Consider the following 72089-nt stretch of genomic DNA (forward strand, 5'->3'; position numbering starts at 1 on the left):
ACTAGTATATGACACCATATGGAATCCAGGACATGATACATGATGTCAGCCCAAACCTCTGACCTTCAGAAAGTCAAACCTGTTAGGCAAAAAGACTTCCCAGGATCAAACCTCTCTGGATTCAAATACATACATGATTATTATACAATTTTCAAGTCTTGGACATGTCTTTCTATATCAGTTTCCCTATAGGAATATTACCAGCAGATTAACATTAATTTCTAATTGCATTTGTTTTCCTGTCCAGACTCTGAAACTGAAATTAGATTTTTATACAATCCAAGCCAAGCTGATATAATACACTCTTTGCATTAAGAGTTTTACTTGACTGTTATTATACCATGCTTTACATGACAATGCAAAGTTAATTTGACTCCATTGTGATGTGCTTTTAGGCTCTGAACTTACTACATAATGAGGTACAATTTCTCCTTAACCTCAATGTACTGACCTGCTGAGCAATATCCTGGATATCTCCAGGGCACCTGTCAAGAATGCTTTATTTCATATTCCACCCCCAAAACAAACATACACCAAAATATCATTCAAACTTAAGAAATGTTCATGATACTGGAGAGGCATCACTAGGTTGTCTGGGAAAGGAGAAAAAGATAATTATAACAATTACTATATACCCTCTTCAAGCATTATGATATGTTGTTCATTTTGTAAGATTCGTTGGATATTAAATCCTTTCTTACAAATCGGTTAAGAGGTCTTTTAATCCCCATTAATCTAATTTTTACAGTGATAGGAATTGTATGACTTATAATAAATGAGGGATCAGAACAAGAATGCGGTTCAATAGTTAAAATAATTTTTAATTGATAGAAGGCACTAATGAATAACCAGCTGACTGAAAGTTTCTGGCGTATCTGGAGATACCCAAAATAAGATCCTTGTTAATGCACTTAACTGTGTCCCCCCCACAAAAAGCCATATGTTGAATCCCTAAACCACAGTAATTTAGAATATGATGACATTTGGAGGGAGGGCCCTAAAAGAGGTGATTAAATTAAAATGAAGCTATTAGAGTGGGGCCTAATCCAATCCTCCGAAGAAACCACCCCTGCCAACTCCTTGATCTTGGACTTCTAGTGCCCCAAAATGTAAAAGATATATTTCTGTTGTTAAGTTACCCAGTCTGTGGTACTCTGTTTTGGCAATCCTAGCCATAGTAAATCAATTATTAATATGAGCTTCTTTATCAATACCTACATGAGTTGTTCCCATTAATTACCTCATTCCTCAAACTGTAATGCAGACAATATGCCAAATAGCGTACTTACTAATTGATAAATCTAATGTCTTATTTCCAAACTTTGATGTCTCTACATCATTTTGCATTGTCGATGATCCCTTATATTTCTATTCCCTTTGCTTCAAGACACAATTTACTTCCTGTTTTCCAGCTTTCTCCCTGACTTCTTACTAATGGATACCTCTCTTCACCCATTACAGGTGGGTATTTCTGGGATATTGTACTCATCCTCTTTGTCTCCATGTTCTCACTAGAGGAAATTTTTATACATGCATATTTACAACTGTCATCTAAATGCTGAAAAACTCCAAGTTTTGTCTCCATCCTACAGTCCTTTGAATCTGATAAAATACTTTATTATTATGTAATATTTAAACATATGATATTCATGTGATAGACAGATTATTATTAGTCATAATAATAAAACAAATATCCATGAATTCATGCTCCTTCCTAAGATAAAATATTACCATGCTTTTCTCCAATCCCACCTTCCTACTTTCCTATTGGGAAATAACCACTACCCTAGATTTTGCATTTGCATGCATCATTACCATGACACTTGAAAATATTTTTTTTAACCTATTTAGATAATTCTAAATAAAATATCAATTTGGTTTTTTGTTTGTAATTATGGTGTCATATTACATGTGGTCTTGTGTGTCTTATTTTTTCATTCCACGGAGTCGTTTCTAAGATGCAACAATGTTGCACATAACTGCAGTTTGCTCTTTTTACTGCATTCTAATTTTTTCCCGAACACCTGAACTACATATCTAGAAGAAACAAAACCCAAAAATGTTACCATCAAGCCTGCCGCTCTTAAATCTAGAACCTACACGATATCAAAAAATATAATATTATCCTTAACATTTTTTCTCTTTCAATATATTTTCAATCAGTCATAAATCTGGATGATTTAATCTATATGATGTTGTCCTCTCTTCACCCCTTCCAATGCCAGGTGTGAGTCCAAGGCATTAGCAGCTTGTGTCTGACCACTGCATTCACTTTCTAACTCTTCTCCATGCAAAACTTTCCCCTCTTCCCCAAAAATCCAGGTCACTCTCAATCTTAACTTTTGATCATTATTTGCCTTTGCCTGCAGGGCACACTTCAAACTACCTTATATGGTATTCAAGATTTTTAATATCAATCTTTTAGGTGTCATAGTGAGAAATGCTACTTCCTCTTCTACTTCTTTGTTTTGAGAACCACATATTCAATTTGTGGGAAAAAAATGGCAGCACACATTGGTTCCTGGTTCAAAGCGCATACCACATCATTAACAACACCACTCCACTAAATTATTAGTGTAATCTCTTATCTCTGAAGATATATATGACTGACCAACAATCCATTTTACATTCTATAAGGCTGGCTACATTGGGGATCTGGAGTAAATAGTGAGACTAGAGAATCCCATGAGCATTACTAACTACATTGCCTTATTCTTTTGTGATTAAATTAGCTTATTAGTAAGAAATCCCATGACAGAATATCATTATAGTGAAGGAGATATTCAAGGAAACCACTCTTTGTGTTTCTGTCAATAACTCCATGGACAGGAAGAAAGATTATGATCCAGAATAAGTGCTTATTTCAATGAAGACAAATTGCTGCTCATAGAGGGTTCCAATGTAATCAACCCATCATGTGAAGGAGGAGGGTGTCTCCTGGAGTAGGTTTTGTGTTAGAAGGTCAGAGTTGGTTTTGCACTGACCAAGCAGTGACTGTATTCTGGGATATCAAAGTGAAAAGTTTATAATGTGAAACTAAATACAACCTCTTTTCAGTCTACCATGGCTACTTTGTTCATATAAGCCTACTTACAAGTATAATGCTGCTTTCTGCCAAAACCCAACAGACATTGCTGCAGTTCACTTACTGGGGCATAAACAGGCTCCATACAACATTCAGCACAACCTCAGGCACTTCTGCTGCATTGGATCTGCTGGGTTTTCAAAGGTACATGATAGAGTCACTCACATTACTGCTGGAACAAGCTGGACACCTATCATATTCTCTGAATTTCACTGAAACTTGGAAGAATATGTACTAGTTTGAGTCTCTTACTTAGTGGTAAGAGTTATTAGGTGCAGTGTCCTGTGCTTATAATGAGGAGTATCCTATAATGACTCAGAAACTGAATTCTAGAGAGGTCAGACACAAAATAGTACCTGCTGTGTCATTCTCTGTGTATAAAGTTCAAAAACTGGCAAAACAAGTGGTGGTTGAAATTAGGATGTGGTTGGCGTTGAGGAGGATGAGAATTTGTAAATGGGAAGGTCCATAAAAGAGCTTTGGGATTCACATAATTTTCTATTTTTTTATTTGTGTAATTGGCACATGGGTGTGTTCACTTTCTGATAAATACATCAAGTAGTTTACTTACGATTTGTGCTTTCCTTTAAATATGTTATACTTTGATTTTTAAAAATTGCTTAAAAAACTAGATAGCTCTCATGGAAGGGCTAGAAAAGAACAAGCTCCCCAATGCTCCCCAAGATAAGCATGTATTAACAATATTCCAAGATACTCACACAGGCTGGCTTAAGGGAACTAATTTTCCAATTCCTGGAAAATCTCACAATCATCCTGCAAAAACAACTCTTTGGAGAAATGTCCGGCATAGCTTCTATTGCCTCCCATTGGTAGACTGGGGCCCTGCACAGAACTTCACTTGAAAATCAATCACATGTGAGTTACGTGACTTGCAAAACCTAGGTCACATGGCTTTAGCTGCAAAAGAGGCTTTGAAATGTATGTTGAAAAATCTTTTGTTCATGTTTATTTACTCTGTGTATTAGTCTGTTCTCACACTGCTAATAATGATATACCCAAGACTAAGTAATTTATAAAGGAATGAGGTTTAATTGTCTCAGTTCAGCATGGATGGGGAGGCCTCACAATCATGGCAGAAGGTGAAGGAGAAGCAAAGTCACATCGTACTTCCTGGGTTCAATGGGGGTTCAGGCATTGGGTAAATACACGTGTTCCAAATGAAAGAAATTGGCCAAAACAAAGGGGCTACAGGCTCCATGCGAGTCCAAAATCCAATAAGGCAGCCATTAAACCTTAAAGTTCCAAAATGATCTCCTTTGACTCCATGTCTCACATCCAGGTCCCACTGATGCAAGACGTGGGTTCCCATGGCCTTGGGAAGCTCCACCCCTGTGGCTTTGCAGGGTACAGCCCCTCCCACCTGCTTTCATGGCTGTCATTGTCAATGGCTTTTCCAGATGCATGGTGCAAGCTGTCAGTGGATCTACCATTCTGGAGTCTGGAGGACAGTGGCCCTCTTTTCACAGCTCAATTAGGCAGTGTCCCAGTGGGAACTCTATGTGGGGGCTCCCACCCCACATTTCCCTTCCACACTGCCCTAGCAGAGGTTCTCCATGAGGGCACCACCCCTGCAGCAAACTTCTGCCTGGACATCCAGGCGTTTCCATACATCCTCTGAAATCTAGGTGAAGGTTCCCAAACCTCAATTCTTGACTTCTGTGCACCAGCAGGCTCAACATCACATGGAAGCTGCCAAGGCTTGGGGCTTGCACCTTCCAAAAATACTGCCCCAGCTGTACCTCGGCCCCTTTTGGGCATGGCTAGAGTGGCTGGGATGCAGGACACCAAGTCCCTAGCCTGCATGCAACAAGGGGGCCCTGGGCCCAGCCCAGGAACCAATTATTTTTCCCCCTAGGCTTCCAGGTCTGTGATGGGAGAGGCTGCAGCATGGTTTCTGACATGCCATGGAGACATTTTCCCCATTGTCTTGGTGACTAACAATGGGCTTCTTGTTACTTATGCAAATTTCTGTAGCTGGCTTGAATTTCTGCCTAGAAAATGGATTTTTCTATTCAATTGCATTGTTATGCTGCAAATTTCCCCAAGTTTTATACTCTGCTTCCTCTTGAAAGCCTTGCTGCTAAGAAATTTCACCAGATAACCTAAATCATCTCTCTCAAGTTCAAAGTTCCACAGACCTCTAAAGCAGAAGCAAAATGTGGCCAGTCTCTGCATAGCAAGAGTGAACTTTGCTCCAGTACCCAACAAGTTCTTCATCTCCATCTGAGACACACTTAGACTAGATTTTACTGTCCATATCACCATCAGCATTCTGGTTGAAACCATTCAACAAGTCTCTATGAAGTTACAAACTTTCCCACATCTTCTGTCTTCTGAGCCCTCCAAGTCTGTAGGAAGTTTCAAATTTTCCCACATTTTCCTGTCTTCTTCTGAGCCCTCCAAATTGTTCCAACCTCTTCCTGTTACACAGTCCCAAAGTTGCTTCCACATTTTCAGGTATCTTTACAGCAGCATCCCACTCTACCAGTAACAATTTACTTTACTAGTCTGTTCTCATGTTGCTAATAAAGACATACCAAAGACTGGGCAATTTTTAAAGGAAAGAAGTTTAATTGATTCACAGTCCAGCATGGCTGGGCAGGCCTCACAATCATGGGAGAAGGTAAAGGAGGAGCAAGGCATGTCTTACATGGTGGCAGGCAAGAGAGCATGTGCAGGGGGACTCCCCTTTATAAAACCATCAGATCTTATGAGACTTATTCACTATCATGAGAACAGCACAGGAAAGACCCACCCCCATGATTCTATTATCTTCCACTGGGTCCCTCCTGCAACACATGGAAATTATGGGAGCTACAATTCCAGGTGACATTTTGGTGGGGACAAATCCAACCACATCATTCTGCTACATTAAGAAGTCCTTTTACCAAGAAACGATGCTTTATTCCTGTCTGTTATCTCCATGTTTATTATCACACGTAGCCTTCATTTCATAATCATTTACTAAGTACCTCCTATCTATAAGTCACTGAGGTAGCTATGAAAAGAAACTCATGAATGAAAAGAAATTCCAACACATGGAGTCTCATATTCTAGATGCAGAGTGTTAAATTACATTAAATTTGGTCCAAAGCTGTCTCCATAGGTAGCAAACTGCAATTGAACTTAGTATGTTGTATTAGTCTGTTTCATACTGCTATAAAGATACTACCTGAGACTGGGTAATTTATAAACAAAGGAGGTTTAATTGACTTAGAGTTCTAGCATGGCCTGGGAGGCCTCGGAAAACTTACAATCATGGTGTAAGGTGAAGAAGAAGCAAGTATCTTCTTCACAAGGGGCCAGGAAAGAGAGGAGGTGAAGAGAAAAGTGCCCCTTTTAAAACCATCAGATCTCATGAGAACTCACTCACTATCACAAGAACAGCATAGGAAAAACAGTCCCCATGATCCTATCCCCTCCCACATGGTCCCTCCCTTGATGCATGGGGATTACAATTTGAGATGAGATTTGGGTGGGGACACAGGGCCAAACCATTTCATTCCGCCCTGGCTCCTCCAAATTTCATGTCCTCACATTTTAAAACACAATCATGTTGTGATGGTTAATACTGAGTGTCAACTTGATTGGATTGAAGGATGCAAAGTATTGATGCTGGATGTATCTGTGAGGGTGTTGCCAGGCAGAAAAATGCGAAAAGGCAAGACTGGCCTAGCCTCCAAGACTACACCTTTTTCCCATGCTGGATGCTTCCTGCCCTCAAACATCAGACTCCATCAGACTCCAATTCTTCAGTTTTGAGATTTGGACTAGCTCTCCTTGCTCCTCAAACTTGCAGACAGTCTATTGTGGGACCTTGTGATCATGTAAGTTAATACTTAATAACTCATATATTATATATATATATATATATATATATATCATATAAGTTCTGGCTCTCTAGGGGACCCTGGCTAATACAGATTTTGGTACCAGGAGTGGCTTGAGAGGAATAGAATATTAAGGATGGAGTTCTTTCATTGGTTTTGGGGTTTCTGGAGTTGGGTGTTTAATATGATTAGACCCAAAAATGCAAAGGACTCTACTTCTAATAGTATGGAGAACACTGATATTCCTTGGCATGAACTGTTTAGAGAGTTATGCGAAATAAATGCAATTGACACTCCTGATTCACCGCTCATGAGAGGCAAGGAGTTTAGTGACCCTATACATAATACCATTGACCATATGTGGAGAACCAAGGAACATAATGAAGCTGGTTAATTGCTTCTAAGTTCAGTGAACAAAGTGATGAAAGAAAACAACTAACTCAGGGATCTTGTCTCCTGGCTTCAGAAGCAGATACTGAGTCTCAAATCTGCTAAGATTGCCCTGAGTGAGAGTCTTATCTCCTAGAGTGAAAGAGCTGAAATTGTGGAAAAACAGACACAACGTCTTATCATGTGAGTGGCTGACCTCCAATGAAAGTGCATGCACAGCCTCGTCAGGTGTCTACTGTTAAAGTGAGGGCATTGATTGGAAAAGAATGGGACCCTGTAACTTGGAATGGGGAAGTGTGAGAGGACTCTGATGAAGCCAGGGACATGGATGGAGCTTTTTTCCAGATGGAACAGCTTCCCCATCACCAGTAGTGGCACCCCTGACATCCTTGTTTGCTTCTAGACCTATAACTAGACTAAAGTCCCGCTGGGCCCCTAGAGGTCAGGTAGAGAATGTGACCCATGAGGAGGTGCACTACACTCAAAAAGAACTGCTTTAATTCTGTAACATATATAAACAGAAATCTGGAGTACAGGCATGGGAATGAATATTAAAGGTTGAGATAATGGTGGAAGGAACACAGAGTTGGATTAGGCTGAATATATTGATTTGGGCCCACTAAGTAGGGACTCTGTATTTAATGTTGCAGCTTGGGAGTTAAAAAAAGTTCTAATAGTTTATTTGCTTGGTTAGCTAAAATACGGATTAAAAGATGGCCCACTGTGAGTGAGCTGGAAATGCCTGATCTCCCTTGGGTTAATGTAGAGGAAGGGATGAGAAGGCTTAGGGAGATTGGGATGGTGAAGTGGATTAGTCACTTTAGACCTACTCATCCCAGCTGGGAGGGTCCAGAAGATATACCCTTGACCAATGCCTTGTAAAATAGATTTGTGAGGGCATCTTTGAAAAGCCCTGTAATTGCTCTACTCTGTATGTCAGATCTAACAGTGGGAACCACAGTCACTCAACTACAAAATTTAAGTATGATGAGAATAATTGGATCCTGAGGCAGCAGGGGCCAAGTGGTGGAACTCAGCCATCAAAGGCAAGGTGGGCATAGCTATTGTAATGGACAGCAGATACAAAGCAGCAGTCATAATAGTCTGACTCATGTAGAGCTCTAGCATTGGCTAATTAATCATGGTGTTCCTAGAAGTAAAATTGATAGGAAACCTACTGCATTCCTACTTAATTTATACAAGCAGAAAAACTTCTAGGTCAAATGGAAAAAAGGCTAATTTGTACTATGAAAACAGAGAATCACAGCCCCTCAATCAATTTCTAGACTTGAGCCAATTTACAGACCCAGAACCCCTTAAATGAAAGGAGGCAGGGTCCTCTTGAGGAAGGACCCCACTACATAACCAATAATTTATGCAGTAAAACTTTTTCCCATCCTTTGCCAATGAGACCTCTGGCCTTTTACCAGGGAATCTGTGCATTGGAAAAAGGGAAATGATAATACATTTTGGGGACCACTGGACACTGGCTCTGAGCTGATGTTGATTCCAGGGTACCCAAAACGTTATTGTGGTCCTACAGTTAAAGTAAGGGCTTATGGAACTCAGGTAATTAATGGAGTTTTAGCTCAGGTCCAAGTTACAGTGGGTCAGTGGGTCTTTGGACTCATCCTGTGGTCATTTCCCCAGTGCCAGAGTGCATAATTGGCATAAACATACTTAGCAGCTGGCAGAAAACCCACATTAGCACCCTGACCGGTAGGGTGAGGGCTATTAGGGTGGGAAAGGCCAAACGGAAGCCATAAGAGCTGCCTCTACCTAGAAAAATAGTAAATCAAAAACAATATTGTGTCCCTGGGGGGATTGCAGAGATTAGTGCCACCATCAAGGACTTGAAAGATGCAGGGGTGGTCTTCCCACCACATCCCCATTCAACTCTCCTATTTGACCTGTGCAGAAGACAGATGGATCTTGGATAATGACAGTGGATTATCATAAGCTCAACCAAGTGGTGACTCCAATTGCAGCTGCTGTACCAGATGTGGTTTCCTTGCTTGAGCAAATTAATACATCTCCTGGTACCTGGTATGCAGCCATTGACTTGGCAAATGCCTTTTTCTCCATTCCTGTCCATAAGGCCCAGCAGAAGCCATTTGCCTTCTGCTGCCAAGGCCAGCAATATACCTTTACTGTCCTACCTCAGGGATATATCAACTCTCCAGCTTTGTGTCATAATCTTATTCCCAGAGACATTGATTGCTTTTCGCTTCCACGAGATATCACACTGGTCCATTACATTGATGACATTATGCTGATTGGATCCAGTGAGCAAGAAGTAGCAAACACACTGAACTTATTGGTGAGACATTTGCATACCAGAGGATGGGAAATAAATCTGACTAAAATTCAGGGACCTTCGACCTCAGTAAAATTTCTAGGGGTCTGTGGTATGGGGCCTGTTGAGATATTCCTTCTAAGATGAAGGATAAGTTGCTGCATTTGGCCCCTGCTACAACCAAGAAAGAGGCACAACATCTAGTGGGCCTATTTGGATTTTGGAGACAACACATTCCTCATTTGGGTGTGTTAATCCAGCCTATTTATCAAGTTACTTGAAAAGCTGCCAGTTTCGAGTGGGGTCCAGAACAGGAGAAGGCTCCACAACAGGTCCAGGCTGCCATGCAAGCTTCTCTGTCACTTGGGCCATATGACCCAGCAGATCCAATGATGCTTGAGGTGTCAGTGGCAGATAGGGTTGCTGTTTGGTGCCTTTGGTAGGCCCCCATAGGTGAATCACAGTAGAGGCCTCTAGGATTTTGGAGCAAGGACCTGCCATCTTCTGCAGATAACTACTCTCCTTTTGAGAGACAGCTCTTGGCCTGTTACTGGACTTTGGTGAAAACTGAAAGTTTGACTATGGGTCATCAGGTAACCATGTGACCTGAACTGCATATTATGAACTGGGTCCTTTCTGACCCATCTAGTTATAAAGTGGGTCTTGCACAGCAGCATCCCATCATCAAATGGAAGTGGTATATATATATGCGACCAGGCTTGAGCAGGTCCTGAAGGCACAAATAAGTTACATGAGGAAGTGGCTCAAATGCCCATGGTCTCCACTCCTGCCACCCTGCCTTCTCTCTCTCAGCCTGCACCGATGGCCTTATGGGGAATTCCCTATGATTAGATGACAGAGGAAGAGAAAAATAGGGCCTGATTCACAGATGGTTCTGCAAGATATGCAGGTACCACCCGAAACTGGAGAGCTGCGGCACTACAGCCCCTTTCTAGGACATCCCTGAAGGACAGCGGTGAAGGGAAATCTTCCCAGTGGGCAGAACTTTGAGCAGTGCACCTGGTTGTGTACTTTGCATGTAAGGAGAAATGGTCAGATGTGTGATTATATACTGTTTCATGGGCCGTAGCCAGTGGTTTGGCTGGATGGCCAAAGACTTGGAAGAAGCACGATTAGAAAATTGGTGACAAAGAAATTTGGGGAAAAGGTATATAAATGGACCTCTCTGAGTGGTCCAAAACCACTCAGATATTTGTATCCCATGTAATTTCTCACCAATGGGGACCTCAGCAGAGGAAAATTTTACTAATTAAGTGTATAGGATGACCTGTTCTGTGGACACCACTCAGCCTATTTCCCCAGCCACCCTGTCATCACCCAATGGGGCCATGAACAAAGTGGCCATGGTGGCAGGGATGGAAGTTGTGCATGGACTCAGCAACATGGACTTCAGTTCACCAAGGCTGACCTCGTGTGGCCACTGCTGAGTACCCATGCTTGCTGGTTGTGCTCTCTGAACCTCTCCTGGTGTGCCCCATTCACAATTATTGTGCCCCATTCACAATTATTGTGCCCCATTCACAAATTATTCTTTGCTCAAATAAACTCTGTCAAATTTAATTTGTCTAAAATGTTTCTTTTAAGAGGAGACATATATCCAAATAACTAATTAAAATAATATGAAAGATGTCAAAATAAAAGTATAAATAAAGGTCTGTGGAACACAAACAGAAAGCACTTAAGTAGCCTGAGGTCAAGGAAGGTGTTACAAAGATACTTAATAAATATTTGCAGTAAGTACATGAAGTTTGTCAAAATATTTAACTTCTTTAGTTTGCAGAGAAATCTACCACTCATTTTAGGTAAAATGTAAAAGAAATCAAATGAAGAAGAATATTATACTTGGCAGCTATAAATCAATACAATTACCTGCTAGATATACATTTGGTTTCTTGCTTATTGGGTTACGGTTTGAGCTGAATCACTTCTACATTTCTTAAACCATGTAAATATTAAAAATATGAGTAGATATACAAGGTTTTATTCATATGGGTATTCTGTTTATGTATACCTTCAATCTGTGTGCATACGTATATGTACATCTACATCTATCTGCCAATTTATCTATAACATATTTCAGAGTGCATTGATGTGAATATACTGAGATCAAGTGGTCTTTCTGTAAAACAGATTCTGTTTCTGGTAGTGATGGGCCAGGTGATTGAGGCCAACCCTCCTACTGAGGACAACTCAAAGAGCTGGGTGAAATTATTTAAAAAATCAGCTTAAGAGCCTTGAAGAGATTGAGGAATCTCCAGGCCAAAATCGTAGAAAAGAGGAGATCACCCAAAATTTTTTGTACTTTAAAGGCATTTGCCAATCAGTAAGAAAAAACTGTGAAGTTGAAATACAATTCTATTGGCCTCAGTGAATGGAAAGCTCAAGCTTTATGAAAGTTATGAAATTGATTTATAAAGGAAATAAGTTTATAATATAACATTTACAACATAAACTTATGAAATACAATAATTTTAATTATACAAGAAATTAAGCTCAGGCCTTAAACTGCAGCCCCAAAGGGATAAACCTTTAAAGTAAAGAAATACCTGAAGTAAATCACCTATGAATTTACTGCTCACCTTGGTTTTGCATCACTTGGAGAATGAAGGAAATCCGAAGCCTTCAATGTGGATCAAAGTGAGACAGGTAGTATTTCCTATCCCCTAAAAGAAACAAAAAAATTGTCTTCCTTGAAGGAGTAGTGAATTTTTTAACCTTATTTTACTTCTACTATATATTTTAAAATAAAATAAATGAACATCTAACAAGCAAAAGTAACCAGGCTTTTATGGAAACAAGAAACCATGAGGTTAAGATGTGGAAAATATAACAATGTAAACAAATTGTTTCAAAAAATTACATCTTGAATGTATCAAACAGGGAATACAAAACAATTGTCATTCCCATAGTTGACAAAATAAAAGTAAATCTTGAAAAAAATTTTAAGGAACACAGAGTGCAGATTTCAAAAGGAGCCAAATAGAAATTTTAGTATTGAAAAGTAAAATAGCAACAGTTATAAACTCAATGGATCAATGTCACCCAAGATTAGAAATAGCTAAGGAGAGAAATAAGGAGCTAAATAATAGGTCAGTGAGAATTATCCTTTGGCCTCTGAAGATAGCAGAGGATGAAAAGTACAGAAGTACAGTTAAGAGAAACAGAACACTCAGTGAGAAATTCTAATTTCAATGACGACAAGTTGCTGATCTCTCCTTGATGGAGGGAAGAGTCATATACAATCAACCTGCCATATAAGTTAAATTAATCAAATCATCTAAATTAATTAAGTCAATTAAATCAATTAAACATACATAGTTGATTTAAATGAAGAAAGAGAGAAAATGGAGCAGTAAAATATTAGCAGCATTTCAAGAATTAAGTCTGTGGATGTTACAGATTTTTAAAAGATATCAATTGATACACTAAAGATGCCTAAGATTTCTAAGAAGGAATACAACTAGAAGTTGTATTAGAAAAAATACAACTAGAAGTATCACAGTCAAACTACAAAAAAAAAGTAGAGAGAAATATCTTGAAAGCATCTCGAGAGAAACAAATAAAGATTTTTACAAAGGCTGGTTGACTTTTCTATATCAACAATGGAAACTAGAAGACAAAGCATAGTATCAATATGATGAAAAAAATTATCTTTCATGCAGAATTCTATACCCATCAAGACATACTAAGGAAGATGGCTAAATGAAGATTATTTTTTAGTCCAAAAAAAAACCCAAACCTAAAAACATTGTTATGCAGAAGGAAAAATATCTTATTTATTCATTTTTCAGGCTTACTAATTATTTTACTAACATTTTAAGAAAAAACAAAAATGGGTACTCAAAATAAGAGTAAATCCAAATCAAGTTAGAATGTATACAATATTAATAAATAATATTTTCTAAAGTCTTAAAATAGATGGAATTAAAGTATATGGCACCAATATGATATAAGTTGGAAAGGCAGTAAAATAAGTTTTATTCCCATTTATGTAAGTTCCTCGGACTGTTGCAGATGAGGCTAAAATATGGGTTAACATCATATTTTTATAAGCTAATGATGTTTGATGCAATTTCTAGGATAACTACTAAAGGGATAGAAACGGAATGTATACCGTCCAAACAAATATAAGTTAAAACTGGGACAATAACACACACACAAACACACACACACACACACACAATTGGAAAGTTCTTTCCAATTGGTCCTTTTCCGTTTATTTGGTTATTTATATTTCTATTATTAGACCTCCAATGAGTATTTCAATATATACATTTATTTTTTTAAAAAAGGTCAATGCATTTTATTGAAAACAATGAAAAAGATTTTTACATTTACTATATTTTATTATATTTGATTATACTTTCATTGCAACTTACATCTCTAGTTATTTCTTTATTTTATTATAAAACTGATATCTATATCACCTTGCATATGTAAGGAAAGGGTGAGGTTAAAGTACCCCCATAAAGAATCATTTAGTATTTCTTTTTATCACTCTTATCTTTCCATTACTCTTATTCTTATGTCACCCTATGTGGAGTTAAGCATAGTTGAGTTACCAATTAGATACTTATTAGCCAAAGAAGTTAATATTAAGTTAGAAACTCTCTGCTGTCTTTCTTTATTTATTCAGTCAGGCATTTATCCATTTGCAAATTAATTCATTTATTCAAAGCTGTTTAAGTGCCATCACCATTGTAGGTATTAGGTGTTAAGATATAATAAAAATAAAACAAGAAATTTAAAAGTCTGACTTTGTGGCTGTTGCATTCTATTAAGAGACTCAGACAAAATGCATTGCAGATGAACAAATAAAGCATAGAGTGTGTTAGCTGGTGACAAGAAAAAAATAAAGCAATGAAGGTAGGTGTCAGTGTCAGGGTTAGAGTAATTTAGATAAGGGGAAAGGCAAGTCTTCACTGGGCATTAGACAAATATGTCAAGATCTGAAGAAGGTAAGAGAGTGCACCATGATATTATCTAAACAAAGATTGTTCCTGGAAGAGGAAAAGGTGTTTTTACCCAGTGATGTTTGCTGTGTAAGGGTCTGTTATCACATCAGATCCCAGAAAACTAGAAATGACTCATCCATTGAATTAAGTTAAGCATTTGACATAACATGATTTCATTATGTAGAATGATTTTAAATGCATTTGAGTCATATTTCATTATTAGAATTAAACTTATGTTTGTGTTCTATTATATCAGTGATATTGTAGTAATATAGTAAAAAGAAAAGTTTTGGAATACTATTCCAGTCAGCATAATTCTGAGGAAGTTGTTTGAAAATGGCAGGTTACATTTCCTCACAACAGTGTCACTACTGCTGCACAAATAAAAAAATCAATTTTTAAAATATGCTGTAATCTGCTACTTCACACTAATGCCATATGGTCATCATTTTATAATTAATTGATAAATTAGCATCCATGTATACAAGTATATTGGTATTCTAACATAACATTTATTTTTGCAGAAGTCATTATACTTTCCAAATGATTTTACATATTTGAGTTTTATAATACTCCTGCAAGTAAAGTGGCATCTGTTTTTAATAGATCTCCAGTGGAAATTTCAAAAGATTTAGATTGCCCAGTTTGAATGTAAAGAGAAAGTATCAAATCAGAGCTAGATACTCATGCTCTCACACATTATATGTAGTGTTCATCCTAATAGTCCTTGTTATGTACATATTTTAAAAGAAATTTCTCAAATACAACATATCTGAATATGAAAAAATGCATTATTTTTATTTGTGAAGATTATAAGGTTTTTAATTTCTGTCCTCATTAGAAATTATCCTAGTTACTAGAAATAGAAAAAAATATACATTTTTCTTTTTATGACAAATGGGATGATTTAATAGATTACATAAAATGTGAAAAATGTGACATAAAAATGTGCACAAGCTGTTAGAATGAGTATTTACTACTTAAATTTAGAGTTTTATGAGACAAACATTTTTAGATGCATCATATAGAACTTGTTAAACCCCATCAGATTTCAATGCAAAAGGAGGGCATTCACACATCTATGTTTAAGTGTTACATTTTTTTATTTTAAAGTTGCTTTGGGAAATGAATATTTGTGGGGGGTTTTTCCCATTGATGAAAGATAAACAATTTTGTGTTCATCTTGACTCGTTGATGTATACTTTCAGATCTTAAAGCTTTAGTGATTTTTCCAGAGCCTTAGGACAAGACATGTATCTCAGTTAATTTTTGTTTCCATAAGAGAATACCTGAGACTGAGTAATTTATAATGAACAGACATTTATTGTTTCAGAATTCTGGAGGGTAGGAAGTCCAAGTTTGAGGTTCAGCATCTGGAGAGGATCTTCTTGCAGTGTCAACCCATGGCAGAAACAGAAAGGCAAGAAAAGGCTGAACTTGCTATTTTACAATGTCACCAGTCTCACCCATGAGGATAGAGCCGTCACGGCCTAATCACTTCTTAGGGTGCTCACTTAATACTGTGACAATGGGAATTAAATTTCAGCATAAGTTTTGAAGTGATCTAACATTCAAATGACGACAACCTACTAACCTCAATACTTCATCAAAAGGTGAATGGGGGAAACTGTATTAGAGAATGTGAAGATTAATACTGAGTGTCAACTTGACTGGATTGAAGGATGCAAGGTATTGTTCCTGGATGTGGCTGTTAGGGTGTTGCCAAAGGAGATTAACATTTGAGTCAGTGGACTGGGGGAAGACGACCCACACTCAATCTGAGTGGGCACAATCTAATCAGCTGCCGGTGCAGCTAGGATAAAAGCAGGTGGAAGAACGTGGAAAGACTGGACTGGCCAAGTCTTCTGGCCTCCATCTTTCTCCTGTGCTGGCAGCTTCCTCACCTCGAAGATTAGACTCCAAGTTCTTCACCTTTTGAACTTTTGGACCTATATCAGTAGTTTGCCAGGGGCTTTTGGGCCTTTGGCCACAGACTGAAGGCTGCACTGTCGGCTTCCCTACTTTTGAGGTTTTGGAGCTCAGACTGGCTTCTTTGCGCCTTAACTTGCAGGCAGCCGAATGTGGGACTTCACCTTGTGATCCTGTGGGTCAGTACTCCTTAATAAACTCCCTTTCATATAAATGTCTAACCTATTAGTCCTGTCTCTCTAGAGAACCATGACTAATACAAAGGAATAAATGTAACATCTTCTGCATTCAAATTTTAGTACAATAATTGATAAACCAACCTAAATTTTTCCAAAGGTTTATCAGTGAAAATACACAGTGTTTTAGTTCCCTTTGGCTTCTGTAATAGATACTACAAACTTGGTGGTTTAAAACAACAAAAATTTATTCTCTCAAATTTTAGTTTTGATTTCAGCTTTTATTTTAGGTTCAGGCAAGGTTTTGTAGAAAAGAGAATATTTACACACTTTTGGTGGAAATGTAAATTAATTCAGCCACTGTGGAAAGCAGTTTGGAGATTTCTCAAAGAACTGAAAACAGAACTATCATTTGAACCAATAATCTCATTACTGTGTAGCTACCCAAAGGAAAATAATTTGCTCTATTCACAATAGCAAGGACACAGAACCAAACTCTCACAGTTATGGAAGCCACAAATTCAAAATCATTCTCACTGAGCCAAAATCAAGCTGTTGCCTGGTCTGTGCTTCCTCTGGAGCTTTAGGGGAAAATCCTTTCCTTGTCTCTTCAGGCTGTGGGCATCGTTTGACTTGTGGCTACATCACTCCAGTTTTTGCCTCCCATCATTTTGGTTATATTGCCTTCCCTTCTGTGTGTGTCTAAATTTGCTTCTGCTTCTATGTTATAAAAATGGCGGGGCTGGATTTAGAGCTGATAATACAGGATAATCTTCCATGGCAAGATTCTTAATTTAATCACACCTACAAAAAACCTTTTTCTTTATAAGGTAATATTTACAAATTCCAGGTGTTGGGGAACTCCAGGTCCTAAAATTTGTCCTAGAACCCCAACACCTAGAATTTGTAAATATTACCTTATAAATGTGTTTGAGTGGCCAGTATTCAGCCTATTACAACTAGGTGAAAAACAATACCAATAACTCAAAACTTTATATACACAAGAGAATAGAAATAAATGTGTGCAACCTGGTTCTCCTACTACTCCATTGAACTGAATTATAGAAATGCAAATTTTACCACCTTACCAGTAGATACTTAGTCCAAGAAAAATAAAAGTTATCAGTAAAAAGATATAGTATCCCCCCATAAACATCAAATGATAATATATTTTAATCACATCAGGTTTTATAATTTAAAAACACTTTGAAAATCAAAATGAGTTTCCAATTTTAATCTATTAAATTAGCACTTAATGAGAAACAGGTATTTTATGTTGCCTAGGATAGGGTGCAGCTAAACTCTCAGATGTTGTTCATGGCATTTTACATTGGCAGAAACCTTTTGAAAATATTTTTAGCTTATACATCAAGAGAAAAATGTTTTCGCCTTTGACATGTTAATTAACTTCTGGGAATTCTTACTGAAGATTTATTCTCACATACAGGAAATCTAAAAGAACAAATACATTTTTAATAACAAAACTTTGGAAATAATCAAATGTCTTGGAAGTAGGGTATCAGTTATGGCGTAATCATTCAATTGAGACAAATCCATTAAAATCACAGTTTTAAAAATAATAATATATCAAAGAGCAGAGAATAGCAAGCTGTGATTATAATCAGATGACATAATGACTGATTTGAAAAACCTATTTTTATATTTTGTGTTTTTATACTGAAAAAACAAATTTAAATTTACTTCCCTCTTTTGCCTAATCTCTTATCTTTAACTCATAATTTTCAAAATTTTCAATTACAATGTTTCTGAATCCATTCTTATACACACATACAGTTTTGGAAAATTCATTATTACACTGATGCTCTTCTTCATTTTCTTGCTGGTGCCCTTCCGTGAAACTAGTAAATTCATTGTTTAGCTCATGTCTTGTCATTAAAAGCAGAAAAAAATACTCTTCCTGAATTCCAACATTCAAGTTTGTACAGCTAAAGCTTTCTCAAACCAAAGACAGATATAGACTTTCATTAGAAGGCTTAAGTTGCATTTGGTAACTGCATAAGTATTGATTGGCTTCATATATTATGAATAATTTCAAATATATCTTTTTACACAATAAAACATATAGGATTTTCTTTGCTTTCTTTCTCCTGTGAATAAATTTTATTATTCCAATGTTATTTTTAAAATAAGTTTATTTTTAACCATTTTCAATAGCCCTGGAATAATTGGCTTATTAATAATTATTTTGTTGAATTTTTGTTTAAATGTAGAAACCTACTGAAGTCATATTCTAGTCCAACACAAACTTTTTAAAAATACCTCTAGTGATGGACATTCTACCAATATTTGGAGAGGTTTATTGCAGTGTTTGATTACACTCAAAGTTTTTCTTTTCATCTAAACTCCCATAACACATTTGTTACTATTAAAAAAAAACTTCTGATCCATGAAATTGTACTTAATATAATGTACATAAAATGTAATTAGCTTTTATATAAATGCAAACCATTACTGAATTATTTCTGTTTCCTTTAACTCCATAATACAAGTTTTATTTTTTAATACTTCTCTCTGTTGGGTTTATTTTTCTTCTTTTATTGTGTTGGATTTCTCTGTTTCTACTAATATTGTGCACCTACAAGTGTCTAGTAGGTATTCATTAATTTATAGAATGCTAAGCTTGAAAAAGGTTTTTAAAGGCTATTCGTCATAGCTGACTGCAAGAACACACACTTTATGTCAAATTTAGAAGAGACGTTTTCTGACCACATATTGGATGTTGGGATGCTGGCCATCACTCACCTTCACCAAGGAGGAGGATGGATTCTTTTTTTTCCTCTCCTGGGTGCAATGAAATTTTCTTAAATTCTTCTGGGTTAATAATTCATTTAGAATATTCTCACATCTGCCTTGGGGGAAAATATTGTGCTTTAAAAAAAAGTCACTTTTTAATTCTCTACAGATTATAGTTTTTATACGGCAAAAGAAATTGGTGTAAACAACACTACTTTTCCTATATGAAAAACATGTAGTGGCTGTCAAATATAGTTCACTTTGTGTATGTGTGTTTGAAAATGGAGTTAAAGTTTTATTTTATACCTATGTCACAAGTCATTTATTTGCTTCGCTTTAGCACATAGAAACATCAAGTTAAAGTGCATATTAAAATAGGAAACAAAGCATGTGACCATATGACGATACAATTGCGACCTGAAAAATCCTTTCCCATGTTGGTTGGTCATATAATATTTTTCAACTTTCTTTTTGAAGTTCATATGTATTGTCCTCTCATCTGTCACAAAAAATCTTCCCTTTAATTGACAGGAAGGAAAAATAATAACTTTTAAAAATGTAATGTGTATTATACAGTTTTTTCAAGTAGTATAATAGCCTTAAACACATAAACTTCATCATTAATCTCCAATCTGATTGTCATCATTAAGATACCCTAGAAAATAAGAAGCAAAAAATTTAAAATCATATGTGCCATTACTCAAGCAAACATCTAATATCATCATTTTCATCAGTACTTTTCTAGAAAGTGAGTTCAAATATAATTTATAAATATACAAATACACTAAGGAACATGTTCTAGATATTTACAACGTAAATGCATAACCACCCGATTTTAATATGACAATACATCTTTTTACTTTTTGCTCAACTTCAAGAGTCTTGTAATATTTGGGAACAGATTATAAAAATGTAGCATCATAAAATTAACTCTACAACATTTATATGAATTAATAGCTTAAAATGAGAAAGCATTTACTTTTATTACATATATATAGAGAAAATAAAATTAATGGAATCTCTGTGATTTAAATTCATTTTTAAAGATTTGAAATTAATTCTCCCTTTCCACATATTTTACTACTTGAATGTAGTACAGGAAAATTAATTTCTTTGCTACTGCACTCATGAAAATAAGTAGAGGAAAGAGATGTCAAATTGAAATAAAAACAGGATTCAATTGGGGGGAGAAGATATTTCTTTTCCTTTCCTTTTCCCCATGTATATATATTTTCAGCCACAAATTAATGAAGTGCCGCTGTAAGGCATGTGAATAGGGACAGAGGGGACTCAGAGAACAGGGGTGCCTAAGCACTCACTTGCCAGTTTCTTCAGAGTTCTGGATGTTCTTTAAGCCTTCATTCAGTCAAAGGACTGGAGGTCTTATTATTAACTGACATCAGGATAAGCTTGGTTTAGACTTTTGTCTAAAAACTAATGCCTACACATGTTTCAAAAGTCCTTGTCTCAATCCGAAGCCAATCTGTAAAGGCTATATATTATATGATTTCAACTCTGACATTCTGGAAAAGGCAAAACCACGGAGGCATTAAAATGATCAGTGGTTGCCAGGAGTTTGTAGGGGAGGGAGGGATGAATAGGCAGAACACACATGAGTTTTAGAGCATTGAAACTTCTCTGTATGATACTATAATGGTATTAGGTTGGTGCAGAAGTAATTGTGGTTTTTGCCTTAATTTTATGGCAAAAACCACAATTACTTTTGCACCAACCTAATAGATACATGTCATTATACATTTGCCCAAAGCCATAGAATTTACAACACCGAAAGTGAACGTAATGTAAACTATGGACTCTGGGTGATAATAATGTGCTAATTAGGTTCCTCCATTGGGGGAAAAATGTACTACTCTGGTGGGGAATGTTGACAATAGGGGAGGCTATGCTTGTGTGGGAGAAGGCATATGAGAATCTCTTTTATCTTCTGCTCAATTTTGCCGTAAGCCTAAAACTGCTCTAAAAAATTAAGTCCATTTTAAAAAATGTATCACCTCTATGTATGTTTTCACTTTCAGTTGGCTTTATCTTCACTATATTTTTGTGGAATTCCTAGATAAATCAGCTTAAACATTACAGCCTTACTATTACTGCCTGCAATTCTATCTACTGTTGTATTTCATAGAAAAAAATATATATAAAAAACAAGTCACATTTCTTATGTGAATAGATGCCACGTCTCATGTAAGTAGAGCTCATGGCTAATGTTCTTCCTTGATTCTCACAAAATTAATGTTTTAGCTCCATGTTCTTTATAGTTCATATTCACGTTATTTTCATCCTTCATCCCCAGTATCAGTGTTACAATGACAAAGTTAAAAGTATGAATTTGTTGTTTCCAACTTGCCTTCCTAGCCTACGCAGATGATATGAACTTGATATATTGCCATAATTATCCTTACTTTTAGTGAAATGATTTCCACTACTTTTACAGCGAGCTTCCAAGTTTCTCTAAACATAGAATTTGCTCTATTGACTAAAAGTGGTCCCCAGACACTGTTTTCTGTGTATTTTTATATCCTTCACAGCATTTGTTTTGCTGCTAAGACTGATAAGATTTTTTGCATGAGGGTATGTGCTACAATCAGAAGAAAACTTAAAAATATTTAAAAAGACAATCCAGTACTATTTTAATGATTTCCAAATCAACATGGAAAAAAAAGTACAAAATAATATATGGAAAATATTCTTTGCTCTGAGAATATAGGAGAATATGCAGGAAACTCTGTGGCCCTCTGAAGTGATCAGTGAATGTCTAATGAATTATTGTCATACAAACACCTACTTCTATTATCCTGTAGTTCACAAATTCTAATTGTGTCCTTTCCTTTCTACGGTGATAAACACTACTGTGAATGATTCACTACTTTAATATTCTTTAGCTAATTTTGAACTAAGATCACTATTCTTGGGAATTTGGGGAATTTGGGAAATTTGGGGTTCTGATGAGTAATTCTAACATTATAATACATCTTAAACTACTGTAAAATCCATTTATACTAAAGATCAAAGACACAAAAGATGCATTGTTTCTGAGTGTATTAAAAGCTTTAAATGTTTAAATATTACATTCAAAGTTCAAAAATTTTATATTTTCGGTGGGAAACATATACTTAAAGGCTATTGTAGTAAAATATAGATGTGTGGATAGATAGATGGATGACAGATAGATATATAGATAGAAAAGCATACAGAGTTATGATTAAATACTGCTTTACATTCAAATGACCCATGAGGGAATTTAACTTATTAATTTGTTTTCCCTTTATTCATATTTTAGACTAAAAATACATTACTAGTAAGGTAGATGGGGTTATTCCTAATTAAGACAGAAATATAGTAATTACAGTTTATATGCTATTATCCTGAATCTACACTGGATGAGTTTAAACAGCCAAACAGCCATTAATTTTACTGTTCAAAGAAATTCTCATAATCTTTTTAAAATGTCATATAAAATATTCATTTCTAAATGCCCTATGGTGATTTCTGAATTTATTTAAAGTGGGCTGTTGATAGCTCTTTTTATAAATAAGCAATTACACTGAATATATCATGGCCCATCACATTATACATTCTATAATTTCATGGATGAAAGGCCTACAGCTGATCTGCATAAACGCAGTGCATATCACAGCAGGTGAAGGGTTTGATTACACAGGATAATCAGTGTTATTATTTATAGTAACTATTTATATCTGCTATTTATTAAATCTCTACAAATCAGGTATCTATTTCTTCAAGAGATATATTCAAAGAATATTTATGATAAGATATAGGCTTTTTGAATATTTTACACAATGGCCTGAATATGGCCTTTTACATCTGAATTCCTAGTTTCAATTGCTGTTAAGCTACTCAAAATTAGGTTTTAAATAACATTGGCTTATAAGGCATTTTGGAAGTTATGTGCTTTATATATTGAGTAGTAAAAAGGATTTTCAAATTTATTTTATTCATCTAATTCTTCTAATTTTGATGAGGTCAATTTTGGTACCCTACCCCTACTTGCTGTGACAAATTGCATTTCTTTGTCCACTTATTTTAAATTATTCTCTTAATAGTATTTATGGAGCTAGGAGCTGTGCTGTGTACTGAGGATAGGAAGATGTCAAAGAGACAAAAAAGCTCTTATTACTATTATATATCATTCATCTAATTATAGTAGTTTTTCATGCTATGAAGGAAAAGATACAAAAAGAACATACAATAATGAGAGCTAATCTGGTATAGGTAGTGATAGATATTTGACCATATGTGTAAGGACTATTCAAAGTCCAGGGAGGGTGGGTGTATATGTGTATATGTGTGTGTCTGCAGGAGGAGGAGAATGTTCAAGGAGAGGGTCATTGCAAAGAGAAAGAACAAAAGGTACAAATATCCTGAGACCACAGTTTGTTTAATAAGGATCCTCAAAGGAGGAAACAGTGAAAAGAGCCAATATTTGAAGAGTTAATTGCTGAGTACTTTCCAGACACATTTATAGACACAAAAATCTAAATGTACACCTAAAAGAAAAACATTTATACTTAGTCACACTTTAATGAAAAGGAAGTACACCAAAGACAAAAAGATATTTAAAACAATGAGAGAAAAAAAACAAAGACAACTTTGAAAGAATGACATACTGATTGCAGTTTGTACAACATCAACAACAGAAGCCATGAGATATCATCATAAGTTCTTCACAATTTTGAGACAAAGTAATAGTAAATCTACAATTATTTACTTAATAACAAGAAAAAAATCCTTCAATAACAAAAGCAAAATAGAAACATTTAAAGATAAACACAAATAGACTTTATCGAGGACATATATTCCATGAAAAAACACCAAAAACTTACTGATATGATTTGAGTCAGTGTCTCTGCTGAAATTTCATGTTGAATTGTAATCCCCAATGTTGGAGGAGGAGCCTGGTAGGAGCTGATTGAACCATGAACCAAGAACCTTTCTGTTCTTGTAATAGTGAGTGAATTCTCACGAGATCTGGTTGTTTATAAAAGCGTGTAGCACTTCCCCCTTCTCTCTCTCTTCCTCCTTCTCCAGCATGTTAAGAGGTGTCTGCTTTCTCTTCACCTTCTGCCATAATTGTAAGTTTACTGAGGCTTCCTCAGTCATGCTTTCTGTTCAGCCTGGAGAACTGTGAGTCAATTAAACCTCTTTTCTTTATAAATTACCCAGTCTCAGGTAGTTCTTTATAGCAATGCAAGAATGGACTAATACACCTATTCCTCAGGTGGAAGTGTAAATTATCCAAATGAGAAAACTGGAATATAAGGAAAATATTCAGAAAACAACTGGCAAAAATTTAAGCACATCAAAACAAATAATATAAAATCATAATCAAACTGAAGTCTGTTATTATGGAGTTAAAGAAAGAACAGAGCTAAAATATCATACATAACTTTTTTTGTATGTCTGTGTTCAACCATCCAACATGTTTTTAATAAGCTGAAAGGAAAAGAGTGGCATACTCAGGTATTTACTATTTCTGTTCCTCTGTTATTGCCAATGTTCAAAGATATCTTCTTTACTGTTTATTTCTTTTCTGTTTAAAAAACTTCCTTTAGCCATTCTTTTAGAGTATGCTTATTGGTGATAAATTCTCGTAGTCTTCCTTCAGCTTGAAAAGAATTATCAAAAAATTGTGCATAATTTTATAGTCAAATTACCATAACAAGTTAAAAAAAGGAATACTTAAAAATGTTCAATTGGGAGGCTGAGGTGGGTGGATCACGAGGTCAGGAGTTCAAGACCAGCCTGGCCAAGGTGGTGAAACCCTATCTCACTAAAAATAAAAAAAAATTAGCCGAGCATGTTGGCGGGCACCTGTAATTCCAGTTACTCGAGGGTGAGGGAGAGTATTGCTTGAACCTGGGAAATGGAGGTTGCAGTGAGCCAAGATCACACCACTGCACTCCGGCCTGGGTGACAGAGCAAGACTACATCTCAAAAAAAAAAAAAAAAAAAAAGTTCAGACAGCCCATAAGAAGGCAAAAAATGTGAAACACAGAAAACAACAAACAAAATGAAGGAAACAAACAGGAAGCAGGTAATAAAATAGTAGGCCTAAATTCAAACATACTATACATGTGCATGCTAATTGCATTAAATGTAAATTGTCTATACTTATTAATTAAAAGTAACAGATTAGTAAAATGGATCTTTAAAAAATGACCCAACTTTATACTGTCTACAAAAAAAACTCACTTTAAATGTAGTGATATGAGACCTTAAAAACAAAAGGCTGAAAAAAACATATACTGTAAAAATAATAATAAAAAGTAAACTAAAATGACCATATTAATATCAGGCAAAGTGGATTTTAGGGCACAACATAAATATCATGAACAAAATAGAAAATTACTTAATTATAAAATTATGGTAATTTATGATAAAAAGTCACCAGTATAACATTCCTAAATATATATTTACAAGAAAAAGACTTTAAAACACATAGGAAAAAAACTGATGAAAACAGAATGGAGGAAAATAAAAATTTTAAATTAAAATTGAAGACATCAAAACTTATCTCTTCATAATTAATGCAACTACTAGACAGAAAATCAGCAAAGATATAGAACACCACCATCAAACAATGAAATCTAACTGGCATGTACAGAATACTTCTCCCCAAACAGCAGAATGCATATTATTCTCAAGTTCACATGCCACATTCACCAATATAGATTATATACTGGCTTATAAAACAACATATTTAAAAATAATAAAATTATATAAAGGAATAACAACATTTATATTTTTCTGGGAATTAAACAACACAACTCTAACTAATTTGTGTTATGGACTGAATTGTGTCCCCCCAAAAATCATAATTTGTCTGAATCCCTAGTACTTCAATATGTGACTGTATATGACAATAAAGCTTTTAGAGATGTCATAAGTTAATGACAGATGTCATTATAAAGATGTCATAAGCTTTCAGGATATGCCTTAATCCAATCTGACTGGTGTCCTTATAAGAGAGGAGACTGGTATGCTTAGAGAGACACCAGGGGTACTTATGCACAGAAGCATGGCCATGTAAAGAGGCAAATCAAGAAGGCTGCCATCTGCAAGTCAAGGAGAGAGGCCTCCGAGGAAACTAAGCCTGCAGGCATCTTGATCTTGAACTTCCAGCCTCCAGAACTGTGAGAAAATCAATTTCTTTTGTGTAAGCCACCCAGTCTGTGGTATTTGTTATGGCAGCTCTAGCAAACTAATATATGCATTAAAGAGCAATTTCTAATGTTTTTAAGGAGAACTAGAAAATACATTAAAGTGACTAGAAATGAAAATGCAACATCTCAAGATTTGTGGAATTTAATTAAATCAGGGTATAGAGGGTAATTTATACTACTCAGTGCTTATGTCAGAAAAGGAGAAAGATTTCCAAACAAAAACCTAAGTTTCTATTTCAAGAAATTAGGAAAATAAGATGAAAATTTACCCAATGTAAGCAAAAGAAAGAAAAAGAAGCAGAAATCAATGCAACGAGAGAGAGAATGAGAGAGAAGAGAGAGAGAATGAAACCCAAAGCTGGTTCTTTGAAGTATTCAATAAATTTTTCAAATGTCTGGCAACTCTGACAAGAAAAAAGAGAACAAGCAGATGACCAATATCAGGAACTAATGGAGGAGGTATCACTACAGACCCTATCAGACGTTAGGGTATAATAGGGGAATGCCGTAAACAATCTTTACACATAAATTCAAACATGATTATCAAAGTAACTTGGTTCTTGCATATGAAAACACTGAATTTTAAAACTATAATCCCTTATAGTTTTTGGTAGTCTGTTTTGAACACAAAGCCTAGAGGCCATTTTTCTCTATTTTGTGTCTTCCCTCCATTAAAAAACAAATAAACAAGAAAAAAAATAAACTTAAAGCCGTATTCTGAAATCTTAATGGAGTGGATATGAGGAGTGTGGATAAAGGATTACAGAGAGGGAAAAATAAGTCTAGTTCACTTAAATTTTTATTCTATAACTTTAAAACCCTTCTGCATTGAGGAGCAGAAGGACCTATCACTTTTCCTTAAGTTTATTCAATTGTAGATGTAGATACATGCATCCTCCACTTTTTCCTTTGAATCATAAGCAGACAGATACGTAGAATTTTCACAAAATTTTTATACCAGTTTGCCAGTGATCTCCTTTGTAATAGGAAAAAGGAGGTTCAAGGGAAGTGGCCCTGGTGACTTTTAGGGAGTCCGTTCTTTCACCAGTCACTCTCCATACCTTATGCTCCTCAAGCCATCACATTCTGGTCAAATGCATCTTTCTGTGCTTCTGGCTTCCAAGAAAATCTAAAGGGTGGGGACTTATCTTAAAATTTCTCTTCCTCTTGTACATCTTAGAACATGCAAAGAACCATGAAGTTGTTCTATACATACAAGCTATATATATTAGGCTGTAGACTTGAGAGATTAGAACAGTATCTTTTGCAGCTCTGGATGGAGTTTTTCCTTCTCATTTTTCTAATTTTTTATCTAATCATACTTAATTTATGTACAGAATGGCTTCTTCTGGGTCACACAAGGATGGGGATTTATATGTTCTGCAGTTAAAACAGTTTTGAGACCAAGACCCCATGAAACATATTCAACTCAATAGATGTCTCCTGTTATAGATTTTAGGGTAGGATATAGAGATACAGTACATTTGCATATGTGAAAATTAGAAATTTCAATGTAAATATTAGCTCTAAACACCTTTAATAATGCACAGAGAAGCAAATGGGAAATGGTACTCTTCGTACCTCTTCCCAGGTCCTCAAAAATCCAAATCTAAATAACCAGGAAGCTTTTAGAAGTGTGCCATTATGGACACATATTTTAAGTATTATTTCAGTGCTTACAAATCTGGAAATAATGATAATACAAAAAACCTTGCATTGAATCAATGTTTGTTTCTTTAACCATTAGCAATACCAACATTTAAAAAATATTCATGCAGCTAGATGGCAGATAAGACTTCTGCCTATAAGTCCTGACTGAACATAACTTGTATTATAATGCTATCACTTGATTAATATATGTACATAAACCATAGATCATGACAATTTTTGTTGACATGGAATATAGCAATCCTTGGGATAAAGTGATTCCACAAAGCCATGGTCACAGAACATGCATTGGTTCCTCTTCTTTGTATGTTCCCCTTTAGTGTGATACTATGGCTGTCAAAACCAACATGAAAATCAGTCCCAGAAATAAAAGCATGCTTTGTGCACTGAAATCTGGCTGAGATATTCTATGGTTCACATTTAATTATTCCAATCATTCACTATTCTTAGGGATTACACTTGGCTCTGTAATCCCATTCCAGGAACAGAAAGAATTCTAACTACAAGAACAACAAAAGAAAAAGCAAAGAGAATGGTTGATATAGCTTTAGGTGCCAATCGCCATAAAGTCAATCTGATGCTATAAAATACCTTCTAAAAACTACATTTTCCACATATAGTGCTTTTCTGATTCCTAAGCAAATATTTTCAAGGAAAAGGAACCTCACTCATTTTCAAAGAAATCATTCAGTAACCAAGTTTTGTGATCTATTTTCATCAGTGTGAACAAATCAGAGCATAAACAAAATAATGGACATTATATGAGACTCAGAATATTATTTTTCATGTAGTAATATCCTATATATATGTATTCTAGTGATTGTTTATACCTAGCTTTGGCAATTCTAATATTCTTTCTACCTCCTGGGATAATTATAGGTCAGCAAAATCAAGAATACCCACCCTGAACTTTTTTCACTTATCTGTCATATAGATCATCTACATTCAATGCATTCAAAAGGTCAATGCCCATTGAAAACTCAGAATATTTTTGGTCATATGTATGTATAAATTGTTTTACGACCCAGATTCATCTTTTCTAAGATAGCATATGCTCTAAAAATATTTTGCAAGTCTTTTCCTGTATGCAAAAATCAATTAAATATTTATTGTTCACTCTATTTCATATTCTATTCTATTTGCTGAAAAATAAAGGTAGGAATAAAAGTATGCCTTTAGCATCAGAGAGCTTATAGTCTAGGTGGGCAGAAACTCAAACGACAACTTTAAAAGTATCAATGTAGGTGACAGGGTCAACGTATGACCCTGGAACTAAAAAAAGCTGTTAAATGGGAAGGCTTATTCCTTCCTGTGCCTTCCAGTATAATTTTCCTGAAGAAAGAATGTGGGGAGGCTGAGACAACTGGAAGACTCAGTAATTAATTAGGCAAAAACTGGGGACATTTCCAAACAGAATATTGTGTTTGTTTCCTATCGGAATTGTAGTCAAGAACCAAAATCTTAGTGGCTTAAAACAATACAGTCTCTTTCTCTTAAAGTTCTGGAGATCAGAAAGTCAAAATTAATTTCTCAGGGTTAAAATCAAGGTCTCAGTAAGGCTAGATCCTTCTGGAGGCTCTAGGGGAAAAAAATCCAATTTCTTTCTTTTTTTCAGCTTTTAGTGGCCATATGAATTCCTTGGCCTGTGGCCACTTTCTCTGTCTTTAAAATGCATTCCTCCAATTTCTGTTTCTATCATGTCATTACACTGCATTTTTTGAAATTTGGCTCTTCCTAGATGGTTGTGATTACTCCAGGACCACAGGTTAATCCCGGATAGTCTCACCATCTCAAGATCCTTAAGTAAATCACATCTGCGAAGTTCCTTTTGCCATAGAAGGTAACATTTGCAAGTTCCAGGGGTTAGGGCAGGCACATATTTTAGGACCGTTATTCAGTCTACCACACACACTTTGGCAGATAAAGACATACAGAGAATTCTAGATTTCTAGAAAAGGTGAGTTTGGGATGCAATTTGATGAATCTGAAGAGGTAGGTGGTTACTGCCTACGTTCTTCTTAAAGTGAAAATCTGTAACCACAAGTTGAAAGATTCATTTCCCTCAGTAGGAAATGAAGCACACCAAAGGTGACATTAGTATCATACAGACATGATTTTTCAAATGTCTTCACCTTAATAATGGACTAAAACATATATAAAAGTACAGTTTGAATCTTTTCAAGGTTTGTTGATGATTGAGCTCTGCAATTATAAACTCATATATTTAATTCCAATGCCTCTTGTGTTTATCTTTTTGGCTTTGTGGTACACATTTAATTAACAATAATTCAATGGAACTTAAAACATAAATGATGTTCCTGCCAAATGAAGATTAAATTATATCATGGCTAGTTGAACAAAGGAACTTTTACATAGAGAAATGTGTTCATAAAGTTGAGTCATCACATGGCACATGGTGTATGTAATAGAGATATAATGTGCTCAGCAAAAGCACACTGCAGTTAATCAGCTTATTTAGCTCTGTACGCTCATTGTGAGCAGCTATTTCATTTAAGAAACACTTCCTCATTTTTTATATTAACATAACTTATTTGAATTCCTTTAATTTTGCCCATTCATTTTAGATAAAGTTGTATAAAAGCAGTTAGAATAAGAATATCATAAAATTATTCATGTTTGTACCATTCAACTGTGGGTTAGTAAAATAGTCACTATCTGAGCTTTATGAAACTTTTTCTAAGTTTTAAAAGTGGTGTGTTACTCAAGTTTAAGAAAATTGTAGTAGTAAATGCTTACATTAGAAAAAAGAAATCTCAAAAAAATAAGATCAAAATATACCCAAACTAAGTAGAAGGAAGAAAATATAGAGGATAGTAGGAACTAAAAGAATAAGCTCCAAAACCTGACTGCCTGGTGTTGATTTTTCCCAGTTCTGCCATCTATAATTTCTAAGACCTTGGGCGAAGTACTGAAACCCTCTGCTGTGGTTTGAATGTTTTTGTCTCCTCCAAAATTCATGTTGAAACATAATTCTCAATGCAACAAGAGGTGTGCCCTTTAAGAGGTGATTGAGTCAAGAGGGTTCCCCATTCATGACTAGGATTAGCATTTTTATAAAAGGACTTGACAGAGGGAGTTTGACTCTTTTTGTCCCTTCTGTTTTTATTATTATTATTATTTTATTTTATTTTAGGAGGTGAGGACAAAGTGATTCTCCCTTCTGGAGGATGCAGCAAAGTGCTGCCATCTTGGAAGCACAGAGTAGCCTTCACCACACTCTAATCCCATCAGAGCCTTGATCTTGGACTTGCCAGCCTTCAGAACAGTAAGAAAATACACCTGTTATACATTTCTCAGTCTCAGATATTTTGATATAGCAGGGCAAATGGACTTAGACACCCATTCTCCATGTCTCAATTTCTCAATTTCCTCAATTTTCTCATACTCAAATAGAGCAAATAATAGTGCCTACCTTACAGGGTTGTTATGAAAATTAAGTGGAAAGTTTTAAGAAACTTAAAGCACTTAGAAATTAAATGAAAAATGTTTTGAACAATGCTCGACACATAATAAGCTGGATCAGATTAGGGCAATCATATGTTCCGGTTTGCCCAGCATAGTCCCAGCTTATAACTTATTGTGGAGTTTTCATTTTTCAATGAAGTAGTAGTATTTATAGTTGCATCAAAATAAGTCTAAGTTGCCTCATCTAGGAGTCTGAAAGACATGTTTAGTGAATAGAACTTTACTTTTACATATGGAAGAACACCAATGATTCAGCTCTGTTTTGTATTGTTTATTTTCATTGAATAGTAGCTAACATCTTCCCCTCAAAGACAAAATATGGTGTACTCTGTGATAAAACAAAGTATCCAACAATGCCACACCAGCCAGCCACTTGGTACACTAGTTAGCTGTATCATGGACCATGACAAACATTGTGAAATATAGTAAACTGTTAGACTACAAGTGAGAGGATTCAATAGCAAATATTAAAATTATATGCTGGCATAATAGAATATGTGTAGGAAAGAAAAGGTGGGCTATCCTATATTAAAACATAAGGTATAGTATAAACTCTCTTGCTATCACAGTGTTATTATGAACACTAATATGGTTTGGCTCTGTGTCCCCACACAAATCCCACCTAGAATTGTAATCCCCACATATCAGGGGAGGGGCCTGGTGGTAGGTGATTAAATCATGGGGGGCAGACTTCTCTGTTGCTGTTCTCATGGTAGTGAGTGAGTTCTCAGAAGATTTGGTTGGTTGATAGTGTGTGGCACTTCCCCCTTGCTCTCTCTCTCTACTGCCACCAAGTGAGGAAGACATGCTTATTTCCTTTCTGCCTTCTTCCATGATTGTAAGTTTCCTGAGGTCTCCTAGTCATGCTTCCTGTTAAGCCTGTGAAACTGTGAGTCAATTACACATCGTCTCTTTATAAATTACCCAGTCTCAGGGAAAACTACCCTGAGGCAAACATTATATGAAAGATAATACATTATGTTCAAAGCTTAAAAGTTATATTTAACATTAAAAATTTCATTAATGTGTTGTCAGTTGGTGATAGTCACAGAAACTATGTATGAAAATTCAACATTTAGTCATAACAAAACCAATTATCAATTTAGGAATATAAAATTCCTTAATGTTACAAAGTTATCTATAAAAAATGAATGTAGCACATAAATTTGTAATATAAATGCATTGAAGCCATTCAGAAGCTAGACAAACTGTTGCATATTGCCTTTCTTTTCAACATTATACTCAATATGTAAGGCAGCTTTTGGCAAGAAGAACAAATAAAGCTAAAATAGAGTATGGTCATTATATAAAGATATAATTATCTGTATAGAAAAACCAAAATAAATGACTGACGTATTATTTCAAGTAATCAGTGAAATTTAGCAAAATTTTCAAAACTGTGACATAAGTCATAGTACAAAAATCAATTTCATTTATATACTCCTGCCTCAATCAAGTAGAAAACATCATTGTGAAAATAATATACAATAGGATAACAAATGTAGCTCTCATTTTTACCCTAAGTTATTTATAAATCCAAATGAATTCCAATTAATATCTCCACAGAATTATTTTTCTGTCACTTTCTCTGTTCCTTTTAGAGAGTGAAACATAAGGGGATGATTCTAAATTGATATGGAACAGCAACCAAACCCTCCCAAAGAAGAAAGACCTGGGGATGGAGGGGTGGGATTTACCTTACTAGTTATCAACAATTATTATAAAGCTGTATTTAATAACACAATAGGGTATTGATATCGATAGAAAAATTGAGTGAAGGGAAAGACCTACCTGCACATTGACACTTGATTTATAACAGAGTTTCACTCAAGAGCAATTGAAAAGAATAGACTTTCAAGAAATTCTGTCATACATTGGTTATCTATATGAAGAAAATAAAAAATGTGTCTCCTGATGCATAGTAGATACATGTTTATGGTGAATTGTCTAGGAATGGAGAATATGGCAGATGTTCACAAAGAAGGAGATACAGTTCTTTGACCTACACTCCCAGGAAATTGAGTAGTGCCTAAGTATGAATATTTGAAAATATTTGTTTGGAAATTAGAGAAAGAACAAGCTTCATGATGTTAGGGTAAAATCAGCTATTTAAGAGCCTTATAAACATTTTATACTATTTTAATTTTTTTTGAAGTTAAGTGTTAGTGCTTTACTTTGGTACCCTCTATGAGTTTGCTAATATCTTGGACAAAAGAAAAAAGTAGTCTTTCTATTTTTTAGAGATGAACTTCATTGTAATTGTTATGTACTAGTTTAGGTACTGAAAAGACTGAAAGTGACAAAGAATAGATATCTACAGTTTGTGTCTGTTTCTTTGTTTTTTGTTTTTGAGATCGGTTCTCACTCTGTCACTCAGGCAGGAGTGCAGTGGTGTGATCACGGCTCCCTCAACCTCCAGGGCTCAAGTGATTCTCCCACTTCAGCCTCTTTAGTAGCTGGGACCACAGATGTGCATCACCACACCTGCGAATTTTTTGTACCTTTTTTTTTTTTTTTTTTTTGTAGGGACAGGGTTTCACCATGTTGCCTAGGTTGGTCTCAAATTCCTGGGTAATCTGCCTACCTTGGCCTCTCAAAGTGCTGGGATTACAGGCGTGAGCCACAGCACCCGGCATGATAGCTCCAGTTTTTATTGAGCTTATTCAAAAACGTAATCATAGTAACTACAGGTAAAATTCAAATACAATTTAGTTTTGATATCTAGATGGCATTCTTTTGTGAATATCTGTAAAAACATGTTTGTGTCTGTATGTGCATTTATTTTGGGAGTCTTAAAAGCATCTATGCATCAATGTGATAGCACAAAAAAACTGCCAAATATTCACTGATAACACTGCATTGATTGAGCACGAGTCCGGCTTGTGTAAAACGGCTGGTGGTATTCTGTAATCACCAATACAGTCTTCCCTCTAGAAAGTCAAATTCAATGACATTCTGTACATACTGCAGTTTTAAAAGTATCATTCCACTCTTAAGATATTAAAAACTGCATTATAAACATTCATAGTTGTGATGTGACTTCAGTCTGGAAGGACAAATGTACAAATGTATTCTTAGATTTACTCAAATGTTTACATATCATTTTATAATGACTAGAATGGACTATAGTAGGTCCCTTGACTCTGTGGCTGCCTTAAATGGACAATTTCTAAATTATTTTAACATTCCAAAGGATTCTTTGGCTTTTGAACTATCCATCTAATTTACTTCTAAAATGAGAATTTGAGACAACTCAGTGTGTCCAGGCAAATCTTTTTATCTATTTATGTTTGTATGCATGCACACATCTTAACATCTGTATCTGTTGAATATCAGTTCTTTATGTTTTACTATTACTGTTTCTACTGTCTGTTTCTTTTCTTTCTTTCTTTCTTTTTTTTTTTTTTTAGTTAATATGGGATAAAGTGAGCCCTGGAAATACGTGTTAGGCCACAAAATACACAAAAGTATATAGCGGTTCAAGTTCATGAAGGCTTGATCTGTGCCTCACTTTATGGTGTTTTTCTGAGTGTAAAAAAAGAACAAATCATAGTTCTTTATTCCTTCCTGCCCAAAATAAGTAAATAAATAAAGCAATATGAGATGGCAAGATAATACCTTTGTAAGTTCACATAGAGAAGAATTCCTTAAGCCTGTTATCACTGATTACTTCTAGTACATTAAGAGTAAACCACTTGGCCGCGCTTGGTGGTTCACGCCTGCAATCCCAGCACTTTGGGAGGCCGAGGCGGGTGGATCATGAGTTCAGAAGATCGAGACCATCCTGGCTAACACGGTGAAACCCCGTCTCTACTGAAAATACAAAAAGTTAGCCGGGCGTGGTGACGGGCGCCTATAGTCCCAGCTACTCCACAGGCTGAGGCAGGAGAATGACGTGAAGCTGGGAGGCGGAGCTTGCAGTGAGCGGAGATCGCGCCATTGCACTCCAGCCTGGGCGACAGAGTGAGACTCCATCTCAAAAAAAAAAAAAAAAGAGTAAACCACTTAATGGTAATGAAAACAAAAGTTACAAACTGGAGAAAATACATACAACACCCAGAAGCGATCAATATAAGTATTCAGAATGAATGAATAACTGAGATGAATCATGTAAAAAGACAACATCTGATAAAAATAACAAAATGGATATATAGGCAGTTCACATGGTAGGAAAACCAAATAATCAATAAGCATGTGAGATGTCCAATCTTAATTTGTTGCCAGGAACACATAAATTCATAACATGATATATACCATTTTGTGCATACTAGACTGGCCAACACAAATGGTCTGGCAACACGAGGTGTTGGTGAGGATACAGAGTAAGGAGAGCACAGAGGCACTGCTGTTGGAAGTGGATATCAGTGAACGACTTAAAAAAATTTTGACTTCAGAGTCATGCACCTAATAACCATGTTTCAGTCAACCACAGGCAGCATATAGGATGCGGGTCCTGTAAGATTATAATGAAACTGAAAACTTCCCACCCCCTAGTGATGTAGCCATTCAAGTGTGGTGCAATGCATTAGTTAACATTTGTGGTGATGCTGGTGTAAACAAACCTACTGCACTGCCAATTTAATAAAAGTGTAGCACATACAATTATGTACAGTACATAGTACTTGAAAATGAAAAGTGACTATGTTACTGGTTTATTTATTTAATATACTATAATTTTTATCATTATTTTATAGCATACTCCTGTTATTTTTTAAAGAAACTTAACTGTAAAACAGCCTCAGGCAGGTCCTCCAGGAGATATTTCAGAACGCATTATTGTCATAGGAGACAGCAGCTCCCTACATGTTAAGGCTTTCCAGTGGGACAAAAAGTGAAGGTGGAAGACAGTGATATTGATGACCCTGACTCTGCGTAGGCCTAGGATAATGTGTGTGTTTTTGTCTTAGTTTTTAACCAGAAAGTTTAAAAAGTAGAAGCAAAAAACTGAAAGATATGAAAAATCTTATAAAAATATAAAGAAAGAAAATATTTTTTGTACAGCTGTATGTTTGTGTTTTAAACTATTACAAAAGTCAAAAGTGTTAAAAATTAAAAAGTTTATAAAGTAAAAAATGTTACAGTAAGCTAAATTTATTATTAAAGAAATGTTAAAATAAATGTAGTGTAGCTTAAGTGTACAGTGTTTATAAAGTCTGCTGTAGTGTACCACAATGCCCTATACCTTCACATTTACTTACTACTAACTCACTAATACCCAGAGCAACTTCCAGTCCTGTAAGCTTTCTTCTTGGTAACTGCCCTATATATGTGTACAATATTTCATCTTCTAAACCATACTTTTTAGTGTACTGTTTCTTGTTTTTTGTTTGTTTGTTTGTTTGAGATGGAGTCTCGCTCTGTTGCCAGGCTGGAGTGCAGTGGCACAATCTCAGCTCACTGCAACCTCCGCCTCCCGGGTTCAAGTGGTTCTCCTGCCTCAGCCTCCCAAGTAGCTAGGACTATAGGCGCGTGCCACTATGCCCAGCTAATTTTTGTATTTTTAGTGGAGATGGAGTTTTACCATGTTGGCCAGGATGGTCTCGATCTCTTGACCTTGTGATCTGCCCACCTTGGCCTCCCAAAGTGCTGGGATTACAGGCGTGAGCCACCACACCTGGCCTGCTGTACCTTTTCTATGTTTAGATACACTAATACCTGTCATTGGGTTACAGTTGCCTACAGTATTGAGTATAGTAACATGCTGTACAAGTTTGTAGCCTAGGAGCAGTAGGCTATACCATATAGTCTTCATGTGTGATTCGCCATACCGTTTATGGTTGTGCGATAAACTCTATGATGTTCCCACAACTAATGACCCATTTCTCAGAACGTATCCTTGTCAATGAATACTACATGACTGTATATAGAATATTTGAAGATATTAATACTCTATGATCCAAGAATTCCACTCCTGTGCATGTCCACCAGGAGATAAGTGGAAGAATATTCTCAGTAGCCTATGCAATAGCAAAACTTTGAAAACAATCAAAATACTCATCAATGTTAGAATAAAAATATATTACAGTAAAATCATGTTAGAAAATAGATATGTATTCATGCAATGATGTAAATGAATATTGAGAATATAAAAGATGAAAAAAATAAATTGTAGCAGAATATCTGTTCAAAATTTCTTTCTTTACAATTCAAAACAAAGTGACATTTTGCTTAGAAGTTTGAAATTTTATAGTAAAAGCAACAAAAAGGAAATGGAGAAAATAAAGTTTGGGTTACCAGATTGGGAAGAAAAGAAATTGGTAAGGGCACAAAAGAATCTACAGTGTGAGACTTTTTTTTTTTTTTAACATTTATCTCAATACTACTGCACGTAGGTGTTCAGGCTATCGTTATTCTTTGTACCTGACAACAGATAGTTTATAAATATTACATTGAATCTGCTCACTATTTAATAAATTCTTAAAATATTTATTCTTCAAAACCTATTTTAAGCATTAAAAGAAAATAATACCCCTTTCAATATTCTGCCATAGAAACAGGCAAGCTCTTGCCTGTTCAGGTTTCTTGAATGCGGGAATCCCATTTGACTTTTGCATACCCTTGATAGATCTCAGAGTATATCTAAGGCATTGTGTTTATTTTAACAATGTCAAACAATTAAAAGAATTCTCACAGATAAAGCTCTTCTTTCACTTAGCAATTTATTCAACTATCCAGTATGTACTATTTTTAAGTTCCTTCTGTATGCTAAGCATGAGGAAGGTTAATGCCCTCTCACTGTTTACAATTTTAGTAGCAGTCATAAGACTAGTCCAAGACAGCTCTTTTGCAAGGCAGTATGAACAGAGCGCTGCCTGAGGAGCAAAAATGCAGGTGCTTTAAGAGTTGAAAGGTGGAAGAATGATTGCTGGAGTAATCATGCAGTTGTTTCAATACTGTTGCCGCCCGGGGAACTTTATATGCAAATTTCTAGGGTTAGGATCAAGAACTTGGAAGAAGGTCTCGGGAAGGAAATTGAATGTCATAATAAGAAAATGAGTGGAAGTGAGACTTCTTTTAAACAGCAGCTGTCAGATTCTCTCTGGTGAAGCAAAACACAGCCTGAGACAGATGGGATGGTGTCCATCATCTCAACTATGAGTTTAATTTAGATTGACATTCTGACCCCATTTAACTATGCAGGCTTTGATAATGTGTCCTAAGTTCAGGCATGGCACGCAAGATGCTGTGTATTGTACTAACATAAGGTGGTGAAATTGTTTATGCATGTGTTCGTGGGGATTGGTGGTAGTGTGTACACATATGTGTATGTATGCATGTCTGTGTTTGTGTGATAAATGAAGTATGGAAGTAGCTAGGAGTATGAAACGAGAGTGGGACTCTCCTTACAGGGAGCGCTTATCAAATAAAAATGCGACAAGCACACACTGGGCTAAATAATACTTTTTCTTTCGAATCTTTCCCTTGGGGAAGATCAACTGCTAAGTAGTTGATTTCCTGATATACTGATCAAACCCTAAGCGTTTGCCTAATCTGTAGACCTTCATATAAAATTTCCTGCTGGAGAGCTCCATATGGTTTACCAATAGACATTTCACACTCCACATGTTCAAAAAAAAGTCCTCACCTGTTTATTTTTATTTTCATTTAGACAGAGTCTTGCTCTGTCGCCCAGGCTGGAGTGCTGTGGCACGATCTCAGCTCAGGGCAACTTCCGCCTCCTGGGTTCAAGCAATACTCCTGCCTCAGCCTTCTGAGTAGCTGGGATTACAGGTGCCCGCCACCTCACCCAGCTAATTGTTTTGTATTTTTAGTAGAAACGGGGTTTCACCATGTTGGCGAGGCTGGTTTCAAACTCCTGACCTTAAGTGATCTGCCGGCCTTGGCCTCCCAAAGTGCTAGGATTACAGGCATGAGCGACTGCACCCGGCCCTGTTTTTTTTTTTTTTTTTTTTTTTGAGACGGAGTCTCACTCTGTCGCCCAGGCTGGAGTGCAGTGGCGTGATCTCGGCTCACTGGAAGCTCCGCCTCCCAGGTTCACGCCATTCTCCTGCCTCAGCCTCCCAAGTAGCTGGGACTACAGGCGCCCACCAAGACGCCCGGCTAATTTTTTCTACTTTTTAGTAGAGACGGAGTTTCACCGTGTTAGCCAGGATGGTCTCGATCTTCTGACCTCGTGACCCACCCACCTCGGTCTCGCAAAGTGCTGGGATTACAGGCGTGAGCCACCGTGCCCGGCCAGTTTTTAAATTTGACTTCACTCACCTCAAAAAATTAATGCCAGTGTCATTAATGCCAGTTCATCAGTTTCTTCAGTTGCTCATCCTTGAAACATAGAGACATCTGCAACAACTTGTTTTCACTCAATACTTAGGACTAGTTACTGAATTATGCCATTTGCCTCTGTAACTTCTTCATCATTCATCTTGTCCTTGGTATTTTCATTGACGTTGCATGGCTTTATGTTCTCATGATTTTTCTCATTTTATGTATAGTGTCCCATTTTCCTACATCTCTATCTTTTCATCCAATCTCCTTCACATCTCTCCAAGATATTTTGTCTAAAAAGTAAACCAAACTCTTTGGGAGACCAAGGCAGGTGGATCACGAAGTCAAGAGTTTGAGACCATCCTGGCCAACATGGTGAAACCCCAGCTCTACTAAAAATACAAAAAGTAGCCGGGCGTGGTGGCGGGCGCCTGTAGTCCCAGCTACTCAGGAGGCTGAGGCAGGAGAATCGCTTGAACCCTGGAGGTGAAGGTTGCAGTGAACAGAGATTGCGCCACTGCACTCTGGCCTGGGTTACAGAGCAAGACTCTTTCTCAAGAAAAAAAAAAAAAAAAGTAAACCAAACTATATTTTACTCCTGCAGAAAATCCTTCAATAAAAGTATATGGCTCTCAAATTAAATACCTGGCACTTTCCCTTACACTCAAGGCCATCCAGTATAGCCTACCCTAAATTTCCTTTTGTCAAGTTTTCTACTCTCTAGTTCAACTGTTTAATTTATAAATATACAGAATATTTAATACGTTGCCATCTCTGATTTTGTCAATGTTCCTTCTATGTGGAATTCCTTCACCTCATACTTATCTGTCAAAGTCCCATGCATACCTCAAACCGTCCTTTTGTAAAGGCTTTATTTTTTCTAGGTCACAAAGCCATACATTCCCTATTTTTAAAATGTTTCTTTTTTTTGTATTTTTTATTGGCGACTTAGCTATTCTCAACTTCTCCATATGTCAGGCATAAAATGAGACAGAAATTGAAAAGATAAATATGACAGAGTCATAGACACATATGTGTCATCAGTATTAGATGTATTACTTCAGTATAAAACAGTCAGACATCATAGTTACACATAAAAGATTAGCTTATTTTGAAATAATAGTAGTATCAGTGAGGCCATGATACTCTCTTTTAGTCTAGGATTACATTTCTTTAAATCTTTCTCCTGAGAAAATTTTAATACTTCTATTTATTTTTAACCTTCTCTCTCTCTCTGTCTCTCTCTCTCTATATATATATAAATAAAATATATATATGTGTGTATGTGTGTGTCTGTGTATATGTGTATATGTGTATATATAGGTGTATCTATATAGAGATATAGATATAATATCTAATAACAATACACACACAACGCTTCAGACATTTTATTGTTATTATAGTGTCTAATATTACACATATATATCTCTATATATAGATATATATTCTCTAGATATAGAGAATATATATTCTCTAAATATATCTCTATAGATATAGAGAATATATATTCTCTATATATGTCTCTATAGATATAGAGAATATATATTCTCTATATAGGAGTTTATATAGATATAGAGATATATATTCTCTATATATATCTCTATAGATACAGAGATATATATTCTCTCTATATATATCTCTATAGATACAGAGATATGTATTCTCTATGTATATCTCTATAGATACAGAGATATGTGTTCTCTATGTATATCTCTATAGATACAGAGATATGTGTTCTCTATGTATATCTCTATAGATACAGAGATATGTATTCTCTATGTATATCTCTGTAGATACAGAGATATGTATTCTCTGTGTATATCTCTGTAGACACAGAGATATGTATTCTCTGTGTATATCTCTGTAGACACAGAGATATGTATTCTCTGTGTATATCTCTGTAGACACAGAGATATATATTCTCTGTGTATATCTCTGTAGACACAGAGATATATATTCTCTGTGTATATCTCTGTAGACACAGAGATATATATTCTCTGTGTATATCTCTGTAGACACAGAGATATATATTCTCTGTGTATATCTCTGTAGACATAGAGGTATATATTCTCTGTGTATATCTCTGTAGATATAGAGATATATATTCTCTATATATCTATAGATATAGAGATATATATTATCTATATAAATATATATTCTCTCTATATATAATTACATACACACATATATGTATATGTATGTAATATTAGACAAAATCTCTAATAGCAAGACAAACATGCAACCCTTCAGACATTTTATTGTTATTAAATATAGTGTCTAATATTACACATATAGCACAAGCCTAGAAGAAAGCAATAGTAATAGATCATTTATCTGTGTTAATTAAAGAGGTAAAATCATTATCTAGCAAAATATGTTGAATTTTACAAACTGCATCCAGAAAAAAATTCTCTAGTTTTACCATTTCTAGAAGAGGATGCAATTTTTGTTCTTTTAAGTTTTGTTCTATGTGTGTGGGGTTGGGAAGGGAATGGGGGTGAAGGCATGGCTGAGGGAATAAAAGCCCTGAGAAAAGAGGGCTTGCCTTGCTCCTTATGCTGGAGAGATGTCCAGGAGGTACCACGGTTGGTAGTGCTGCCTACAAAGGACGTTACAGTTGAATTTGTCAAGTTCATTTCTTAGGCAGCCTTGCTCTGGTCTAGCCCAAGCTCTCATGTGTCCCCTGGTCACGCTATTTGAGGTTTACTATGGAACCTCAAATAGTGTGACCAGGGGACACATGAGAGCTTTTCATTGATTGCATTCCCACAAGCATATTTCCATCACAAGTGGGGCATGTATCTCTTGTTTGGTTTGTTTTTAGTTTCAATAGCATATAACTTGCTTATTTCACTTCTATGGATACTACCTGTGCCACTAAATAGGTCCCCTTAAACCTCTTGCAAAAAAGAAGGAAGTATTATTTACTCTACTTTTCTCTTTTAACCCTGAAATGAACATACACATTGTTAAAAATATTTATGGCATTTTATTACTACTAATTATGAAAAAAAAAGAAACAGCAGGAAACACAAAATAGCAAATGTCGGTCTACATTTAAAGCAACCATAATGAGGACTCTCCCAGTGTTTTTTCAACTTCCTTAATCTATGGACCATTTTCAGCTAAAAAAAAATTAATGATAAGTACACTTTAATTCTAAGTATCAATTTTTATAATATCAGCTAAAAACATACCAACAAAACTTATATATGTTTTAGTATAAATGTATAAAATAAAATTTATATGTAAAATAAGATATAAACTTCTTTTACTTATAGCTCTGAAATCTATTAAATTTCATTTTCAAATAAAATACTAAAGCTTCCTACCAAATCAATAAAATTCAAATTAACAACATTAATTTAATATGCCATAGATTATAATTTTTATAAAAATATATAATTACCAATGAAATTAAAACTATGAAGCAATACTTTCTCACTTTTATCATTCTTATTTTGACCCTTATTTAAATTATAGTAGTTATCATTGCCTTTATTTTTGCCTTTAAAAAACTCAAAATTTTAACTATCAGGGAATTATTTTGAAGATCCAATTAATTCAATCATATTCATAAAAGGCAAAAAAAATTTGGAGTATGAAGTCCTTTATTATATATTTAGTATCATCATTACTTGTTCAAAATTAAATCTATACAACACATCTGCCAGTGAAATAATTATGACATTGACTGCTACAGTACAGGTTCTGTTGAATTCTTCAGAGTTGAAAGACCATGTGCTATTTGGTGACAATTTCCCCACTACTATGCCTTATGTAAATGGCTGTAAAAGCTTTATTTGTACAGCTTGCCATGATGTAATTTGTCCTTTACTTGGGGCCAATGCAAATGCAAACTCCAGGACTTCAGTAAAGCAGTGGAACATGGGTATAAATTGGTCATACAAACAATCTTTGGTATGCTCATATATATGGGTGTAAGATTATCAAAATAAATGTAAGAAATTCAAAATTCTCTTAAAACTAAGAAGTCAATCTCCAGAAATCGTAGGAGTGATAATTCTTTCTTTTATATACACTCCTTGGCACTTTTTCATGTTCTAGTTCAATTAAGAGAAAAACAAAAAAGTTGTAAAATGCTAAGTCATTCAGGATTTCTCTGGATTCCAACATTATTTATGGCTCAAGGTAGATCCAAATAAAAATGAGAGTGTTACTGTTTTACACAGGAAATATCGACTTAGGTCATTTCCCAACAGTTACACAATCCAAAGTAAATTGAATGGATCTTAAATATTTAAAAAATATATTCATTTGAGGAAGAAAAATGAAGCTTAAGACTTAGAGGAGATCTGAATTTATTTGCTAAGTAGGTAGTGAACAATTCATTTGTTCATTAAAGTTTTCTGGAATATTTATCCTATGACATGCACTGGAACAGTTTTACCATTGTGTAGTTACATCTGCTTTGATTTCAGTTCTCTGGAAATGTTACTATAGATAATGACCAGATGGAGCCTTAAGTTATTTGTAAGCTCTATATTCTATAATTCTAATTACGCTGTATTGTTGTATTGCCTCTGTTTTATCCCTCTGATTTTCAATAAACTGTAAAGTCTTTGAATGTTATATGTATATTTATTTATATATATATGCATACAATCACAACCAAAAGAAGTAAAAAACCACAAAACTCCGTGAATTTTATTTTATTTTACTTAATTTTAATTTATTTTATTTTATTTTTGTAGAGATGAGGCCTCACTATATTGCCCAAGCTGGTCTCAAACTCCTGGCCTCAAGAGATCCTCCCACTTCAGCCTCCCAAAGTGCTAGGATTACAGGTGTGAGCCACCATTCCTGATCAAATTTTAGAGTAAATGATAGAATAATATTCACTCTATGAATACTCAATAAATGTTGTATTTAGTAAAGATGTATTAATGATAGAAAATGAACTTTCCAATAAAAATTAATGCAGAGAAGAATGCTCATTTTTATTTTACTTATAATAAATTTAATACCATTCCAACTTAGATTTCTTTCTAGCTAAAAGGATATCATAGTAATCCATCATAGTAGTCTTACAGATTAAAGAAAAGATTACTTGGGTAAAAATAAAAGCACCAAGATTTTTCTAAGGGATTTTTATGTACATTTTGCCTTATGTCATAATGTGGACAACCATCCCTACTTACATCAAAATTTAATTAGCAAATCATAGGTTTAATTATCATCTACTACCTGTGTTTCCACAATAATTCATTTCTGCTCAAACTATATCATGATATATCAGGCTATGATTTTGACTATTGCCAAAAAGTAAAGTTTGATATTGTATTGCATTCTATACTTTTCCCAGACAGAAATAAGAGGTAATGCATTATCAAACATGGTAAAAATCATCATGTTCTAAAGCTACAGATAAAGATGCATGTGATACAGGCATGCAAGAGTAATCCCAGAATTAAGAACAAGGTAAAATAATAAAAATTTGGTAAAGTTAAAGAAAAACTCTTATTAATATTATTTCTATCAGGTATTGCCTGCAATCAAGACCTTTTTAAACTAGCATTGGAAAGGGATGGCCACAGTTCATATCATCCTTTCCCAAACATATTTCAATCAGGCTCTTTGAGGTCTTTTGTTTCAAGGAAATTAGCTCTGATTTAATAGTTTGAGAAAAAAAACGACAACAGTATTCACTGTATCTTCAGGTTAGCTCCAACTTATGAAGCAAAGGATTGAAAAGTAAGATTTGAGTAGGATTTGACAATATTCAATGAAAACATTAAAAGCAAAAAAGAAAAAGCAAGACATTTATTCAGTTCTGACACATACTCAACTTTTAGATGATATGAATAAATTTAATATTGGAGTCCAGATAATTTAGGTCACTTATGTAGCTTACTTTAGTTTAGCTAGATGTTGGCTTTTTGTTTTTTTGTTTTGTCCTAAAAAAAAATGGTAGGAAAAAGAAAACATGGAATTGGTGTTTACAAACTTAGTTGCTGACAAAGGGCTGAACTTGAGGTATAGATTGGATCATTTAGCAGATGGCTTTTTAAAAGCAAGGTCTTGTTTTAAAATTATTTTAAAAGTATATCTTTGGCAGGAGAGGTGAGAGAGAGGATAGATCTGAGCAATAAGAAATCAATCTGTTGCATTACTCTTTTCAGCCTCCAGATGAGTTTAATTCTTTTTTTTTTATACTTTAAGTTTTAGGGTACATGTGCACAATGTGCAGGTTAGTTATATATATATATGCATGTGACATGCTGGTGTGCTGCACCCACTAACTGGTCATCTAGCATTAGGTATATCTCCCAGTGCTATCCCTCCCCCCTCCCCCCACCCCACAACACTCCCCAGAGTGTGATGTTCCCCTTCCTGTGTCCATGTGTTCTCATTGTTCAGTTCCCACCTATGAGTGAGAATATGCGGTGTTTGGTTTTTTGTTCTTGCAATAGTTTACTGAGAATGATGACTTCCAATTTCATCCATGTCCCTACAAAGGACATGAACTCATCATTTTTTATGGCTGCATAGTATTCCATGGTGTATATGTGCCACATTTTCTTAATCCAGTCTATCATTGTTGGACATTTGGGTTGGTTCCAAGTCTTTGCTATTGTGAATAGTGCCGTAATAAACATACGTGTGCATGTGTCTTTATAGCAGCATGATTTATAGTCGTTTGGGTATATACCCAGTAATGGGATGGCTGGGTCAAATGGTATTTCTAGTTCTAGATCCCTGAGGAATTGCCACACTGACTTCCACAATGGTTGAACTAGTTTACAGTCCCACCAACAGTGTAAAAGTGTTCCTATTTCTCCACATCCTCTCCAGCACCTGTTGTTTCCTGACTTTTTAATGATTGCTATTCTAACTGGTATGAGATGATATCTCATTGTGGTTTTGATTTGCATTTCTCTGATGGCCAGTGATGGTGAGCATTTTTTCATGTGTTTTTTGGCTGCATAAATGTCTTCTTTTGAGAAGTGTCTGTTCATGTCCTTCACCCACTTTTTGATGGGGTTGTTTGTTTTTTTCTTGTAAATTTGTTTGAGTTCATTGTAGATTCTGGATATTAGCCCTTTGTCAGATGAGTAGGTTGCGAAAATTTTCTCCCATTTTGTAGGTTGCCTGTTCACTCTGATGGTAGTTTCTTTTGCTGTGCAGAAGCTCTTTAGTTTAATTAGATCCCATTTGTCAATTTTGTCTTTTGTTGCCATTGCTTTTAGTGTTTTAGACATGAAGTCCTTGCCCGTGCCTATGTCCTGAATGGTAATGCCTAGGTTTTCTTCTAGGGTTTTTATGGTTTTAGGTCTAACATTTAAGTCTTTAATCCATCTTGAATTGATTTTTGTATAAGGTGTAGGGAAGGGATCCAGTTTCAGCTTTCTACATATGGCTAGCCAGTTTTCCCAGCACCATTTATTAAATAGGGAATCCTTTCTCCATTGCTTGTTTTTCTCAGGTTTGTCAAAGATCAGATACAGGAGCACTCAGATTCATAAAGCAAGTCCTGAGTGACCTACAAAGAGACTTAGACTCCCACACATTAATAATGGGAGACTTTAACACCCCACTGTCAACATTAGACAGATCAACGAGACAGAAAGTCAACAAGGATACCCAGGAATTGAACTCAGCTCTGCACCAAGCGGACCTAATAGACATCTACAGAACTCTCCACCCCAAATCAACAGAATATACATTTTTTTCAGCACCACACCACACCTGTTCCAAAATTGACCACATAGTTGGAAGTAAATCTCTCCTCAGCAAATGTAAAAGAACAGAAATTATAACAAACTATCTCTCAGACCACAGTGCAATGAAACTAGAACTCAGGATTAAGAAACTCACTCAAAACCGCTCAACTACATGGAAACTGAACAACCTGCTCCTGAATGACTACTGGGTACATAACGAAATGAAGGCAGAAATAAAGATGTTCTTTGAAACCAACGAGAACAAAGACACATATCAGAATCTCTGGGACACATTCAAAGCAGTGTGTAGAGGGAAATTTATAGCACTAAATGCCCACAAGAGAAAGCAGGAAAGATCCAAAATTGAGTTTAGTTCTTAATGCTTTCTTCATTGCCACCACCTTACACTTTTCTGTTCTCTATCTGGCCTTTGAAAATTTAGGTTATTATCTTAAAATTTTCTCCCTCAGGGATTTGTCTTTCTTGACTTCATTAACTTACTAAAATTAGTTCTCAGAATTAAATATGGCCAGTAAACTTTGCAGGGCATATGCAAATTTACAGGCATATATAAAGACATTTTCACTGGTTATATGAAATTTTCAAAAATACCAGTAAGTAATTGATTCAATTAATTCCTATGAAAATAGATCTGTTATTTTCCCGTTGTTCCAAAGCTTTAAGTAAAGAACTTGATCTCAAAACATTTGTCAAATTTGCACACCATTTGACATAGTCAACATTATTTCCCTCCCCCTTAAGCTGACACCAAGTAAACCTATAAAAAATAATATATAGAGATAAATTATAATGGTGATTATAGAAAAAAGGGGAAATTTAGCGATTTCCAAATTAAGTGTTAAATCAAACTTTATAACTCATGTCAATATCTGCTTTGTCTTTGATTTGTCTTGTGTATATATATATGCTTTGGTAAAATTAAACAGATAATCACAAATTCTGCTCTTACTTTTTCATATTGCAAAAACCACAGTCCAAATGAAGTAAATCAATAAAATAAACTATAAAATAAAATTTGTGTATGGATTACAAGCATTCAGGACATAGATATATGTACTAGTCAGGGTTCTGTCTCTAGAGGGACAGAACTAATAGGAGATATACACACACACAAAGGGGAGTTTATTAAATGTTACCTCACACGATCACAAGGTCCCAAAATAGCCCATCTGCAAGATGAGAAGAAAGGAGAAGCAGTCCAAGTATCAAAACTGAAGAACTTGGAGTCCAATGTTGGAGAGCAGGAAGCATCCAGCATGGAAGAAAGATGTAGGCTGGAAGGCTAGGCCAGTCTCTCTTTTCACATTTTTCTGCCTGCTTTACATTTTAGCCACACTGGCAGCTGATTAGATGGTGCCCACCCAGATTAAGGATGGGTTTGCCTTTCCCAGCCCACTGACTCAAATATTAATCACCTTTGGCAACACCCTCACAGACACAACCATGATCAATATTTTGCATCCTTCAATCCAATCAAGTTGACACTCAGTATTAACCATCCCAAGTCCACCCCTTAGCAACTTGAACCCATGCACATCTCCTGAGATCATACATAATCTTCAATGAAAACAATAATAAGGTCATAATTATGCCTAACATAAAACAACTATCCTTTGTACTACCGGAAATGCACCAATCCCCAACCCAAATACTAATGTTAACAATACATAAATGCTCATATGAAATCAGTATGTCTTATGTCACATGATAAAGCAAAAAGGAAATAAAATGATATTTTCTTAGTACAAGTGTACAGATGCACAAACATGTTTTTAACAAAAGAAGCTGGAAATACTCATGACAATTACAGTCCTCGTTTCTGCAGCTGGTCATGTGTTTGCAGCTGGTATTGATGACTACCTTCTGCTAATACCCATTCTGTATTCCCTTTGCCTTCAGCATGCACCTCAGCAGGTCATGGCTTTTTCCTGGTGGACTGACCCAAACCTTCACTCCTGAGGGGTCTGGGCCATTTGTAGTCCTGCATGGATTGGGCTGTTGTAGTTTCCCATTGACCTTAATCACTAGGCATAGTAATATTAAGAGATGTCCTAATGGATTTCCTGTATTCCATGCATATTCTTCCTTGCCTCCATTGTGGAGTAGTAGACTGATTTCATCTTGATAGTCCAGATCAATCACCCCAGCCAACACTGTAACTCCCTTCTTAGCCTGTTGACATAAATATAGGTAGGAGGATCCCAAAGTGTCCCTATGGCAATCTTAACTTCCATGTAATTGGAATTGTCATTGTTTCTCCTGGTGGCAGCATTCCTCCCTCTGAAATGAAGACCTCTAGGCCAGCAGAACGTAATGTGGCCGGAACAGGAAGCAAAACTTTTGCTAGTGGATCACTAGGGGTGATGGTGAGTGGTGCCACTTCCACTTCTACCCCTTGATTCCTGGACCTATAAATCCTGGCTGTGGAAGAAACAGTACCATATATTGGACGCCGATTCAGAACATACACAGCGTTCTGGAGAACTTTGCCCCAGCCCTGCAAAGTATTGTCACCTAGTCAGCATTGTAATTGTGAATTCAAAAGGACATTCCGCCATTCTATCAATCCAGCTGCTTCAGGATGATGGAGAACATGGTAAGACCAGTGAATTCCATGAGCATGAGCCCACTGCTGCACTTCTTTAGCCATAAAGTGAGTGCCTTGGTCAGAGGAATACCATGACGGTGGATAAGGCATTCCGTGAGTCCACGGATGGTAGTCTTGGCAGAAACATTGCATGCAGGATAGGCAAACCCATATCTGGGGTAAGTGTCTATTCCAGTGAGGAAAAGCCTCTGCCCTATCCATTATGGAAGAGATCCAATATAATCAAACTGTCAGCAGGTAGCTGGCTGACCACCCCGAGGAATGGTGCCATATCAAGGGCTCAGTGTTGGTCTTTGCTGCTGGAAAATTGGGCACTCAGCAGTGGCCATAGCCAGGTCAGCCTTGCTGAGTGGAAGTCCCTGTTGCTGAGCCCATGCATAACCTCTATCCAAGCCACCATGGCCACTTTGTTCAAGGGCCCATTGGGTGATGACAGGGGTGTCTGGGGAAAGAGGCTGAGTGATGTCCACAGAACGGATCACCCTATCCACTTGATAATTAAAATCGTCCTCTGCTGAGGTCACCATTGGTGAGCAATCACATGGGATACAAATATCATTACAGTTTTTGACCACTCAGAGAGGTCCATCTACATATCTCTTCCCCAAATTTCTTTGTCACCAATTTTCCAATCATGCTTCTTCCAAATCCTTGACTATACAGCCAAACCTTTGGCTATAGCCCATGAATCAGTATATAAACACACACCTGGCCATTTCTTCTTACATGCAAAGTGCACAACCAGGTGCACCGCTTGAAGTTCTGCCTATTGGGAAGATTTCCCTTCACTGCTGTCCTTCAGGGATGTCGTAGAAAGGGGCTGTAGCATTGCAGCTCTCCACTTTCGGGTGGTGCCTGCATATCTGTCGGAACCATCTGTGAACTAGGCCCTATTCTTCTCTTCCTCTGTCAACTGATCATTGGGAACTCCCAATGGGGCCATCAGTGCAGGCTGTTGGGGAGAAGGCAGGGTGGCAGGAGTGGAGACCATGGGCATTTGAGACACTTTCTCATGTAACTTACTTGTGCCTTCAGGACCTGCTCAAGCCCGGTCACATATATACCACTTCCATTTGATGATGGAATGCTGCTGTACATGACCTACTTTATGGCTAGATGGGTCAGAAAGCACCCAGTTCATGATAGGCAGTTCAGGTCACATGGTTACTTGATGACCCACAGTCAAACATTCAGTTTCCACGAAAGCCCAGTAACAGGCCAAGAGCTGTCTCTCAAAAGGAGAGTAGTTATCTGCAGAAGATGGCATGGCCTTGGTGCCATAACACTAGAGGCCTCTGCTGTGATTCACCTATGGGGGCCTGCCAAAGGCTCCAAATAGCATCTCTATCTGCCACTGATACCTCAAGAACCATTGGATCTGCTGGGTCATGTGGCCCAAGTGGCAGAGCAGCTTGCACTGCAGCCTGGACCTGTTGCAGCGCCTTCTACTGTTCTTGACCCCACCCAAAACTGGCAGCCTTTTGGGTCACTCAATAAATGGGCCAGAGTAACACACCCAAATGAGGAATGTGTTGCCTCCAAAAATCCAAATAAGCCCACTAGGCATTGTGCCTGTTTCTTGGTTGTAGGAGGGACCAAATGCAGCAACTTATCCTTCACCTTAAAAGGAATATCTCGACAGGCCCCATATCACTGGACCCTTAGAAATTTTATTGAAGTAAAATATTTTACTAAAATTCCCTGAATTTTAGTCAGATTTATTTCCCATCCTCTGGCATGCAAATGTCTCACCAATAAGTTCAGTGTGTTTGCTACTTCTTGCTCACTGGATCCAATCAGCATAATGTCATCAATATAATGGACCAGTGTGATATTCTTACAGAAGTGAAAAGCAATCAAGATCTCTCCAAATAAGATTATGACACAAAGCTGGAGAATTGACATACTCCTGAGGTAGGACAGTAAAAGTATGTTGTTGGCCTTGCCAGCTAAAGGCAAATTGCTTCTGGTGGGCCTTATGAACAGGAATGGAGAAAAAGGCAATTGCCGAGTCAATGGCTTCATACCAGATACCAGGAGATGTGTTAATTTGCTCAAGCAATGAAACCACATCTGGTACAGCAGCTGCAATTGGAGTCACCACTTGGTTAAGCTTACGAAAATCCACTGTCACTATCCAAGAAATATCTGTCTTCTCTACAGGCCACATGGAGAGTTGAAGGGGATGTGGTGGAATTACCACCCCTGTGTCTTTCAAGTCCTTTATGGTGGCACTAATCTCTGCAATCCCTCCAGAGATGTGACATTGTTTTTGATTTACTATTTTTCTAGGTATAGGCAGCTCTAATTGCTTCCTGTTTGGCCTTTCCCATCATAATAGCCTGCACCCTACCAGTCAGGGAGCCAATGTGGGTGTTCTGCCAGCTGCTAAAAATGTCTATGCCAATTATGCATTCTGGCACTGGGGAAATGACCACGAGTTGAGTTCAAGGACTCACTGGGCCAACGGTAAATCAGACCTGAGCTAAAACTCCATTAAATACCTGATCTCCTTAAGCCCCTACTTTAACTGGAGGACCACAATGATGTTTTGGGTCCCCTGTAATCAATGTCAGCTCAGAGCCAGTGTCCAGTAGTCCCTGAGATATCTGATCATTTCCCTTTCTCCAATGCACAGTTACCCTAGTAAAAGGCTAAATGTCTCCTTGAGGAATGATGGGAGAAAGATTTTTTGCATACATTGTCAGTTCCTCAAGAGGAACCAGGCTCCCCTTCATTCAAGGGGTTCTGGGTCTGTAAACTGACTCAAGTCTGAAAATTGATTGAGGGGCTCTGATTCTCTGTTTTCCTAACTCAAATTAGTCTTTTGTCCATTTGACCTAGAAGTTTTCTGCTTATACAAATTAAGTAGAAATGCAGCAGGCTTCCTATGAATTTCATTTCTAGAAACACCGTGATTCATTAGCCAATGCTAGAGCTTTACATGAGTCAGACTATTCTGATTGCTGCTTTGTCTCTGCTGTCTGTTATGACAGCTATGACCATCTTGCCTTTGACAGTTGAGTGCTGCCACTTGGCTCCTGCCACCTCAGGACCCAACTTTTCCCGTTGTATTTAAAATTTGTAGTTGAGTGACTGCAGTTCCCAGTTTTAGATCTGACATACAGACTACAGCAATTACAGGGCTCTTCAGAGATGCAGGTGCTGCTCTCAAAAATCTATTTCACAAGGCATTTGTCAAGGATATATCTTCTGGACCTTCCTAGCTGGGATGAGTAGGTCTAAAGTGACTAATCCACTCTGCCATCTTAATCTCCCTAAGCCTTTGGATCCCTTCCTCTACATTAAACCAAAGGAGATCAGGCATTTCCAGCTCACTCACAGTGGGCCATCTTTTAATCTGTATTTCAGCTAAACAAGCAAATAAACTATTAGAACATTTTTTAATTCCCCAAGCTGCAACATTAAATGCAGAGTCCCTACTTCGTGGGCCCAAATCCATAAATTCAGCCTGATCCAACTCTAGATTCCTTCCACCATTATTCCACACCCTTAATATCCATTCCTATGCCTATTCTCCAGATTTCTGTTTAAGTAAATTAGAAAATTCAAGCAGTCTTTTTAAAGTGTAGCATACCTCCTCATGGGTCACCCTCTCAATCTCACCTCTAGGGGTCCACCAGGACTTTAGTTATAGGTCTAGGTGCAAACAGGGGTGTTGGGGGTGGCTCCTGAAGAGAATTAACATTATTTTGCCTGGTAACTGCCTCAGGGGAGGCCATCACTGTTGCCTCAGGAACTTCAGGGTTCAACTCCTCAGACAAGGGTGGAAAGGCTGATGGCAGCATGAGTGGGGAGAGGATGTTGCCACTACTGGGGATGGGGAAGGTATTCTGGCAAAAAAGGTTGATCAGCATTGACAAACTCAGCATCCCTGGCTTCATCAGTGTCCTCCCACATGTCCCCATTCCAAGTTGCAGGGTCCCGTTCTTTTCCAATTAATGCCCTCACTTTAACAGTAGACATCTGGTGACACGGTGCATGCCTCTTTCATTGCAGGTCAGCCACTTTCATGATAAAAGCTTCTGTCTGTTTTTCCACAATTTCGGCTTTCTCTACAGGAGATAATACTCTCACTCAGGGCAATCTTAGCAGATTTGAGGCTCAGTATCTGCTTCTGAAGCTGGGAGTTAGAATCCTTGAGTTCATCATTTTCTTTCATCACTTTGTCCACTGAAATTTGGAGCAACCAACCAGCTTCATCATGTTCGTTGGTTCTCCACATATGGTTAAAGGTTTTATGTACAGGGTCACTAAACTCCTTGCCTCTCACGAGCAGTGACTCAGGAGTGTCAAATGCATTTATTTTGCATAACTCTCTAAACAATTTATGCCAAGGACTATCAGTGCTCTCCATACTATTAGAAGTAGAGTCCTTTTTTTGAGTATTCTTGGGTCTAATCATATTAAGCAGCCAACTCCAGAAACTCCCAAACCAATGAAAGAATTCCACCCTTAATATTCTGCTCCTCTAGAACCACTCCTGGTGCCAAAATCTGTATTAGTCAGGGTTCTTTAGAGGGACATAACTAATAGGATAGAAATATATATTATCTATTTATCCATATATCTTTCCCTCTCTATATATTTCTATATATATCTATATATCCTCCTATACATAATATATACAAAGATGTAGGCTGCGAAGCTAGCCCGGTCTAGTCTTTTCACATTTTTCTGCCTGCTTTATATTCTAGCCACACTGGTTGCTGATTAAATGGTTCCCACCCAGATTAAGGGTGGGTCTGCCTTTCCCAGTCCCCTGACTCAAATGTTAATCTCCTTTGGCAACACCCTCACAGACACATCCAGGACCAATACTTGGCATCCTTCAATCCAATCAGGTTGACACTTAGTGTTAACCATCACAATATATTACTGACAAACTTAAATGTATGCCTACCACTACTTCGAAAGCAACAAGTTCTGTCCTCAACAGCCAATCATATTTTTAACAATTAGGTAGACTGACTTAAGCTATTACAAATACAAATATAGTTGATCTTATTCTTTTTTATCTAAAACAATTCACTTCACTGTTAGCAAGAATATTTAAATAAGCTAATTGTCTTTTTTAAGCAGTAATTAATTTTGCGTATACAATATCCAAATCACATTAGTTTTATACAGAACACTGCATTCAAGAGATCAAAGGATTTTTCTAATGTAATTTTTAGCAATGTTTGCAAAACCCACTAAATTTTATAGTAACTAATCCTATTCTAGTTTGAAGGATAGAAAATACCAGTTAAGCATAACTTAATTGCCTCTCCTTTTGTTAGGTTAACTCTTTAACACTGTGGATTACCCAGACTAAACATGAGAAAATTTTATTATTTTATTTGTTGAGAAAAATAAAATAATATAAACACAATCTAACTTTTTTTTGATGGTTCTTGAACTCAGCCTCTCCTGTACCTTTATGCATCAAGGGTGTAGATGGGCACCAGCCTCTGCCTCGTCTCAGGTCTTGGGACAAGGTCTGGGGGTAAGAGAAGCTGAAAGGAGATGAGCCTTGGAGGAACAAACCAAATCTCAGTCAAAAAAAAATCTTTAGCTTTTTAATTTTAAAATATATCCTCAGTTCCTCTTAGAATGATAATCTTTTTTTCCTCTTATCATTGAAATTAATTATAAAAAAGGTAACTTTTTGGGGAACAGTTGTATGAAAATCATCAATAACACAAATTTTAATCATCAGAAGTTGAACAACTAAAGAAAATGAGAAACATGTCTCTTCTGAAATTGAGGTCAAAAAACTGACTAGTTCATTAATTTGATCATTTTAACTTTAAAATATTTAAAATATTGTAAACTTTTAAAATGTAAAGTGGGTGTTCAAAATCTTAATTCATAAGGATGTTGTAGAAATGAAAAGCAATTATATGAGAAAATGTTGGCAGAATGGCTGGCACCTGGTCAGCACTAGGTCAATTGTTGAATGTTATTACTAATGAAACACATATTTGCTGGACAATTTCACAATTTATCTTGGTGAAAGGTTTTGGGAATTGCTGTGCAAATGGAACTTCTTTTTAACATATAATGGGTTTAAAATCATGGAAGGAGGTATCTTTAAAGTCAGATTTATTTGCCATTTAATAAAAGTAAAAAAGTAAATATCACCACAGTTGTGGTGGCCAACAAGAGGGAAACAAAGATAGAGAGAGAGAGAGAGAGAGAGAGAGAAAGAGAAACAGAGAGTAAGAGAGAGCAAGTGGCCAAACAGGTGTGGAGGCTCCTGCCAATATGCTGTATTCCAGGCTGGAGGCCACTTGGAATCTTGAACCCAACACGTTATTTTACAAAGAGTTTTTAAAATATGCACAACCAGTGGATTTCCCAAGCACTTCCATTTTCAGCACAATCCACTTACAAAAACCTGGAGAGAAAAGAGTTAGGTATAGTCTTTTAGTAAAACTAAAAATAACAACTAATAAAATATTAACAAGAACAAATCTATGTGAAATGCAAACAGCAATCTTTCAGTAACACAGGCAGCTTTCCATGGTAAAAGAAGATGAACAGAAAACAAAAATTCATGGAAATCAACAGTGCTATAGGTACTCCTGAGCATCTCTATACCAACATTTTTTTGAATTAAAAGAATTTTTCCTTTTCCAAAGTATGAATTCATGATGTATTGAGTTTATTATTTTTGCCATTTTTGCAAAAATTAAAAGACAAATGTCTTATGAAGACATTTCTTACTTTTAAAGACAATTAAGTATTAGAATTTGAGTGTTTTTTAAAGTTTGTCTTCCTTAAGGTAGATGGAGAAATGATACATTGAGTTAAAGTTAATCTCTCTTTGTGCCTCTTATAAACTTGGCCTTTTATCTACATTGTCTCTAATCTCCTAATAACATAAATTAATTATTCTATCTACATTTTATAGATGAGCAAACTGAGGTTCAGCGAGATTAAGAAGCTTGCTTCTGCATATTTTAACAAATCAAATACGTAGTATTACAACATAATGTTTGTGGCATTAAAATATATATTAATTCCAATGTGTATTGTTGTTTTTACTATGGAAATGTAAGTTATTTTATTTGCTTTAACCATCATTAGTCAACATAAAAACAGATTCAAATATTAATATCTGATGGTGATATTTTTCTAGATAATTGTAAAAGAAAGATAAAGTTAGTTTCCTGATTTGTTCCATTGAATGTTTATTACTTTATAAAAATGTTATTATATCTCAGTTATGTAATAATATACTCATCATAGATTACACAGTGACCAAAAAGGAAAAAGAATGACCCTAAATCCATTAGCCTGTCATGATGTCTATTTTCCATATTGAAAACAGTTTTTATAATAATTTGGAATCTGATCTTTAAAACTGAACAATATGTTATGTACCTTTTCTCTGTCAGTTTGTGCTCCAAATAAGTAGTTTTACATTTTAGAAGAATCCTTTGTACAAACAAGTATGAAGGGGACCTTGAATAGGTACAACAATAGACCTAGGCCTGTTCTGGTTGAAGCAGGGGAAAGCAGAGGTGTGCCTACCAGGGTAGCTTCTCACCCTCACTCCCCAACAGCCCCTTGAAGCTCCTCTGTGGAACTGGGCTTCCATGGAGAATGCTTTAAAAATCCTTCTTCTGCATCATTTCCTCTAATGATGCACTATGATTCTATTTGACTGGATATCCACTAAAGTATTTTAACAAAACCAATCACTGTTTTGGGGTGGGGTTTGAATAATAAAAATCACAACAAAAATCATTACTGAACAGAAAAATAATAACTGTTTAATAACCACTTTCAAAAGAAAACCTAAATTAATGATTAAAGCATCCCTATAAACAACCATTATTACTACTCCCATATCTCAAATGAAGAGACTGTAGCAAAGGAAGGTATATTAACATGTTTAACATTACAAGTCTGGTAAGTAAAGGAGTCAGAATCAGGAATTAATATTATAAATAAAATATCAATAATTTTTTTTGTAGCTAAGACCTATTTAGATATAATTTATTATATTTTAAGCAAATATCTAGAAATACAAGCCATTCTTAATATATGAGAATATTGATTTACTATATCCAATCTTAATGGATATTTATATAATAACACAATATGTTATCATTACCATAAAATATTTTCCAGCTTGATTGGTGAAGATGACATATTATTATTTTATGAAATAATATGAATTGAACATAATACAAGAAAAATATTAAGTGAAAACACACAGTGTAAAGGAAGCATATTAAGTTCCACAATATATTATATCATGTAATCTTTATAACTGTCAAATCTAGAACTCATACTCATAAGTGTTCATCTATGAATCCCATGCCCTGAACCATTAATGTTTTATGAATTTTTTGATGAGTAACATTGCACATTTTACTATGTTTATTATCTAATTACATTTTAATTTTATGATTTGCTAATTTGTCCTAGATCATTTTTTATTTGAATTTTTGAATTCTTATTGATTGCCAATACTGCTCATGTATGAAAATTAAGTTGTGGAATATATAACAAGTGTAGTTTTTACTTTTCCTTTTGCATTTCCAAAAAATAATGTTTTTTTTTTTGGCATAACCATTTTAGATTTTCACCTTGTCAAACCTAGCTCTCCCTATATTCTGTAATGGTGCACGGAGTTGTTATGGTAAAATTATACAAATATGTCTCATGATTTCATTTGACTAGACTTATGATTTAGCTTTTTAAATTAAATCATTTATATGAAACTTATTTTGATATGTAGTGTGTAGTAATGGCTCAGTTTAAAAAATGATTTCCTGTTTGTATACATTGTACTGGGTATATTATCCTTTTGTTTTTGTTCCATTTTCAGTTTTGTCTATTCTAGCACCAGTAATGTTTTATTTACTGTATTTTAAGACTACAATCTATTATCTACTAAGGAAAACTGTACTTAGTAATTGTTTCGCAATGTTCTTGTCAATGCTTTTCTATGTCATAATTCCAGATGAAGTTTAGAATCAATTTGTTAAATTATAAAAATTTTTCATTAGCATTTTGATTAAAAATTTTATTTTATTCTATTATTATACTTTAAGTTCTCAGATACATGTGCAGAACGTGCAGGTTTGTTACATAGGTATACGTGTGCCCTGGTGTTTTGCTGCACCCATCCACCCGTAATCTACATTAGGTATTTCTCCTAATGCTATCCTTCCCCTTGCCCCCCACCCTTCAACAGGCCCTGGTGTGTGATGTTCTCCTCCCTGTGCCCATGTGTTCTCATTGTTCAACTCCCACTTATGAGTGACAACATGTGGTGTTTGGTTTTCTGTTCCTGTGTTAGTTTGCTAATAATTGTGGTTTCCAGCTTCATTCATGTCCCTGCGAAGGACACGAACTCATTCTTTCTTATGGTTGCATAGTATTCCATGGTGTATATGTGCCACATTTTCTTTATTCAGTCTAACGTTGATGGGCATTTGGGTTGATTCCAAGGGTTTGCTATTGTGAATAGTGCCGCAATAAACATACGTGTACATGTGTCTTTATACTAGAATGATTTATAATCCTTTGGGTATATACCCAGTAATGGGATTGCTGGGTCAAATGGTATTTCTGGTTCTAGATCCTTGAGGAATCGCCACACTGTCTTCCACAGTGGTTGAACTAATTTATACTCCCACGAACAGTGTAAAAGTGTTCCTATTTCTCCACCTTATCTCCAGCATCTGTTGTTTCCTGACTTTTTAATGATTGCCATTCTAACTGGCATGAGATGGTATCCCATTGTGGTTTTGAATTGCATTTCTCTAATGACCAGTGAGGATGAGTTTTGTTTTTTTTTTCATGTTTGTTGGCCACATAAATGTCTTGTTTTGAGAAGTGTCTGTTCATATCCTTTGCCCACTTTCTGATGGGGTTGTTTTTTTTCTTGTAAATTTGTTTAAGTTCCTTGTAGATTCTGAATATTAGCCCTTTGTCAGATGGATAGATTGCGAACATTTTTTCCCATTCTGTAGGTGGTCTGTTCATGCTGATGATAGTTTCTTTTGCTGTGCAGAAGCTCTTTAGTTTACTTACATACCATTTGTCCATTTTGGCTTTTGTTGCAATTGCTTTTGGTGTTTTAGTCCTGATATCTTTCCCCATGCCTATGTCCTGAATGGTATTGCCTAGGTATTCTTTTAGGGTTTTTATGGTTTTAGGTCTTACATTTAAATCACTAATCCAGCTTCAGTTAATTTTTGTATAAGGTGTAAGGAAGGGGTCCGGTTTCAGTTTTCTGCATATGGCCAGCCAGTTTTCCCAAAACCATTTATTAAATAGGGAATCCTTTACCCACTGATTCCCTTTGTCAGTTTTGTCAAAGATCACATGGTTGTAGATGTGTGGTGTAATTTCTGAGGCTTCTGTTCTGTTCCATTGGTCTATATATCTGTTTTGGTACCAGTACCATGCTGTTTTAATTACTATAATCTTGTAGTATAGTTTGAAGTCAGGTAACATGATGCCTCCAGCTGTGTTCTTTTTGCTTAGGATTGTCTTGGCTATACAGGCTCTTTTTTGGTTCCATAGGAAATTTAAAGTAGTTTTTCTAATTCTATGAAGAAGGTCAATGGTAGCTTGATGGGAATAACATTGGATCTATAAATTACTTTGGGCAGTATGGCCATTTTCACAATAGTGATTCTTCCTATCCAAGAGCATGGAATGTTTTTCCATTTGTTTGTGTCCTCTCTTATTTCCTTGAGTAGTAGTTTTTAGTTCTCCTAAATTTTAAAATAATATTTTAATCTTGGAAGAGTGTAAGGGTTCACTTTGATGAATACTATCCACAAGGGACACATTCTAAGACCCTCAGAAGATGCCTGAAACTGAACCCTGTATACACTATGTTTTTTCCTGTACATATATATCCACAATAAAGTTTAACTTATTAATTAGGTACAGTAGGATATTAGAAGCAATAACTAGTAATGCTATAGAATGACTAAAACAGTATCCTGTGTAAAATTTCATGGATAGAAGATTTGTTCTTACTGCTAATTTTAGCAACATCAGCATATGATTTTTTTCCTTATTGAGAACTTTTACCTTTTCATTTAAATGAAGTACTTGATGGCTTCTTTTTGACATATTTGAATTGCCAGAATCACTACTTTTGCACTTCAGGGTCCTTAATGAAGTAAAATAAGAGTTACTTAAACACAAACACTTCAATACCCAGGACAGTTGATCTGATAAGTGAGACAGCTACTGAGTGGCTCATGAGGAGGCAGTGTCTACAGGTGAATCCACTGGACAAAGGGATGTGTCACAATTCAAGGTGGGATGGAGCAGGTGGCACAAAATGTCATCACACTTCTCAGTACCATGTGCAATTTAAAACTTATTAATTGCTGGCCGTGTGCCATGGCTTACGCCTGTAATCCCAGTACTTTGTGAGGCCGAGGCAGGCGGATCACAAGGTCAGGAGATTGAGACCATCCTGGCTAACATGGTAAAACCCTGTCTTACTAAAAATACAAAAAAAATAGCAGGGCGTGCTGGTGGGCACATGTAGTCCCAGCTTCTCGGGAGGCTGAGGCAGGAGAATGGCGTGTACCTCGGAGGCAGAGCTTGCAGCGAGCTGAGATGGCGCCACTGCACTCCAGCCTGGGCAACAGAGTGAGACTCCACATCAGAAAAAAAAAAACTTATTAATTGCTTATTTCTGGAATTTTCCATTTAATATTTTTGTTATCAAAATACCTGGGGTTTGGTATAGGTCCTGCCGTTTGCCGCATAGAAAGTCAATGACTGAGATGATGAGTCTGCCAAGGAAAAAGGCTTTATTCAGGTGCTGCAGCTGAGGAGATGGGAGATCAGTCTCAAGTCCATCTCCCTGACCAACTAAAATTAGGGATTTATATAGCAGGGGAGAAATAGAACTATGTATGGTGAAACAGGAATTCAGGAAGGGTAAGGAAGCAGTACTGATGAATGAGGGGCCTGGCATCTCATCGGATGGGATAATCTGGGAAGTTTTGGTTTTTTAACACTTTTTGAGAGGCCTGGGGGTCCTTTACTGAGGAAGGAGCTCAGATAAAACAAATGGGAGTTTTAAGCTTTCAGACAAGAGTGGTCAATTTCTATGTTTATTAAAAACAAACTGTGTATGTATGGGAGTATTGGGTCAGTTTCATTTTTAGGCTATAGTTGATTATAGGTAACTGAGGACGGACTACAGGCATACTGAAGAGATAGTACAGGTTTGGATCCAGACCACCACAATAAAGCAGATATCACAATAAAGCAGGTTATACAAATTTGTTGGTTTCCCAGTGCATATAAAAGCTATAAGTGCATCATACTGTAGTCTATTATATGCAATAGCATTATGTATAAAAAATACATGCCTTGGGGCATGTGACTTAAGCCTGTAATCCCAGCACTTTGGGAGGCTGAGGCAGGTGGATCACCTGAGGTCTTATCTTGAATTCTAGTTCCCATAATACCGACATGTCTTAGGAGAGAACCAATGGGAGGTAACTGAATCATGAGGGTGGTTTCCCCCATGTTGTTCTCCTGATAGTGAGTGAGTTCTCATGAGATCTGATGGTTTTATAAGCAGCTCTTCCCTTTTTGTGTGGCACTTCTTCTGGCTGCCTTGTGAAGAAGGTGCCTTGCATCTGCTTTGCCTTCTGCCATGACCGTGAGTTTCCTCAGGCCTCCCCAGCCATGCTGAACTGTGAGTCAATTAAACCTCTTTCCTTTCTAAATTACCCAGTCTTGGGCTCTTCATTATAGCAGTATGAAAATGGACTAATATGGCTGGGCGTGGTGGCTCGCACCTGTAATCCCAGCACTTTGGGAAGCCAAGGCGAACGGATCACGTGGTCAAGAGATGGGGACCATCGTGGCCAACATGGTGCAACCCCGTCTCTACTAAAAGTACAAAAATTATCTGGGCGTGGTGGCACACACCTGTAGTCCCAGCTACTCTGTAGGCTGAAGCAGGGGAATCGCTTGAACCCGGGAAGCAGAAGTTGCAGTGAGCCAATATGGCACCACTGCACTGCAGCCTGGTGACAGAGCGAGACTCCGTCTCAAAAAAATAAAAAAAGAAAGAAAGAAAAAAAAGAAAACGGACTAACATAACATGCAAACTTTCCTTTCGTTTAACCACTTGGAGGCCACTGTAGGGTTATTAATTGACCCAATTTCAATATCGTTGTGTCTCAGAATATGAGTTCTGGGAAGGAAAGAGATGAGGGGACAGCTGGTTGGTGGAGCCCTCAGAACACGCATGATATTTATTGAATAAGTTCACCATCATATGGGGAAGGTTCCTAGCTCCCCAAGACAGTTACAATGGTACAATCAAATATCACTGGTCATAGATTACCGTAGAGATATAATAATAACAAAATTTGAAATATTGAAATAACTAATAAAATGTCACACAGAAACAAAAAAGAGCATATGTTACTGTAGTACCAATAGATTTGTTTAATGCTCAGTTGCCCCAAACCTTCAATTTATAAAATTATAATATCTGCAAAGTACAATATAGTGAAGCACAATAAAACAAGCTATGCCTCTTCTGTACTTCACATGTTATTTTTACTTTTATCTCTCTTAGTAAAATATTACATTTTCTATTATATATCTAATGCCTATTTCTGCTAGTTTTTTATTTTTGCATGCTTTTGATAGCATTTAAGACTTTTACACTTTTTTAAACAAATCACCTCACAAACTTGATTTACTTTATTTTTCCTTCTTTCCTTTCATTCTTTCCTTTCTTCTTCCCTTCATTGCTTTCTACCTTCTTGTTTCTTTTCCTTCTTATACAATTTTCCATGGATACTCTTAAAGGCAATGATTATTATTTACAGTAATATAACGTGTTTCTTTTTCTTGCCATATTACATTTCTTGAAGCTTTGTACTACATATATTGATCATGGGGCCACCCTTTCCCATCTTTCCACAGCAAGGGAAAATTTGCCAACTTGACTCATAACCCTCCCTGTTGGAAAATTACATAATCTTTCTTAAGGAGTAACATGTAATTTTCACAATTCAGTGCAACCAATCTTTGGGCTTTCTGAAATCCTATCTTGCTTATAGTTGTAACAATAAAAAATAATATTCTTTCCCTTTTGAGTTTTAATGGGGGGTAGCAGGTAGTAAACAGTCAAAAGGAAAGAACAGTCCAATAGATTGGCAAATATATAGAAAATTATACTTATAATATTAGTAAAATACCAGTTGGTGGAAAATTCAAAACAGTTTAATTTCTAAAACTACCTTGGTTCTGAGTGCTGGTCAAATATTAAATATTCATATTGATATCAAGCATTTCTATATTCCTTGTATGTTTATTACAAGTTATTCTATAATTCAATTCATTATTTTTTGATACTAACTTTGGATTTGAAATGGATGTGCTTTATTATGTTAGAGCTTTATTTTTGCTAGCTGCACACTGAGGATTTATTGGGTCCTACTATGAGAACCGAAAGGATTTTCTTTGACCTGTGTACATGATGCTAAGCTTCCAGAACATTGTATCATTATGGAAACCCTGAAACAAATTTTGTTTGGTTCTAGGGCATTATTCCTTAATGTGTTGCAGGAATCAATTTGACACTAATTTATTTAAGATCATTGACCTCCTCCTATTCATAAGTAAAATTGAGCTCTGATTTATTCTTATGCTCTGCTTTTTGGCTTTGGCAGTGTTATGCTATCCTTGTAAAATAAATTGGAGAGATTTTCACTTCTGGCCTTGATGAGGTAGCTGACACTATATTTGTCTTCCCACTATAGGCAAGTAGAAAACAAATAAAACAAAACAACAAATATAAACAAACATTTTCTCACACCAGATCATGGGCAATGAAGGATTGTAACTCTTGAGAGGAGAGGAAATGCCTGACATTCTGTCTGGAGAAATTTTCTGAACCTTTACACATGAAAAGCAAACACAAAGCACAATGGTTTCACTGAGGTGAGAAAAAAAAAATTAGGGTTTAGGAATGCTGTGACAGCTGGAATTTGTAGGCCAGTGTCTCAATAAGAAGCTATATAGATAAAAAGCTCTTTAAATCTGCATTTAAGTCTTCTTGACTCTTTTGCCAAATATCGAAGCTCCTCTTGCACAGTAAGACTATCCCAAAAAGAGCAAGAAATAACTACTAGAGATCTGTAAGCTAAAGCATTATTAGAGATAATACATAGCTGAGAGATATTGGAGATAGCAATAAAGTGAGAGAGAGCTTGTGGAACACACAGAACATCCAACAAATGACCCAGAAGGGAAGAAAAAAAGAAGTTACAGGAATAAACTAGTCCCATAGTAACGGCTACTTTAGACTCATGACAACAAAAATTAGAAACAAGCCTCTGAAGGACCAAGCTTATTAAAGTAACTGAATGACCTGACTAAATATACCTTGGCCGGGCACAGCGGCTCATACCTGTAATCTCAGCACTCTGGGAGGCCAAGGTGGGTGCATCACCTGAGGTCAAGAGTTCCAGACCAACCTGACCAACATGGTAAAACCCCATCTCTACTAAAAATACAAAATTAGACAGGCGTGGTGAGGGTGCATGCCTGTAATTCCAGCTACTAGGGAGGCTGAGGCAAGATAATCACTTGAACCTGGGAGATGGAGGTTGCTGTGAGCCAAGATCACTCCACTGCACTCCAGCCTGGGCAACAAGAATGAAACTTTGTCTCATAAATAAATAAATAAACCAACCAACAAACCTCAATATTCATGAAGTTAGGGAACTAAATCCAGATACTGAACAATGTAAAAATCAGTAAGTTCAGTATCCAAACAAAAAACTAGACATGAAATAAAGCAGAAAAATGTGAGCAATAACTAGGAGGACATAAATCTCAGAAATGGAAGAGGCAGTGGGATTAGCAGATAAAAACGTTAAAATGAATAATTTGGAAAAGATATACAAAGCTGGAGAAATCCCAGCCCATTATTTCAAGATTTACTACTATCAAGTTACAGTAGTCAATACAATGATTTTGAAATGAGGATAGATAAATATATCAATGCATCAAATAGAGAATTCAGTAATATGCCCACATACGATGGTCAACTGATTTTCTAAAATTGTATTTTATTGTAGTAAGAATACTTAACATAAGATGTAACAACTGTTACCCTCTTAACAAATGTTTAAGTTTACAGTGTCTTGTTGTTGACTGTACACGCAACGTTGTACAGCAGATCTGTGGAGCTTATTCATCTTGCCTAACTGAAGCATTATACCTATTGATAATAACTCCCCACTTCCCCCTTAACACAACCCCTGAAAATCACCATTCCATTCTTTGATTCTATGAACTTGACTATTTTAGACACTTTATGTAAGTGGAATCATGCAGTATTACTTAGCATAATGTCCTCCAGGTTTATCCATGTTGTTGCATAATGCAGAATCTCCTTTTTCACATCTAAGTAGTGTTTCCTTTTATGTATATACCAATTTTCTTTATCCCTTCATCTGTTGGTGGACATTTATGTTGTTTCTACATTTTGACTATAATGAACATGAGAGTGATAATGAACCTTTATACTGTTTTCCATAGTAGCTGCACCATTTTTGCATTTCCACTAACAGTGTGCAAGAGTTCCAATATTTTTACATCCTCAATGACACTTGTTTTTTGTATTTTTGATAATGAACATCCTGACAGGTGTGAAATGTTATCTACAGAGTGAAAAGACCACCTATAGAATAAAATATAGAATAAAAGAATATATTTGCAAACCATAAATCTTATAAGGGACTAATCTCCAAAATATATAAAGAACTTCTACAATTCAATAGAAAAAACTAATAACCCAATTAAAAAATGAGGTAGGGACTTGAACAGACATTTCCCCAAAGAAGATGTACAAATGCCCAACAGGTATATGAAAAAATGCATAACGTCAGTGTCACTTGTCATCAGGAAAATGCAGATCAAACCCAGAATGGTTGATTGATGTTTAAAAGCAGGTGCTGAAATAACTGAATAAAGACAAGTCAGTCTTTTCAACTAATGATAGTAGGAGATATATATGTCTATATGGTGAAATAATGAACCTTGATGCTTAAAGGATCATATACCCCCATATTAACTCAAAGTGGAGATGCACACACACACGCACACAGACACACGCACTCACACACACACACACACACACTCTAAAACTCTAGATGAAAGAGAAAAAAATCTTTATGACCTTGGGGTACCTTTCTTAAACAGGGCAGTGAGAGGAAAAATTATAAAAGAAAAAATTGATAAATGAGATTTCACTAAAATACTTATCTTATTGGAAAGACATCACTAATTAAATGAAAAGGCAGAGACTGAGACTAACATAAGGAAAGCAGCTGGCTCAAGTGTCTATTTGATTTCATATACATATGACACAAACACATTCCTCTTATACAGCTTATTTAAGCATTCAGGAAAAGGAGATCAGTGATTAAAAGATATATTAAAGTCAGAATGAGAGGAAAAATAGAAGAAAAGAACAGGTTTAAAAGGAATACAGAGAGAAGAGGTATGGACTATCCCACACTTAGGGGTGACATATTCATTCTCTCTTGTGACACGGGTTTCCTTATATTCCTATGAGTCACATCTGTTGCAGATGACTTTTAGATGCAAAAATAAAGAACAACGAAATTTTAAGACTGAACCATAGTTGAATATTGACATTTCAACATAAAGTTTGTGTAGGACATCTGCCTAAGTGAATCTTAGTAGAGATAATTTTAACTCAATTATGGTTATTCTTCATTCTCTGTTTTACTTCATTGCTTTCAAAATGAGGAAGTGAGACATTATCTTCCTCCTCATCAAACATATCAAGCACCTACAAAGTATAAAAGATGTTTCTTATATGAGATCTAGTGTAACTGCTAATTACAACTCTGATGATTTAAAAAGACAATGAAAAATGTCCAGTCTTTCTTAAGATTCCGTTTCTCCTCTTACTGCTTTTTCTGCTTTGAACTTCAGAGAGACAGACTATAAAATTATTTCAGTAATTATACTTCACAATGAAAACTATACCTTGAGATTCTGACCTCTCATTCTTGGGAAAATAGTATTGAAGTGTAATGAATAGATATATTATAATATCAAGAAACCTTTTCTATATGAACTAAAAATACTTCAGTGATAGACTTATTTAGGTCATGTTTAACTTATTTCTTTTGTTATAAAGGATTAAAAATTGGAAAGTGTTTCCGAGGGACTCTTTTCTTAGATGTGATTTTAAATGTTATATATTTCCATATTTGTGAAATAGTTTAATAACTCTGCTTAAGGGAGAAACAGTGAGCTAAATGACTCTATGACAATATCCAAATTTTCTCACTCTTATTAATTACTTTTGTAATGTCAAATTTGCATATGTGAAAGATAAATTCTTGCCATCATTCATTTAATGTTGAGATCAGTAAATGCTAATTATGGCATATATATATATATATCTGAAATATATATAAATATATATGCCTGATATATATTTATATATAAATATAATTATATATATATTTATATATAATTAACATATATTTATATATAATTAATATATATTTATATATATAATTAATATATATATTTATATATATAATTAATATATATTTACATATATAATTAATATATATATTTACGTATATAATTAATATATATATTTACGTATATAATTAATATATATATTTACGTATATAATTAATTAATATATATTTACGTATATAATTAATATATATATTTACGTATATAATTAATATATATTTACGTATATAATTAATATATATATTTACGTATATAATTAATATATATATTTACGTATATAATTAATTAATATATATATTTACGTATATAATTAATATATATATTTACGTATATAATTAATATATATTTACGTATATAATTAATATATATATTTACGTATATAATTAATATATATATTTACGTATATAATTAATATATATATTTACGTATATAATTAATATATATATTTACGTATATAATTAATATATATATTTATATATAATTAATATATATATAATTAATATATATTCATATCTAATTAATATATATATTTATATATATAATTAATATATATTTATATATAACTTATATTTATATATAAATATAATTATATTTATATATAATTTATAATATATATAATTATATTTATATATAATTTATAATATATATAATTTATATATAATTTATGTATAATTTATAATATATATAATTTATGTATAATTTATAATATATAATTTATATATAATTTATAATATATACAATTTATATATAATTTATAACAAATATAATTATATTATATATACTATTTATTATATATAATATATATTATAAATATATACATATATAAATTTCATATATAATAAATATATATTTATATATTCATATATAAATATAATATATATAACATTATATATATTTATATATAAATATAAAATATAAATATAATTTATATATAAATATAAAATATAAATATAATTTATATATAAATATAAAATATCAATATAAATTATACATCAATATAAAATATCAATATAAATTATACATCAATATAAAATATCAATATAATTTATATAAATTATACATCAATATAAAATATCAATATAATTTATATAAATTATATATCAATGTAAAATATCAATATAATTTATATAAATTATATATCAATATAAAATATCAATATAATTTATATAAATTATATATCAGTATAAAATATCAATATAATTTATATAAATTATATATCAATATAAAATATCAATATAATTTATATAAATTATATATCAATATAAAATATCAATATGATTTATATAAATTATTTATCAGTATAAAATATCAATATGATTTATATAAATATAATTATATGAATATAATTCATATAACTTATAATTATATATTTATATAATTTATAATTATATAAATATAATTTATATACATATAAATTATATATTATATATAAATATATATTTATATTTTATATGTATATATATGCCTGATATATATTTATATATATTTTACACATATACATATTTATATATATTTCATATATACATATTTATATATTTCAGATATATTTATATATTTCAGATATATATATTTCATATATATTTATATATTTCATATATATTATATATATTTCAGATATATAGTTATATATTTCAGATATATATATTTCAGATATATGTATATTTATATATATTTCAGATATATGTATATATATTTCAGTTATATGTATATTTATATATATTTCAGATATATGTATATTTATATATATTTGAGATATATATATTTATATAGATATTTGAGATATATATTTATATACATTTCAGTTATATGTATTTATATACATTTCAGATATATGTGTTTATATATACATTTCAGATATATGTGTTTATATATGCATTTCAGATATATGTGTTTATATATACATTTCAGATATATATGTTTATATATACATTTCAGATATATAGTTATATATACATTTCAGATATATATATTTATACATTTCAGACGTATATATTTATATATACATTTCAGACGTATATATTTATATATACATTTCAGACGTATATATTTATTCATATTTCAGACGTATATATTTATACATATTTCAGACGTATATATTTATACATATTTCAGACGTATATATTTATATATACATTTCAGACGTATATATTTATATATACATTTCAGACGTATATATTTATATATACATTTCAGATGTATATGTTTATATATACATTTCAGATGTATATGTTTATATATACATTTCAGATTTGTTTATTTATATATACATTTCAGATATGTTTATTTATATATACATTTCAGATATGTTTATTTATATATATTTCAGGTATATATTTATATATACGTTTCAGGTATATATATTTATACGTTTCAGGTATATATATTCATATATACATTTCAGATATATATTTATATATACATTTCAGATATATATATTTATATATATTTTTCAGATATATATATTTATACATGTTTCAGATATATATATTTATATATATATTTCAGATATATATACATCTGAAAGGCTTCAAACTAGAATTATTCTGCTAAAATCTGTAAGACTTAGAAAGGTGAAATAATCACAAAATAATCTTGGTTTATATGTTAGACAGTTTTTTCTGTACATCTTGTTTTAAAACGTTTAGGTTTGAGTGTACATATGTAGGTTTGTTATGTAGATAAAGTCATGTCCCTGGGGTTCATTGTACAGATTGTTTTATCACTCAGGTACTATGCCTAGTACCCACTAGATGTTAGCTATTTTGTTAAGTCAAAATCTCTTGTTTAAAGGCTTGTTTCAATTTGTCGATTTTCACAAATGCAATTTAAAGTTGTTTTCTTTTAACTTATAGTGACTATTCTAATATAACAAGAGAAGTCTGTTTAATCAACGTTTAAAATAATATTTTAATAACTTATTTAATATTTAAGAAAATGAATGATTCTTTTAAATATCATTAATTTGGGCTAATTTATCCACTACTCTTCCCAAAGCAATGTCTATATTGCAAATGAAACCAATAATTAAGTTTTACCTTATATTCAATGAGTATGTGTAATTAATAAAAATGTTTTAAAGAAGAATGACACTTTTTATATAACTTTAGTTATATTAACATTCTTTTTATCATTTCTGGTTCTCTTTGTTCATTCTGTGTATTCCAGTTAC

Source organism: Gorilla gorilla, chromosome 5 (genome assembly GCF_029281585.2).
Source record: "Gorilla gorilla gorilla isolate KB3781 chromosome 5, NHGRI_mGorGor1-v2.1_pri, whole genome shotgun sequence".
NCBI classification, from domain to species: domain Eukaryota; kingdom Metazoa; phylum Chordata; class Mammalia; order Primates; family Hominidae; genus Gorilla; species Gorilla gorilla.